The sequence below is a fragment of the Dermacentor albipictus genome, chromosome 1 (genome assembly GCF_038994185.2).
Source record: "Dermacentor albipictus isolate Rhodes 1998 colony chromosome 1, USDA_Dalb.pri_finalv2, whole genome shotgun sequence".
Classification (NCBI taxonomy): Eukaryota; Metazoa; Arthropoda; class Arachnida; order Ixodida; family Ixodidae; genus Dermacentor; species Dermacentor albipictus.
The window spans coordinates 178552467-178624555 of NC_091821.1; the positions used below are offsets into that span (position 1 = coordinate 178552467).

Here is a 72089-nt window from a genome sequence, read left to right on the forward strand (position 1 = left end):
CCTGCTGCACAATATGTTTACTATAAAGCCACTAAATTGTCGTCATTTCATAATGTCACCACAGCCCTTCAAACAAATTACATGGTGTATGCTACTCAACTTTTTTATGCCCTAGTGTTTGACATGGTCCGCGGAACAGTGTACAATTTTGCAGTCACTCAGAGGATGACACAAAGGACATTGCCGACATGTCCAAAAAATGCCCAACCATTACCTTATGGCATGTTTGCTATTAAATCCACCACATGCTGCCAAAAGGCACGCGCTCAACCAGAAAGAACAGTCATAACCATGATTCTTCAATGTGTTTAATAGTAGATGCACCGAACGCGGTGAAAAGGTACATTCTCAACTTCATTTGCATGTTGCCTGCGGTAGTCCCAGAGACAGTAGTCAACCAGTATTGAGTTTATTTCCTCAGATGGCTGCATTTTTTTCAACTGTTCTCGGACAAGCTGCAAAAGGCAGTGGAAACAAAACTTTATCGACCGTGCAAGTACTGTAAAGACTCGCAAAATAGCCACAGCTGCGTAACAGGTGCGCCCCATATATTGAACGAAGAAAAGAAAAATGAAAAGTTGCATATAATGAAATTTTATCACTGTAAAAGCCACAATTCCAACTTTACAAGGCAAAAAGAACAAGAAACTAGACTAAGTTGCCTGTTGATGCGTTTTGTAGTCACTGATGTCATCCATCTCAGCCTATGCAAGTCTGTACAGTAGTTAATTTGCAACAAAAAAAAAGTGAACTTCTGTAGATAAGTTCCTCAGCCCATAAAGGTAAATTGTGCCTTTACGCAACAGCCACACTCCAGCTTTTCCTGAAAAACCTTGGAGAAAAAGGTGTGACTATTACATGAAACTATACATATTGCATTCCCACCTTCAAATAAATAAATGATGAGAAAAAAAAATGAAGGTGGATGACCTGCGAAGCAGTGCCGACACGACAAAGAGGTGACACAGAATTTTGAACAAAGGTACGAACACATTTATTGTCTTGATCGGTGGTCATTGCTACGAAAGGCACACACACACATTTATTTTTATACATTCGCATTCATTCGTGTTATACATTCGTTATACACATTTGTTATATGCATCCGTGTTTTCATTTCACAATATATTAAGGCAAAGAATTTGAGACCGAAATTATCGCACCGACTGGCAGTGGGTCAGTGCTGTCAGCGCCTTCACAGAGGGAGGGATAGTATGGGAACGCTGGCATGATGAGCGCCATCGAAGCCAGCTGTGGAAGACGACGACGAAGGCCCAAGCAGTGGCACAAGCACGAAGGGCTGTATGAACGCTGGCATTATGAGCAGCAACAGAGTCAGGTGAGGAAGACGACGATGAACGCACAAGCAGTGACACGAGTCATTGCTGATGATGATAGTTTTTGCTCACACCTGAAAATTTCATGGAACCCTAGCCATAAACAGCTTCGCTGTAAAAAAATTACAGCAGAGCTCATCTCATGATGAACGTCGACGGTAATGCGATTAGCATTCGAGCAATATAGCAACACGCCACATTTCTGAAGACACATTTATTTAACATCTCTTGCGGCCATTTTGAGACTTCCGCTGCTTTGGCTATATGTGGCATACTCCGGTTTAGTCCAACCTTGCTATGACACTCACTTGCCAAGGTTGCCCATGAACATGGCAGAATGACGACGACTGTATGATACCTATGCAGTGACAACGATATAGTGACGAAGAAGGAATTGCATCGACAGAACGACAAAGACAATATGATGATGATGGCACGATGACAGTGGGATGATGATGATATAACCATGGCAGCAGGACGACGGCATGATGATGGATGCGTGGTAGGGACTCAGTCCGATGACGATGGCATGGCAACAGTGGAATAATCATGACTGAATGACATCATGATTATGATAGGATGACAAAAAAGGAATGACGATGGATCAATGAAGCCGGTATGATGACAATATGATGAGAGTATTATGACAACTGTGTGACAACGATGCCATAACAATAGTCGAATGATAAAGTTAGAATAACAGCCGCGAAATGACCGCCGTGGAATGACCGCAACCTCATCACGAAGACAGTACAACAATGAATGCATAACGACGACGGAATGAAGATGATTATATGGCAACAGTATCGGGACAATGGCACGACAAGGACTGTATCACAAAGCCTATATGACAATGATGGCGTCATGATGACAGTCTATAGAGAGTCAGATGATGAAGCTGCAGTGACGACAGCAGTATGATGCAGAGATGTAACCATGTTTCAATGACAATAACATGATTACAATAGAATGACAAACGCAGTATGACGACGACGGCATATCAGCAATGGGATTATGTTACTGAAGTGATAACGATGGTAGTAAAAAAATAGCATGACAACAATGGTATGACGACTGTAATAGTACGATGATGATGGCATGAGAAGAGTTGGGTGAATGACAAAGCTAAAATCATTACAATGGAATGACCACGATGGAATCATGATGATGGTATGGCAACAAATGCATGACGACTGTATGACACCGACACAATGATGACAATGATGTGATTATGACTATCACGTAGCCTGTATGTCGACGACAGCACGACGGGAGTCCGATGACAAAGCTGGAGTGACAACGATGGCACAACTACAACAGCATCATGACGGCGATTGTGACAAGAAATGCATGGTGACCGTGTGACCACAAAGGTGTTACGACAATGGCATGATGAGAGTTCAATGACAAAGCTGAAGTCACAACAATGGCACCGCGACTACGAGAACTTACCTAGTGGCCCAAGCTATTAGACAACTAGGGCCGCTGGACTGCCATAGAAGGCATGACAACGAGGGTATGACGAATCAGATCACAAAGCTGGGAGGACAACGATGAAACAACCACAAGGGCATCACGACCGTGAGCACACACCTAGTGGTCCAAGCTGGTAGACAACTTCGGCCAGTGGGTCGGTGTAAGAGGATGGATGGATAGATCGATGAATGCGATGAAACAACCATGATGGCATCACGACCATGAGCACACACTTAGTGGTCCAAACTGGTAGACAACTTGGGTCACTGGGTTGGTGTAATACAACGGACGGACGGACAGATAGATAGATAGGCTCAATATGCCTGAAGTGGGAAAAGAATGCTAATCGCATTAAAATTAAGCCCAGCACATTCATGCAGTTAGTGCAGGCATAAATTACACCAGAGAATTGTCTTATATCTGTTTTTGCCACTACTGCATGAATGTAATCTGCCAGACATGCATGTGTGATAGTTATGAACAAGCGAAACAGAAGAAGCAACACTGAATGATTCTGTAACACCACATATTCTAATCTAGCTGCACGTCCCAGGTGATGCAAGGAGTTGAGGACAATATGGCAATTGCACAATAAGAAAGAGGCTAACAAGTTTTTTTTTCTGGAAACTAAGCACTACAGAACTACAGTTTTTTACTAACTCTGTAGAATGCAGAAGTACATTGCAGAAGTACATAAGCACAGGTATAGAAACATTACAGGAAAGGTGGTGACACTACAATATTTCAAAGCAGTAACCAGAATCGAACACTCAGATGTCCAATATGAAACAGCATGGGAAACACAGGATGCCACAAGTTATATATGGTAAATAAAAACATGAAATGCAAGATGTTATGCAGGTAAACAGCAGTCAGCAAGCTAATAAACTGAGTTTTCATGTTTGGAGGCATTTAATATTTCCAATATAATCTTTTCTGGCAATCCTTGTCAGGTCTTGAACAACCACTTGAGGTTATTTCTCTCTATATATAGTACATTACAACCTCCTGCTTACCTCACATGCATGAATTGTTGCCCCACGAATCTCCATTTCTTCTCTGCTTCCACTTTCCAAGATGCACCCTGGGAGAAGTCACATTATACCTAATTATGCATACTTAATTCAATTTCAATCACAATCTACGTGATTTCAAACCATTTGAACACTTTTAATGAACAATAAAACTAACCATTTTCTGGCTGTGTTCTCATTTTTTTATAAATGCCCTGAAGAAAGGCATAAAAAATCTACATTCTCTCAAAGCTTCAAATAATTCACCATTGAATGCCACTTTGTGGCTATGGCTTCAATGCTCCCAAAGCTCAACTTCTATGCTACCTCAGAAGCCCAGTTTGTTATTCGAAGTTGTATGCACAGAAGCCAAGACAACATGTGAGGTGATCATGTGCTTAATGAAGGTTGGTATAAGCCATGAGCACAGTAATGGCTAAGCAGCAGTGAAGATGAGCTCCGGCTCCAGACAGGTTTCTTAGTGCTAGTATGTTCTTGGGTTTTTAGTGCTAGTATGTTAGGTGAAGCTATAATGCCCCATCTTTCACTATAAACAGTAGTTGTGAGCTAGAAAATGGGCTGATCATGTTCAAGTGTTTTATTTTTTCTCATGCTCTGGTTCAGGCATAGCAAGACAACATAAAGAAAGATGCCTGAGAAGGGATACCTGGGACCATAGTAGTAATCACATGGTATCAAGCTCAGTGGTCTAGCCACTATGCCACAGCTGCATTGTACAATGCAAACGCAAACAGATAACTTTTGCATTGTCAAATCATCCTCCCCACATTGCATTGAAAAATGTCCAGAATCAGCAAAATTATTGGTACTATGAAATTCATTTTGTGTATTACTTGTGCAAAGTGAATAGCATGTACGAGATGAAGCGAACACTGCTCAGATATATAGTGAGAGCTACATCAAATATAATGTAAGTTTGACAATCTACTTAGCAAATGATAAGACAAGCACGTAGAAAAATTTGCTTGATGATGATATATAAGGTTTTATGGCGCAAGGGCCAGGTATGGCCCAAGAGCGCCAAAAATGTGCTTGAAAGATTAGCAGGTATACTTCTGTGGTTTTCAGGAGCTTCATCTCCATGTAGCCACTGAAGTTCTCCCAAAGTTTCACAGGCGTACAGAGGTGGTGTTCTTAAGATTCATGTGGGAGTCTCTACAACAGTGGCTTGTAACTGCTGTTCGCAGTAACCAAGTCAAAGGAGTCAAAGAGTCACTAGCATCTGGGGGTTGTTTCTTCCAGTTCTTTTATTATTATTTGCCAGGTCATTAATTCAACCACTGGGTAATGTGTAGGGATTATGTGCATGTACCTCATTACCGGTTACCTCAAACTGAATGCAAGTGCAATTTTTTATCGTCCCTCGGATAAGCTGGTTTAACTCTTTCTGTGCTCAAGTGGGATGATAAAAAAAAAGTCCCTTTTGTTCCATGTTGCTAAGAAATTGTATCGCACACAAAAATATTTAGATTGATATTCCATCCACAGAATTTGTGACATGTATGACAGAAACTCATCTCACTATATTATAGAGTTGAACATCATTATAACAAAAGTCAGATCTGACATGAAGATACCTTCATTACATTTGACATTTGCTATAAGCATATATTCATTACATGATGATTTACTTAGTTATTATACAATAAATCATTATATCCATGTTATATTCATCATGGGGCACATATCTTGGAACAGTGCACTATGGACCTTTGAAAACCCTCACTTAGTTTTCCTACAAGAAAAAAAAAAGAGAGAGAAAACTTCATGCAGATTTTGCAAACATTCAGTAGGTATACATCAAGAAAAACATCAGCTGCTGCCACGATGCCCACCTGCTAGACCAAAATTAAGTGCAATAGATGTCAGTAAATAACAGCCTTTAATATTTTACCAGGCATTTTTTAAGTGGTTCATTAATATCTAAACTGGGTCTACTCACTACCCTCAATGTTTCACCTCAATATGCATACTTTCCTGGCGGTGAATACTCTTAGGAAAATGCCTCAGTTCTCTGGCTGCCGCTACACCCACTCATGCCTCCAAGGCTCTTTGTAACCTTGTTTACAAGCTTTAGGATTTTGCCAGATATGACTTAAAAGGCTCACCGATATCTACAAAGTTTCAACTCACTACCTCTATTTGCCTGTCTGTGCAGACTACTTGAAATTGACACCAACATGGATCGAAGACTGGAGAGAGAATAGTTGTGGCAAAGCACAAACAAGTTTTTAGCAGCTAACACTACAAGATTTCTTTGCCATTACAGGGAAGTCACAGTAGCAAAAGAATTGAGACAAAAATCAGGTGCAGCAGTGCTGATCTTTTCTAGTATAGGATAGATGCACAACACACCTGCCAAGCAGTGAGGTGCCACAGACAGTCTTCAATCTTTAAACATCCACCGTAAGCACCTTAGAAAGACAGCAAACTTTTTTTTAATTGCATAGGTGTCTGCAGTGACTCACGTTTGCACTGCACTTAAGAATGTTCCATAAGAACAAATCACACTCCCCTGATGAAGGAGTTTTCATCATGGTAAGTATTCTGGTATACCGAGAGATTGCATTGGAGGCCTGCAATGGGTTCATAGTAGCAACAAGCAGCAGCTAACAATGTCTGGTGCCCCTAGCACTGCCCATATGAACACTTTCTATAACGGGATTTTCTCTTAGCAAGTAAACTCAATTTCAAGCATTAATTAATGTGCACAAGGTTTTGTGTACAAGATTTCTCAAACTCTTGAGAAATAATTTTGTAGGCACATGGAGCGATACTTAGTAAACAGGAGGGCACAGATGGATTGAAGTATACAATATGGCAAAAAGCACAAACACGGGAAGAAGACTGTCTCGTATCAGTATAAGATAAAGATACCACATGCATCAATGGACTGCCAGTATGGTCTATTTCTAGTCTTTGTCCTGTCGGGGCTGTTTGCCGTATTATGTCATCCTACCAACAAGTCCTGCCAACCATTTTGCACCACATAACAGTATTCATGAAAGGGACAGTTGGCAACCACACAAAACTAGTACAAAGCTACAAAGAAAAAGCAGAGGCTCCTCAGAAAGAAAGCCTTGCAGCTAAAAAAAAAGATTGTCCTCGTTTGGGTATAGAACATGGCATCACCACTTTTTCAGGAAAGTTGCTCCATTACCTTGGCTAATCAGAGGCTAGCAGTTGGGACCGAATGCACTGAAAGTTATTAATGCGAGGTCTGATCTCTGAATCAAGACAAATCTTACATCAACAGCAGTTAGGAGCTTGAAGAAGGATTTACTTTCTACGTCTGTCCATTCCATTACAGTGCAGTGTGCCATGATCCATGCATTATTTAATGACTATAAGATACAGATACCACATGTCATGCTTTACTTTAGAAGCTTGAAATTGGGTTTGTGTTGTCTATCTGTTCCCATATACAGCAGTATGTTGCATTGTGCCGTGATCCACACATTGCTTGATAAGTTATTGGATATAAATTCCAACAAAACATTTTACTGTGACAGCAGCTAAGAGCTCTGGTAACATAACACAAGCTCCGGGCTCAACAGGCTCAAACACAGGCCCAAACTACAGCAACACCATCCCCTGACTGTATATATTTCTAAAAATTTTGTCAACAAGAACAACTTCCAGCATGAATGGCTTGTGGTACAGAGAAGTTGACAAAAAGAACTAAGTGGACACATAACAGATGAATATGATCAGAAAACACTTTTCACTCACATTAGTGACAAAGTGATGATCTTGAAACTGTCACATAAGCAAGAAGACCACTAGTGTTTTTTGAAATGACTGAACAGGATGTAACACTCGCACATCAACAGCAAAAACAAAAAAGTGGAGTGCATGACTCAAATTTAGACACACTTTAAAAGCATGGCTGTGGAAAGAAGAAAAATGTATACAAGCACTCACCTTTATCGAGCAAACTGGACAGGCGCGGAGAGTAACGTAAAGCTCCAAAATAGGCGAGCACTTGGGGCACACGGTAGTCGGCAAATGCTGTCAGCATGGCAATATCCTCAAAGAGGCCCAGGCCTTGGCCTTGAAAGCAGCTCCAGAGGTCAGCAACAAGTATTTGAGCCCGCTTGTAGAATGACACTACAATAGTTACAATGAAAATGTCAAAGTTAAACTGCACAAACGGTTACCAGAGAGAGGACATGAGCTAGTTGGTTCATGATTGGCAAAACCATGAGCTGAAGCAAGGGACACAGCAAGGGACAGGACAGTAAACACATGCAACAGAGCACTGTTTTCATTTGCCTTCTAGAGTCTTCTACTTCAGCATATGGTTACATCTTTCCCAGCTGGTTACAAGGTCAGCAGAATGTTGAATATCCTTCAGCAGATAGACAGCTGGTTTGTTTTTGTGGTGTGAGAGCACGACTAAGAAAGACTGACACAAAGAAAGTAGTCAAAAAGTGCTACTATAAACAAAATTGAAGAACTAATGAGATTGGCGACAACGCAAATGAAAGTATCAGCATTTCACTGGCTCCAGTTGTATTTTAGTCAATGTTATGAACAGTTATATGATAAGTATGATGGTATAATTAGGCCCACCAGAACGCATAGCTTTAGTATTGGTACTTTTATAATACTAAACATACATTTCATGCTCCGTATTTTGCCACAGTGTATTGAAAGACGCTTCAGAGCATGTGGATTTTTACACAGCAGCGTGAGTGAACATGTTCACAATTTAATACAGGTAATACAAGACAACTTGGTTAAAAATCCATTTTCATAAGAAAGGACTTTCATCCTTTGTTATTGCTGGAAAAAAAATCACAGAAATGACTGCTTTTATGCTTAGCTTTGTCATCCAAAGTTCCATTTTAATGTATACAGGATTCCATGTAAAGCACAGGTTGCTTTCACTCCTTAATCATTCAGTGGTTAATATAGATTCAAGTGACTAAACACAGCATATAAAATAACCTGCTTCATCTCTGCACTGCAGGTCATGAAACCTTTGTGTAGTCAAATGGTGTACAACCCTGACCTTATCGGTTAGCCTGACAGTAACCTTTCAACAGTGCACTGTTCAGGATTATTGGATCTGGAGGACAATCCCACCGCTTTCCACCAGTTATTGGATCTTGCCGTTGAGTGCGGGAGTTGGCTGACATGGAGGAGGATTTTGAGATGAAAACTGGAGGTTTATTTACATTACTTACAGTAAAAACATGAAGTCATTGACAGCCATAAAGTCATTGATGGCCGGCAGCAAATCGGGCGCTGCGGCCCGTGGCAAGAAGCCCAAAAGAGATGAATGAAGGAATGCTTCTCTCTGCTCCCTGTGTCTGACTTTTAACCCCTTCGGTGTCTTGGGGTCACGTCATTTTTGGCCAATCGTCGAGCCTGCTCAGATGTCATTTTCGGCCAATGGCAGTCATCCATGCAAGTGCAGTCACATTAGGCTCAGGGGTTCGCTCCATGGGCTTCACTGTCCGAGGAATGACTTGCCACCGGTACTGCCTCCAGGTCAGCAACTGCAGTCACAATCGGCAAATGGTGCGGCTCCGACAGCTTCACGTTGACTTACAGTCGGCGTTTTCTCCGGGTTTGCAAGTGCTCAGCGGGGGGAGACGGGGTTGTTTTCGAGCGACCTTTCCGAGCTGCAAAGCAGCTTTGCTCGGGACCCAGGTTACCTGGCACCGTGCCGGGCTCCCGTTACACTTTCGGGAAGAGTCAAGCAGTGGGACAATAGCTCCACGTGCGGCTCACGGGGTGGGTGGGGGTCGCCAACTTGTCTGGACGTGCTGTGCCTCGGCAACGTGATAGATGCCCTTCTGCACACCTTAGGTGAGACAGCGATTCGATGTGGTCTGGTGAACTCGAAGGATGCCAGGAAAAGATGCCGTATCTAACAGGATACTGTAGGGCAAATATTCATCCATGCTATTGTTTCCTTCTATAAGGGACGTTCGACAATACGTGAACCTATTCTTGAATGAGGTTGAGCTTTTAATTTAAAGTGTCTGCGGCATGATGCTTTACATGGTATCTGAAGCAATGTGGCTTGAATCATCGATGTTTTTCTTCAGTGGAGAGCCCACAGAAGGGCCTAAGCAAGTGTACGGATTCTATGCACGTGAGCTCACAGGATGCTTTGTCAACTGGACTGAAGTTCCACCCACATCGACTTCCTCGGATGCAGTTCATCACTCGAGAGGTTCTTCATCACTATAAGAGGTTCATCACTCGAGCATTCTTTCAGCTGGCCACCATTGAACAGGATGTCAAACCCATTCTACTTCACACAGGTGAGCAATAAGCATTCAACAATTAAATCTAGCGACCGATGTCTAATCCAGCTGATGTGCCCAAATAGCTTGTGTGCTTTGCTTGGTTATGCAAAAGACATTGTGCTGTCTCTTTTAAAACCCTGTGGTGACATGGAATCTAATTTAGGGCCCGAAGCAGAAATGATGCTGTGCAAACTTCTTGACGGCCAAAAAGAAATACATAAAAGCCTAGAGAAAATAGAAAATAAGCTTAACAATGCCAAAGAATCAATGGTAATTGTTATACAACTTGGAGGTAAAATTGTACATTTGGAACAAACTGTGGAGCAGTTGGATAAGAAATTGAATGAGTTTGAGGATAGCAGCAGGCAGGACAATCTTCTTGTGTTTGGCAATTTGGAGCTTACTGGAGAAATGCCAGAACCACTTGCACAGACAGTGGTTGATGGCTTATTTCGAGATATGCTAGGTTTGAAGTCTCTTCGGTAGAACATATTCATAGAATTGGCCAGCGGCATACTAACAAACCATGCCCTAGCCCTATAATCTGAAAGCTTTTTTGAGCATCGTAAAAAAGTTGCCATCTTGGGAATATGCTACAAATTAAAGGGAAAGCACATCTCGGTCTCTGAAGATTTCTTGGCCACCACTAGAAAAATTCGAAAGTGTATTTTGGATAGCACGATTGATGTCAGGAAAGAAGGAATAAAAGTGAAACTGGTCTATAAAGAAATAATCTGCACAGAACTATATGATAGGGAAAGAACTGAAAAAAAGCGGATACCTAACAATCAGCGACACAGAACCAAACAGTAAGTGAACCGCCAGCATTGCACAGATACGAGGGGGACAAAATGAAAGAAGACCGCAAAAAACACTTTCTGATGTCTTAACCTAAATGCCCGAAGTATAGTAAACAGCTGACTTGGAAAGTATTATTTTCACCCACAGCTCCCCATGCAACAGTGACTACTGAAACCTGGCTGCATTAAGGTATAAGTGACTCGGAAGTTGCACCACGTGGCTATTGTATTTACCACAAGGACAGAAGCACCTGGGGTGGCGGCATTGCTATTGGATACTAAGAGTCGTTATGCATTACAAGACTACCGGATATTATAGACGTAGAGTGCGTTTGGGTGAAACTTCACTTTGATTAAATGCATTTCGTAAATGCTGAGCTTTACCCCCCCCCTCCCCCCTAACAGTGATAACTTATTTTTCGAAGCACTTAACGAATTCATGTGCAGCGACCGCACTTCTAACCTCATGCTAAAACTGGCGACTTCAATATTCCATCAGCGATCTGGGAAGCCAATTTTCCTGAAGCTCCTAGTGGTTTTGATGAGCCCTTTGTAGACATTGTTTTGTTACACAATTTACCACAGTTAGAAAAAGCACCCATGCAAATACACAATGATAGCCAATCAATTCTGGATCTTTTTCTTATCAAGCGACAGTATCCTTGACTGCGACCCAAACATTGACATACTCAAAGGTATCTCGGACCATAAAATGCTGTGTTTAAATCTGAAATCAAAATTCTGATCGAGGAAAAAGGAATGTATTTTGCCTGTGTTCTCGCATGCAAGCGACATCGATATACTGGATGCTTTTGATAGTTCATTTTCTGAGTTTGTCTCAATGTATGAATCAGATGCATTTTCTGTTGATTATATGTGGTGTTTCTTTAAGAGCCTAGTCTTAAACATAAACGTGAAACGTACACAAATGTAAAATACAGTGTACACGTAATCCATGGATGAAGAAAAGGATCGCACGTCAATGATGCAAGCTAAACAAATCAAAAATACAGCTCAGACTGCATCCATGTTCCAATGGTACAGATATTAATCAGAGCTACATGAGCTGCGAAAAAATAGCATTAAAGAAGCCAAAGATTCCTACAAAAGAGTTTGTCTTGTCGGAAGAAAAATTTTTGAGATACATTTTGCCAAAAAAGAAATCTGCCCCTACTCTTTCTGTCGATGGTATCCCTGTGAGAGACAGCGCAATAAATGCCGAAGCACTGAATACATATTATGGTTCTGTATTTTCAGCTGTTGATGGTTGGACACCAGAATTTGATCATTTTGATAGCGTAGCACCTATTGATGATGTGTATTTTTCTGAAGGAGGCATACGTCTGTTGCTGTTAAATTTAGACATCACAAAATCACCATGCATAGATGGAATACCCATTAAGTCTTTAATACCCTATCAGAATGGTGCTCGAAATATTTGTTTATTATTTAAGAAATAGTTGTCCCCTGTGGAACTCCCAAGCGACTGGAAATACGCAAAAATCACTTCGATTCCTAAAACAAGCGTGCCATCATATGTGTCATCATACAGGTTGATTTCCTTGTGCAAAGCTATTAAAGGACATAATTTAAAAATATTTTTATTCCTTGAAAATAAAAGCATAATCGGTTTCTTTCAGCATGGTTTTCACCATGGTCATTCAGCAGTAACTCAACTCATCGAAACTACCCATGATATATCAGCTGCCCTCAGGTTGACATTATATTCCTAGATTTTGAAAAGGCTTCTAACCACGTTTCCCACCGAACATTATTACTGAAGCTAAAGCCAATACTAAAAAATACCTCGTCACTAGCTTGGATAGAAGCCTACCTTTCATGTAGATGTAAAGTAGCATGCATTGACAACTTGAATTCATGCACCATTGCAGCATGGTCAGGCATTCCACAAGGGTCCGTTCTTGGTCCTCTTTTTTTTGTGTGTGTGTTTATTAATGACATTGTTCAAAGCATTCCTGCCAAGATACAGCTCTTTGCTGATGATTGTATTATATAACACGAAGTTACTTCACCTAATGGCCAGGTTTTACTAAACACATCTTTGAGAATTCATACATGTGTTCAAAGTGGCAAATGACCATTACTCACAAAAAGAACCCGATAACCTTCCTATATTGCTTTGATAACGCCAAGCTGTGACAACCAACTATAAGTATTTAAGAAATATCTCTCATGACCTCAGGTGGAATGATCAGATTGATTATATCCAAAGGAAGGCAATGAAAAAGCTAGGCTACTTGAGGAGGCGTTTGGGTAGGTCTGCATAAGAAATCAAACTTCTGGCATACAAAACCCTTATTTTGCCTTTACTAGAATACGCTGCAGCTGTATGGGATCCACACGCAAAAAGAAAGATTTCAGTATTGGAAAAAATAGAGAGAATCAGTTAGGTTCACTTGTAACAAATACAGTTAGCAAGCACCACCCACAGCTCTCTTAGAAAACGCCAATCTCAAAAAGCTAGAAATTAGGCGATACCAGAAGTGAATGAAACTTTTTTATATCCTTACCACGGACAATTAAGAATTAAGAGGACTCATATCTAAGTGGCGCAAACTGACGGCTCACGTGGTCATATTCTAAAAGAAAGTGACTGAGCTCGCATATTTCAATATTCTTCTCAAATAACTATTAACCAAGTGGAATTCACTTTCTGCTGCTGTTGTTGAATGCTCAATGGTATCTTCCTATTTACATTCCATAGAATCCGTTGAAATAAATAAAATACATAAGCTGAATTACATAATCTGGCCCAGCTGTGTCATGCAGCAACAGTGGGCAGGAAAGCCATACAGTCATTTGGTACCCATTTTATTCATGCATGTAACTCTGATATGTTACCCAATACAGCATTATCATCCACAGTTTGTTACAGGGTTAGAGTCTCATCTGTTCCCTCTAGTCAAATGACTTGCGAAAGGACAGTACAGCAGAGGGGCACCACTGGGACAAGCAAGCAAGCACAAATGCACACACATATGAACTGTACATAGAAGTTGAAGTGCCATTCACCTGCAATAGCTCCCTCACAGATAGGTTTACAAGATTACATACAAAACTCGCAAGGAGTTGAGAAACATTGAGCAACCAATTTTTAGAGTTGTGCCTTCTGAAAATTGTGTTAACCTCGAACTTTAGTTCAACATGAGGTGGCTTTCCTCGCAAATACTGTCGGTTCTTAGTGCAAAAAAATTACCAAAAGAAAAAATTGCAGCACTTACAGCTAAACTGCCCCACAGAAATTGCAGCAAATGTAAAAATGGCAATGCACTTTCCAAACAAAATCAAAAAATTTCACGGACCTCTAACACCATCAAATGTTCCTTCATCTTGAAATGATGTGAAGTTTTTCACAACCTTCTCCAGCAGTGTCTGGCAGCTGTTTTTACATTCTAGAATGCAGTTGGCAAATGATCCATCATACTCCTGTATTCAAGATTGGAGGAAAAGAAAATACGCAGACCAGGTTTTACAACACAGTTGAGGTCATTAATAGTGACTAGACAAGTATATTGTACTGCAAGTTAATAACTAACCACTGTTTATACAAAACAGTATCCTATTGTTACCCTCTAAAAAATCTTCTCCTTAAGTACTGCCAGTCAGACAATGTTTCTAAATAAGAATACCAAATTGGTTGTTACTTCAATTCTGCCTGCAGTAGGCATTCAGGATTAAAAAAAAAAAGAAGAAGAAGAAAACGAAACTTTTTTTTTCCTTTTAATTTACAATACAGTCGAACCCACTTGTACTAATACCGGTTTTAACTATATATCGGTTATAACAATGAGAAGCTGCTGCACCGTCAACTCTTGTATGTTTTCCATGGTGAGACAACCCGCTTAATACAAAGCCCCGATGCAGCACTATCTGTTATCACGATGAAGTCTGGCTGCTGGGTGTCCGTGCCAGAAGGTAGTGAAATGTGAAATCCTTGAAAAGAAAAAGAACGAAAAAAAGAAATTCGAGCCGCTGCACGATGGGCTGCTGCTCCAATAGCCGCCGCGCACTCATTTTCCAGCCATCTCTGCACGCCTCTCTGCCGTTACCGTTCCACCCTTCCGAACACAAATGGGCTGTGCCAATTTTGCAGCTCACAGATTGCTCGCATGTTGCTCGCTTTCTTCTCATTTAGCGCAGTTCTGCTAACAGCTTAATCGCTCGCATTCATCTTTGTTGGTTGCGTCGAAATCGTTCCTGGCCACACGGTTTCTCAGGCTTGTTTGGCCAACAGTTGGTTTGACTCACCATCTAACTGGAAGATGGCTTATGCACCCGCTAATCATAGGCAGTGCACGATGTTGCCGGAGAAAAGAAAGTGCATGGCTATAGATTTGAAACCTAAGTGCTTCTAACCGATGAGGTGATCGTTGTGAATGTGCTTGCATCGGATAGCGCTGGTAACGATGGCAGCAATGACGTGGAAGGGCAGGCTGCCTCAACGTTGTCCTCACAGGAGGCCCAGCACGATTCAGTTTTTCCGGGGCTTTGTTTTAGCGAGGAACCTTCCGCAGCACTACATGGAGCACCTGGATGCCTTGGAGAAGAATGTTGGCAAGCTTCGTGTAAAAGATGCAAGGCTGAAGGACAGGCTTTTCTTGTGCAAGCCAGTGAGAGTTACGTGACGAGATGCTTGTGGCGATCTCGCCTCATCGTTTGTTCTGGATTTCTCAAGCTGACAAGCTCCCGTAGCAGCCTTCTCGCAATTTTTAAAAAGCCCCTTTTGGGGCCACCAAAGTGATGCCATCCCCCTATTTTGATTTTTTCATGCAACCTGGTTATAACAATTATCGGTTATAACAATGGAATTTTTCATGGCACTTGAATATTGTTGAGTGGGTTCGACTGTATCCCCTTTCACCAATGTTTCTGAAGAATTTATTTCATTGTCTTATCAGTCGCCTATTCATTCCTTAGATTCTTGGTGTTAAAATATTTCTAGACACTACCTCCCCACCTTTTCTTATGTTCACTTTGCTTCCTCTTGACATTGTAGTACACTGCCAATGTACTCTTGCCAATCGAGAATTTGTCAATACAGTACTTATTACACAACCAAGCCATCTGTCTTGCCTCTTTGACACCTGCCGCACTCTATGGCCTCAAAAGTTCCTTGGAGGTGCACATTTTATACTGCCTTTCCTTATTACTCCACACATCCAGTTCAGCATCCTCACTTCAGCCACACACACCTCCTTTATGTCAGACAGACGCTGCTACTAAAGCAGTTGCTGCTGGAGTCACCATAGGGGTCAGGCGTGTGCATGTCAACAGGTCAGGTTCGAATTATCTGGCAAAGGCCAATTTTAGGATCGAAATAACGAAAGTTTGGGCCTATAGAAATGCATGTGCACCAGCCAGCACCTTTGGTCAGGATCAAATTAACTGAAAAATTGAATTAATGGATGTGTATTGTGTAATGAAGCAGACGCGCCGCTTTGTATGTGCCATCTGAAGAGGAAGACGAAGGGCCGCGCCGTGATCGTGAGCGAGCCTCGTGCTACGAACAGCCCTTGCAGTGCTTTGATTTACCTAGCGTTCCACATCGTTGTGAATGACAATAAACCTCGTCACATTTGGTGGAGGTTGCCGAGATCCTTCGCCTCGTCCTGGAGCTCTGTAATCGAACCCTGCCAACAAGATCGCCCTGCACTAAGCCTGATCCTGTCACCTCGTTGCCTGCACCACCGGCTGCCACTGTCATCTGCGCCAGCGTCCCTCGTCAACGCGACCCACCCATTTTCAGTGGGACCGCCGAACACGACGTGGAAGACTGGCTGTCATTGTACGAACGTGTAAGTGCACATAACAAATGGGATGACCAGTCTAAGCTGACCCACGTGCCTTTCTACCAAGCCAACGTAGCCAAACTTTGGTTCTTCAACCACGAATCAGACTTTGCAAGCTGGCCCGCGTTTAAGACTCTGTTTGTGAAAGTGTTTGATCGCCCAGCTGTGCGTAAGCTACGCGCTGAACAGCGTCTACGCCAGCGTGCACAGCAGCCTGGAGAGACATTCCCCAGCTACATCGAGGATGTTCTCGATTTGTGCAAGCGGGTAAATCCCAGCATGTCAGAGGATGACGAGATCAAACACATCCTCAAGGGCATCGAGGACAGCGCATTACAGATGTTGCTGGCCAAAAGCCCAACTAGCGTGTCAGTCCTCATTAACCTCTGCCAGAGCTTTGACGAGCTGCGCCGCCAACGTTCTATCGCCTGCCAGAACGTTCAGCACGCCGATTTCGTCACGAGCATCGCGGTTTCTACCGACATAACCAACTCGACCCTCTCGCAGCATATTAAAGATTTTATTATGTGATGAGGTTTATTGCCGTTCACAATGTTGTGGAACGCTAGGTAAATCAAGGCACTGCAAGGGCTGTTCGTAGCACGGAGCTCACTCGCGATCAAGGCACGACCCTTTGTCTTCCTCTTCAGACGGCACATACAAAGCGGCACGTCTGCTTCATTACAATTGCACATATTTGTCTTGCTAAAAAATTTGGTGCATGTTAGATCTCTACTTTGGACACATAGAAAGTGGGAACACATTTGATTCAGAGGCATATTAGGATCTGGCAAATAGTGGCCAATGAATCAGGGGTATGTTTTAGCATTTTGTATAATTTGACCCACCTGACAATTTGATCAGTTTCGTCGATCTTGTCAAGGTCAAATTAATGGAAGTTGACTGTACTAGAAAGTAAGTGGACAGGACCCAATCCTTAGCCCAGTCACCCTTCTCTGTAGTTGAGATCAACAGCACAAACTACCACCAGCTTTATGAAGTTTTACAGATATGCACACTATTTTCTGAGAAGGTAACGTATCTGATACAGGCGGAAAAATTCATACTAATTGCCGACAGCTGTACTTCCATTACAGATAGAAAACAAAACACCATTTGTAGGTAATAACCATCAAGTCCCTAAAAATCAAGTTCCTCAGCTCCTCATATTCATTTGTAGGTAAATGCAATAAGAAAATTATGAAACTGATAAGACACCAAAATATGTTGCGTTATCAGCACTAGATGAAATGAAGTAAATTTAAGCTGTGGGTCATTGGCATAGGACCTACATTGGACAAGACATGGCCCCATTCTTGCAACACTTTGTGTCTTTCCTTGAGCAGGGGGATCTCCACATTTGTATCAGACCGAAATATATGCTGCACTTGCTGCAAAGAAATGCTGCGGCAGTACTCAGCACTGAGAAGGGGAACACCTTCCTGGAAGATTAGGCAAAAAAAGAAGCATTTTGTGTAAGCATTGAAGAGTGTGTACACATGACCTCAAAAAAACAACCATTAATCACTTGCTATCTTGTTTGCATTGCACACTAGCATACTTTGGTAATAAGAATAATCACGTTATAGTAACTGCATAAGAGAAACTTGTCATTGTTAACACTACTCTGCAATCGCCTTCACTACTCACATGAACGAAGCATAAATCTACCATGGGAACATTAATAGAGTCCTAGAACAGCATACACAATAGCACTCAAGGTACACAAAAAAATTGCACTGGTGGAAGCACATATATGCACAACCCAAACTCAGTTTGGGTTCTTTAGTACACATGGTGGAAAGTGTCAATTATTTTTAAAACTCTCTTGATGTTGTAGAAGGGCACAACTTGATACCTGCAATATGTGTGCAGAAATACTGGTGTCTGGCTGCAATGCATTTTAAATTAGTGGGCACCCACTTTACACTGCAGCTTGATTGTACATGTCCCAATACAAGTGACAGTGCTTACATGCTATATTTTTGAAAAGACATAATGGAATGAAGCTGTAACATCCTTGAAGTCGAACTACTTACAGTGAATTGACTTTTCTTTAGCAAGCGAATTCAGTCCAAAAATTTTGTGGATCAGTTCCTCTTTATCTAAAGTTTGACGATCTGTTTTACTCATTTTCAGCTTCAGCGCTATATCAGTTAATGGTAGAAGAAATCAAAGTGTGTGGTGTGATGAAAAATTGCCTCACCTCCAAGGCGCGAGCCACAACAGCACATAATGAATAGTAGCCAGTATGCAAAGTGCCATTCCATTGCACTGCAAACCGTTGTGTACTGTCTTCCGACCAGAAGTTGAAGTTCAGGGCATCGACAAGAGAAACCCATTGGGCTGCAGAATCATCCGCAACCTTTGGATGCAATGGGTGATCTCTCCACGCATGTGTCCCAACCAAGCCTCTGTTGTAGCAGTCCAGTACCTGCGTTGACGACACTTTAGCAACTGCTACATTCTTTTGGACTGATCGTTGAATAAATAATCATCTGGACACCCACACACATACACAAAAAATGTGTTAATGATTGAGAAATACATTGATAGAGCCGGTGACCAGGACTGACTGCGACCTGCCTGCTTGCATATCTTTATGAAAAGAGTAAATATGTACAGGATTTTACATGTCGCTTATGATTACCAACTCGGCTATTATGGTTTGCTTCAATTTTGCATGCAGCCAATCAAAATCCAGAGAAAACTAAGGTTTGGCACCAAAGCTAGCACTATTTTGTCACATGCAGGTCTTCACTGACAAAGAACATGAATGTTATTAGCAAAAAAACACAATTTTTTATTCATTCACTGACGTAGATATGCTGGTTACATCTAGCATGTGAGCGGGCACAGCAAGCAGGACTTAAATCTCCTATCCATCCTCATTATCACAAACTCCCACCATTTTTCAATAATGTCTGATAAACCTTACAAGCAATGCCTGTAAATTGAGATTAGGCACAAATTAATAGCCACAAACTATACAAACAGTACAAGCACCCCTGTTTGTTATAATCTACTGTATCCATTAACTTTTGTGCCACATCTCCAAAGCAAACAAGCACCAACAAGGCCAAAACGAAGTCTCACGAAATGTCCGTTAGTTTCACATGACATATGTCCACAAAGCATCTTTTATTCGTGACCAGCAGCTTAATTTCCTCTAACACCTCCTCTTCAGTACTCTAATTACTACAAATATCTCAGTGGTAGAGCAGTAATACATGCAAACAAAATTGACTTTCTTAATAACTGTTGCATATCGCATGTTGGCAAGTGATCTACTTAGCGTACATTAATGTATTAATAATACATCACATTGCTATTTATATCAGCAAGGCATAAACTTCGCCACTCAATCCCTCAGTCATAGAACTAAGTACAAGTGCGAGCAATGCCTGGAGACCAGAGATGCCACAAAAAAACTTTTTCTTTGCAGCCCAGGCATGCACGCTGAAATCGAGTGGTACAGACTATGTGCTCGTGTTCGACCAATGTAATGCACTGAGACAATTCCACGTTGCACACTTGCGTTAGAAGGTATTCAAATTTTTTTCCCTGATGCCATGAACTTGTGCCCCCGCCTGTACGTATGTATGTACATATGGCTAAGCTTCACAAATCTTGACACTAGAACTAAATGAAAAACCTAATTCAAGGCGTTACTATGTAAGTAGCACAATAGATGCAGCACAGAGTTAACGAGAACACAGCAATCAGAAAAGAAACCAGTGGCACTACGCTGTACAAAAGAAAACATTTTCTACATTTATGGCTTGTAAAATTCAGCACGCAGTGAACGTAATCTCCCATCTGCATAGGCTACTACTACGAGGAATGGCTCGACACGTACGTTTTTATCAATGTCAAGACATCGTAATCGGCCTGCAGAGAGGCCTTAGCGTGCTCATCACGACAGTACAAGGAGCGCTGGCATCAACACGAAAAACGCAGTCATAGCAATAGAACGTTTAAGCAGAACATCGCAAGACTACGTTTGTACCGCTGTGTGCCTACCGAACGCCAAGCACAAACAACCGATGACTCCGGTATTTAAAAATACGTGAGATTAGACCCTCGCTACATCATCCACCACAACTTGGCTCGTGTGGTGCAGCTGCACGTGTTGCTTATATAATTATGCATGTAATGCTACTATATGCACATAAAATCTTGTAAATGCACTCACAACATCTGCAACCTTGCAAATGCCGCCACGGTCAATGGTTACGTCTCTAGCGTTTTTGACGATGTAATCTGCCGAGTGCCTCGGACTTAGCACGCCCATTCCTAGGAAACAAGACGAAGTAGAAATGTAGCACGCGCATGGTCATTAACAAAATTAAGTGACGAGAAGAAACTGCGTAAGTGTCACTTGCTTAACGTCCAAGCACGCTTAAAGCGTCTCAACAAGCACGTTGTCAAGCTGCAGCTCACACTGCTTTGTCTGTCCCAACTATAACATCAAGAAAAACCACAAGTGAATTGGTCACCCCTTCGACTTCACTTTAAGCGACTTAAAAAAGGTTTCTCGCTTTTTTTAGCTGCGCACGTGGTACAGATGAACACAACGCCCTCACCGGCCTCGCCAACCGACAGCTGACACGAGACCGTTGACTGCATTGGTTGCGTGAGGCACGTGACTGCGACTCCACGTGACTGCTGCGATCCAGCCGCCGCCAAGTTGACAGGCTGATTTAAAAATGGCGGCGCGCAACCGGCAAGGCGGCGAGGGGAGCCACAACAATCCTTGCGCAACCACCGGTGCACGGCGGCAAAGGGCAAGCGTCACGTGACGGCTACGTACAATAACCCGTGAGGGGGGTGAATGTCCGGCGGTCACCTGTAAACAGTTGCCCCGCGGTCCGCCGGGCGGCCCACGATACCGCGGCGGCGGCTGCTGCGACCCGAGCCCGGAGCGAGCAGCCAGGTCAGTGGCCGTGATGCTGTCGCGCAGGTGTTCCTACGTGGCGCGGCGGCTTGCCCCGCTGCCGCCGCGATGACCCCGTTCGCTGCTGGTTAGCCATGGCGCTCAACTTCTCGGGCGACGACTACGGCAGCTTTAAGGGCCGTCTGGGCCGTGGCTGCTCGTGGACGCGCGAAGAGACCCTACTCCTACTCGACCTCTACGAGAAGGAGCGGCTCAACGACGAGCGCCCCGACTACCCGCCGCACAATACGCCCAAGTACCAGAAAGTGCACCAGGCCATCTCGGGCTTCCTGGGCGCACACGGCTACAGCAGGACGCCCATGCAAGTGCGCGAGCGACTCAAGCGGCTCAAGCGCGACTTCCGAGAGAACCGCCACGGTGAGTTCACCGACCGCGTCGGCACGATCCTGGCCAAACGCGCCGCGCTCGGGGCGCCGGCGTCGCCTCCTAACGGGTCCGTAGTTGTCGCCGCTGTTGCCGGCGCGCACAGTTCGCCCGAGCACTCGCTAGAAGCGTGCTGCCCCGCCGTGCTGGTCAAGACGGAGTTGGGTGCGCCCGAGCAGCAGTCATCGCTAGGTAGCACGCCGCGCAATTCCCGGGCAGATTGGCAGCCGCTGCCCGCATTGCGAGTGCCCGAGCCCAGGGTGGACAAGCAACGTCTACCAGCGGAGGAACCCACCGACCGACCGGCTGCCACAGCGTCCAGCAACGGCGGCCCTCGCGCTCGCAGAACCCTGCAGCAGCGGGTGGTGCGCCTCCTGGGACAGTTACTGGCAGAGAGCCGGCGTCAGACACAGGCCGCTGAGGCCTTCCAGCAGCAGCTACTCTACCAGATGCACCTCATCTCCTGCTCTCTCCAGGTCCTGGCTGCAGGCAGCCCCCAGGGTCCGCTGAAGCGCGACGATGCCAGCTGACCCTGCTGTCCGCCCCTCGACCAGCACGACTAACTGTATACAGGGTTCTCAGCTGCTGCCCTCGAAAAGAAGTGTAGTGGTCCTTGCTTGACTGCTGACTTGACAGACCTATAATATTGGACTTGTTTGTAAGGCCGTGCACTGCAAGGCAAGATGTGAGCAAAGAGGATAGTGTGCTGCGTGCAACATGTGGTCTGTCCTCCATACTTGCATCCCTTGTAGTGCACCATGCAGTCACCCTTCCGCAAAAATCCTTCTGTGGTGATTTGCAAGTGTGCATATTCCTTATGGTTCTGCTTAGAATGCAGTTGTCATTGCATCTCACTCTTACTGTGAGGGAAAGATAGATCATGAGCCATTACAAGACGTTGAGGTGAGGTTGTTGCTGTTCTGTGGTATATTATGGATATCTATTTTTCTTACGGTTAAATGCTTGGAAGTGTATGGAGGCAGAAATCACTTCTTTCCAACTTTTGGGAGATATACAGTCCACTGTGTATAACAGCACCTTGAAGAGAAATGTTATTTATGGTCAAATGGTTGGCAAGACTAATATTATATGTCTACTATGTATACATTATATTTATTGAGGGGCAATACTAAGAAATGCAGTGCATATTGACAAATCTGTGGTGTATTTTTAATGCAATTTCTTGAGCAACCAAAGGAATAATTGCAGTGCAATTGGAGAAATAAAGCAAGTCTTTACACATCTGGTTTATGTTGCTAGAACTTTTTTTTTTAAACGCCACATCACTGCTGGCACTGACTATATAACTGTAGAGATTTGCTGAAGCTAGTGCTGGCTACTACTATTTAATTGTATTTATGCCTTCACAGTATATGGCCCAAGTGGTTCTGCGGAAATTAGATTGTTTGAAAATAATGCATGTTGATGATTAGTCCGAAGTATAAGCTTGCAACAGTACGTGTGACAATTCCATTCAATGCTTCTGCGTGAAGTCACTGAGCTTTTTAAAGATGTGACTGGATATAAACAGAAAACACTAAGCATGAAAGCTGAACTTGCTGTAAGTTTCATAACATATGTGTACGGTGCTGTCAGATGAAACATTCAAGTTTAATTTAGCATTGGGGGCTAGCTCCACTACTGGAAAAGCTGGCGTCGGCGTGACGTGGTATGAGGGATCACGTGGACAAAGCGGCCGCGTCGGCTGCTTCGGTGGCGCCGAAGCGAGCTGAAAACGAAAGGTTGAAGTCCCACTTGCGCTGCGTTTCTGATTAAGTGGGGAGGCTTCCCCGCTTCGGGTGTGCGCCTAATACTTGAAATCATTATACTAGGGAGTGGCTACCTTTGAAGGCGTCCAACATGGTAGGCTACTGCTCAGTGCCGCAGTGCCTGACGGAGCCCGGTGTCAGTCTTATGACACGCACCCGAGGACAAGAAGCTGCGTGAAGCTTGGATTGCGAAACTTAGAACCGGCAAGCAGCCATCGGCTACAACTAGGGGTGTGCAGCACGCACTTTCGTGAGGAACATTTCTGATACGACGTTGGGGCTGCGATGTTCGGTGGGTAGCAGAAATTAAGCGCGTACTGAGACGCTCGCCCGCGCGCGCTGCCCGGCTGATGTTATGAAGCTTTGTTCTATGAACTTACTGATGCTAGATAGTGGCAAGTTCACTGGAATAGATAAGGAACGATACGACGCACATTTAAAAAAGGCATGACATATGCTCACGCTTGAACAATGAAATGTACTGGATTAAGAAAAAGCCGCGGGTAATTGCTCGCTGAGAAGACCGATAAACATACAGTGCGACGCAACTTGAGAAAAGATATTGAAATGACCAAGACTTTAGAAGAAAAGAAAAAAAGATCGTCGCGACGGCACGTCATTAGGCGTCGAAGTCCCTAGTTATAACGAAATTACTTTTGAACGGCTCTGATAGTGTCCACGCAACAATGGTTGCCTGTGTACTATCCTCCATGGTATGTACTATCAAATGTTCATATGCTGCGTCCTAAAGCTCACGGCACGGTGCGAAAACGCGCTCGTAGCGATACGTTGTGCGCGGACATGCATGCACATATACACGCAGTCGGTCAACGCGAACCCGTGCGATCGCTGCATTGAGGCTTCATTCTGTTATGCTCCATTTTGTTATACAGACTGTCCACTATGATAAGGCATTTCACATAGTTCGCTCTCAGCAATTGCCGACCTTTCATGCAAGAAGGCGGTTCGGGTGACTCCATCGCGGCGACCGCGCGCAGTGGGCACTCTCTCTCTCTCTCTCTCTCTCTCTCTATATATATATATATATATATATATATATATATATATATATATATATATATATATATATATATATATATATATATATATAGACGATTTGTGCAGGTGTCCAGAAACTTGGTTACACTGTTGTCAATCATGTCTGTCATTTTAAGGCTTCCAAGTGTTGTGGTCATGGATCAAAATTACGCTGCATATTTATAACGGGACACACTTGAAGAAAACACTCTTGCTCACACAAAATGGTGCACAAACTAACTATGCAGTGCAACTTTGCATCCATGATCAAAAAGCAACTAGCCTACAAACAAATGTTATAAACACAGCTGTGCATACGAGAGCTCTAAAGATGCAAGTTTCCCAAGTTCAATGGAGACATAGTTCATGGGAGGAAAAAAAAATGTTTTCTTGCAAGCTTTTTGCACTGCTTTTGTAAATGGGCGTCATTACCTAGAAGAAACTTTTTTCTTTACGATGGCAAACGCAAGAAGCCTCTTGTGCCAGCAGTAAACTCCTTGCGTTTTGTGCCATCTCATTTAGTTGGCAGGAGTACATTAACTATCGAATTCAACTAAATATGCATGCATTAATTTTATTCCTTTTTACAGACAAGTTTTCTCCAATATTTGGTACAAAAATATCGCATGAAATGTTCACATAAGTTCTAAAAAGGACGGAGGACAGATAAGGTAAAATCGAAGCAGACTGTTGATGTAGCTTCAAGGCCATCAAAAATGTTTCATATCAGTTGAGCTACTGCAAGTACCTGTACAGCAGGCCCACAACACCTGCATTCCAGACCTGTTAAGTTTGCATGTATACAAGATTGTCTTGCAATGCTCAGTTAACAGCAGCTGTGCATGCTTTATGCAACTAGCTAAAGGGCTTGTGCGGCCATCATTTCTTGCCTGTGATATTTCATTATAGGTAGCATAAGTAATCCGAGTTGACCTTTAACACACCTGTGGTGGTGTGCGGCGGTGTTACTAAATGAGTAAAAATTGATGACAGACAGCCTGTGTTTTGTACTAAGTTCTTTTGTGGCGTTTAATTATAACATAGTCTGCTGTGCAACATTCGCTGTAGCTTTTTCATCACTCTTCCTTAGAATCTCACCAAACCAGAGTCAGACATGTCGTGACACTCCATTTTGAGCACCAGAGATTATTGCTGCACTTTATATTTCATCTACTAGTCATTGGTGGCATGTATGGCATTGTTCCTGTTATGGGCTGTGCTAAAGGTTCATTAATTTGAAGCATGGTGTGCCTACTTCCTTGTCCCTTCAGTAACACACATGGACTAAGATTCAGTGCATTGAAAAAGCAAAGGCTGTGCCTTCTGTGTCAAAGCTTCGATTGACCTAGGCACAACTATGTGCCGAATATAACGACATTGCGTTTGAATGCACTCCAAATAGAAGTGTCCCATCAGTCAGATTCTGCACTTGTAAATTATTCGGACAGTTTTACCCATTTGCCATTCAGCATCATACCATTATGTTCCTTTTGCAGTGTGCCATTATGTTTATGTCGCACCAACTAGCCCAACAACAACTGTTAGAACCAGGGGGGTGCACATCCAGGCATGTGCACCCCCCTGGTTCTAAGGCATGTGCACCCCTAAAAAAAATTCCTGGCTGGTTAAAATAACCATTACCTGCTGGGCGGCACTGATGTCTAAGTGGTTGCAGCATTCTGCTGAGCACTATCATAGCCTTCTATATACCTTATTTAGGAGTATATACGTAGTATACAGGAAGTTATGGAACAGAGTTGCTCGTTCGACACTCGGCCATGGTGGCTGCATTGCGACAGAGCCCTAATGCAAAATTAACCACTGCAACGACCCTCATACCTCACCCACTCTGCTGCTTTTGGACGCATGTGAAACCTTTAAACTGAATTAGTGTCTCAGTTAAAGAACAGCCAGCAGTATTACAAAAGAACTAGCTGTATTATCCCAGGAATCTAACAAATTTAATTAAACCGCTATACCTGGTCAGTCATTTTCACCTGGCAACACAAGAAAATGAGGAGTTGCACGCACCGGCGCTATATTCCCAAAGTTCGCTGTAGCAACATACAACTGTCAAGAGGAGTGTGTAGAAGGGCAGTTTGTGGACGACCCTCTAATTTAATCGCGTCGTGGCTTAGCATCACTATGCTGCTGCTCTTTAACGGCAAGTTGTGTGTGCCCTTGGTGAAAATGGTGAAAGAAATGTTGTTTAGGGAAGTTAGGTGTGTACACCACTGATTATTGGAGGTTAGTTGTTAACACCAGGCATGCCTACACTTGTCAAAAGTGGTAAACTCGCTAGCTATGCTGGAAAAGAGAAGCACGATATGGATGCACGAAAACCTAGTAGATAGTACACCGTGACTGGTGCAACACTGGATTTTAAACACTTGGCCACTTCTACATTCTATAATATTAATTACTCAGCTTAACACTTCTTTGTTTATCTTTCTGTAGACAAACAAGAGACTACCATTCGTCAATTGTAAGCTATCGTAGGATAATGGAAGTAGAATCAGGATGAACAACCTTTATGAGACATTTTTGACAATGGCGAAGTGAAATTCTAGATCCAGGGGCAAATCGAAGACTAGACGGACAGGACAAGCACTATTACTCGCACACAACTTTCTGTGGCTATGAAGGGAAAGCTACGGGTGTGTGGCTGCTGCACATGTTACTATGTCAAGTAGTTCAGCAGCGTTTAACAGTGTGTTTGGTTGCTCGGGACACTGAATCGATGCAGCTTCCACATGCGATGGTTTTGCATTTGCCTAGACGCAGAAGGGAAAGGCAGCAAAATAAGTAAACCTTTACACTCAGTGGTGTGTTTCCTTCCCCAGCCTAGCCTAACGTGGATTAAAACTCGGGACCCTTTTCAGAGGCACTCTCACTTGTGTGTGCTTTGCTTCTGGAGCTTTCCTTTCATAGCCACAGAAAGTTGTCTGCGAGTATAACTACTTCTTTAACAAGGCTTGGGAGCCGGCTAGTTGGCGCTTCAACTCTACTCGCTTGTTGTTGTTCCTTAGTGAAATGGCGCAACCCACTCTGGGGTATCGGCCCTGAATCGGGTTATTGCTTCTTGTGTTTTGCACATACAACTGTGTATTTTTGTTGGTTTGCCTCTCAGAGTGACTCATACCCACTATGAGGGATTGGCCAAGACTCGATGATTTAAGACAAATATTATACAAGTCTAAAAAGAATTCCAAGCAACCACGAATATCCATCAGATGTCCTATGGATATCCATTTCCAATATAATGGACATCTGATGGATGTCCACAAATTTCTAAACGATGTCCATCGAACATCCGAAATGGGATCCTGTGGCAGACTTATTTCGGACGGCGTGTGTGTGTGTGTGTGTGTGCACATACATACACATCTTGAAGCAGCGATAGTGGAATGTATTCAAGCACCCAACCAATGTTATATAACAACCGGGCAGGTGCTTCAATGCATTTCACTGTCACCACTCTGCTCTAAATAAATAAACTAACAAACCAAAAAAAGAGCCTACACCAGCCTCAAAATACAATAAATATTTTACTGCTACCTTATGTTATAAAGTACACAAAGCACACATGAATACTGTTCATACCAACAAATATACATGCTGATAAAAAGAAAACTTGTAGATCTAGATATCATGACTAAGTTAGAACAGCGTGAAGACATAAAAAACAAAAATAGAAATCCCTTTCAGCATGTTAAACAGTCTAACAAATATGGAAAAGACTGTACAACCAAGTGAGGTCTCACGTGATTATCATACTTATTTTACTTTTTAGTACTGCTAAACCTTACGAGGATTCATTATCGGTACATGCCTTAGAATGAAGAAAAAAGCTCACAAGCAAGGCTAAACGTGTGACGGAAACCACAGAAAGACAGCACAATGTGTAATGGAAGCAGAAGCATCAAGGCTTGCTTAATACAGTAGGGTATGACAACAGGCTAGACAAAGGACAGCAAAAAAGGTGGGACGAGGACAAACAGTGTCTTCATCCCACCTTCCTTACTGTCCTGTCTCGTTTTGCACTGATTAAAAAAAAACAAACTTAATACAGCCATAAACAACCGTCTACACAGACTAACGTAAGACAGCCCTGAAATACGATTATGTACAGCCTGTCAAATAGATTGCATCTCCAAAGATATGAAAAACAAAATGTGACGCACCTGCAAACTCATAGTGATGGAAAAATTTAACACAGAAAGCACTGCCGTTTCTGCCAATTCGAGGAAATTATGTATTGTTGAATAAAAAAAATTATTATTATGCATACAAGGAGCATTTTTTAACTCGGAAGCTTAGTAAGAAAAAAATTAAGTGCATGACACTTGAACCTGCGAACCTTTAGCACTTTGGCTACAAGGTCGATACATTGAGACAGCCATAACACATATTCATTATAAGATGTGGAAATTTCCACCACAAATGTGTTTTTGTAACAGTACAGCCAGTGCTTGCACTTAGCAACCGCAGAATAGTGAATGATGTTTCCCTCTTTAAACATAAATACATTCAATTTAATGCTATAAGGATCTATAATACCTACTGCGCTAGTGTTGGCTACAGCATATTGCTGCCGAGCCCAAGGTCAGGGTGCGCTTTGTGCTACAATCATCGGCATTAACTTCTGATATTTCCTTTGTACAGCGGCAAACACCGCAAGGCGCACTAACATTCACACAGAGAGGCTCACTGCACCATTCTGGATTTGTGAGTTTTCTGGCCATTGACTGCTAGCTGCCGGCGAGAGGTCCGCCTCAAATATGGCCTTTGCTTGTAGTGATGCCTTCTTTCGCGTGTATGCCTTTCCCCTCACTTTAGGTCTTTTTGGCACCTGTGAACAAAACACGTTCCAATACTCAAATGGCTCAAATAGACATAGATGTAGCTGTCATGCCTCAATAGCTGCTGAACAGGTGACTTCGGGCAGGCTGTGACTATGGCAAACAAATCAACACTGCACCGTCGCTTCGCCGCCATTAACACGATGGCTATATCTCGGATTGGATTGCTGTAGGACGCTGTTGTCAAACAGCATGCATTACCAAGGCTTTCTGACACATAATGCAAATATAGTTTTGTTGAAACATATTTATTATATATGAAATTGGGCAGAGAAATACCTACTTGTTTTGGGAATAAGTGAATTGCTTCGGCTAAATTCAAATAGGAAAATTATAGAAAAAGCATAACCTTAGGGATTTTTTACCAATACGCATGTATTTTTCTTGCTTCTCTAATAGTTCAAGTAGCCAGCGAAAGCATCGCCTTTGAGATCTACTACGCTCTATGCTATATACAGTGGGGTTGCCCGAATATTTCTGCCCAAGCAACCACGGATATCCGTTGGACGTCCTATGAATATCCATTTCTGACATAATGGACATCCAATGGACGTCCAGAAATCACCGACAGACGTCCATTGGCCTTCCAATGGACGTCTAAAAAACATCTGTACATCCATCGGACATCCGAAATGGGATCCTGCCACGGATGTATTTTGAACGGTATGTGTGTCATGTATATGTGTGTGTGTGCACACACGCACACACATCTTCAAGCAGTGATAGTTGTATGTATGATGGATACATCATACATACAACTACACCACATACATACAACACCACGGATACATACATACAATACATACAACACCACGGATGTATTTTGAACGGTATGTGTGTCATGTATGTGTGTGTGTGTGTGCACACACGCACACACATCTTCAAGCAGTGATAGTGGAATGCATTCAAGCATGCAACCAATGTCATATAACCACTAGTCGGGTGCTTCAATGCATTTCATTGTCGCCACTCTGCTGCAAATAAACAAAAAACATGGGTACACACCACATTCAAAATACAATAAATTTTTTATTGTCACTTTATGTTATAAAGTCCACAAAGCACACATGAATACTGTTCATAGCAACAGATATACATACTGATAAAAAGAAAACTTGCAGATCTCGATATCGTGACTGAAGGTAGGGCAGCACGAAGACATAAAGAACAAAAATAGAAACTCCTTTCAGCATGTTAAACGGAGTCTAATAAATGTGGGAAAGACAACACAACTAAATGAGGTCTCATGTTTAATTTTGCATTTATTTCTTGCCACTATGTAATTTCAATATGATACATGGACAAAAGTCAATGAGTGCCTTACAGAGGTCCTGGATCCCGCCCAGTAGCAGCAGTGCAGCGCACATAAATGCGCATTCGCTACAATTTTAATAATTACAGAATTGTATTTGGTGTTTAAGTCTACAACATAAATGTACCGCTAGTTTACATAACAGTATTGTCGGTTATAGGCAATGAAGTACAATCAACATAAATTACTTGCAATATTCACAACGACAAGCGGCAGCAGATGTGTGCGACCTTTAGAGAATTACAACCCAATTTCCAGCGAAGCTGCTTCTTTCGAACAGTTGCAATAAAAGTTTCAGTTTCTTTTGACTACATTACATACTTTAAAAAGTTGCCTGTATATATATGACTGTTCTGTTTGAAACCTTGCCCACAAGTAATGCTTTGAGCATTTGTTCCTGGGAATTTTTAAAATGCCAGTAATTCATCAGCACACATGTTACTTCGCCATAACATTCACCATGGTGTCCTACCTTCCTCCCTGCCCCCCGCCACCCCATCTCAATTTCCGCTAGATTTGATATCGGTTGAGTTCACAGTTCTCCCAGGGCAGCGGGATGATTTCTCTGTTCGCAAAACACATTCATAAAACTCTGGACCACTTGCATGCATAGTTTAATGCAAATGCCATAATTAGTCCCCTGTCTTTGAAGTTTACCTACATATTGCCTTAATTTTCCCCAATTATAAGCAAAATGTCTTGTTTAATTCATCGAGGACATCGCTTTAACCCAGTTGGAACATGTTATGACGCCTGAAAATATGGAAACAAATTTCCTATTTTTTCCGATCAGTAATTATTTGCGACACTTCTAACTGGACCAAAAACGAAAAAAATTTTGTCACATTGCAGTTACCATGGCCGCATGCGCTTTCCACAAAATATAATCCCGTTGTAAAGTATAGCTATGTCGGGACAGTGGGAAACATAGCTGATAGCAGCCATATCACACGCTCTAACACTTGAATAAGAATTTTTTTTTTACAAAGGCTGTGTTTGATTTAGCCATACTTCGCACAGCTTCCATTGCATACCACCACTTTTTGCTAAATTTGGTCTTGGTGGCTTTTATAGTTCTGCCAGGGCAGCGGGCTCAATTCTCTCCAGCTCATCAGGCACGCTCATAACACTCTGAAGTACTTGCATACGTAATTTATTGCGAGAGCCTATGTATTAACCTGTACCCATTAACTTGTCTTTGCAGTCACCAAACAAAACGAACCTGTCTCTTTTATTTCAGTGAGGGTACCAGGCAAAACTAATTTATTACACATGAAAATGTAAAAAAAAAAGAGAGAGGCATCAATAATTATTCTTAACGCTTCTAAATAAGCCAGAAACGTTAACACTCATAATGCTGCCTACTCTTTCAAAGTATAAAATATGTTAAACGCAGATTTCTCTAAGGACATGGGAAAACCTAGCTAATAGCAGCAGCGTGATACTTTCGAACACTTGCTTATAATTTTTTAACGCTGTATTTGATCAACACACATTTACCATCGCACACAAACTTGGTTCGCAAAATTTGACCTCAGTTGTAGTTGTAAATATGTCATCGCAGCTGTCTAAGTTTTACACAGCTCGTAAAACAGACTAATAATGCTATGGAGCACTTGTATATGTATTATACTGGAAAATGCACATTTAACCCACCCACTTGGAACGTTGGCCATACCATGCCCATAATTTCCCCCCGATGTAAACAAGACACCTTGTTTAGCTCACCATGGACACCGGAGAAACAAACTACGAATCTCGTACGAACAAAAACACATGGGAAAATGGGGATTTAGTAATTATCTGCAACACTTCCATTTAAAGCAGGAAAGTTAAAGTTCCACAACACATTACGTTAAAATTCCCTCTTTTTTCATGGAATGTCAACCGTCTTGTGCTGTTGTTTTAGAAGTCTGGGAAACATTTAGATTAGTGGCAGTATGACACTCTGGGATGCTTCAATGAGCAACTTCCTACAAAGGCTGTAAAGAACCTACACAGAATAAACATATCTTGCTCGTCACTCAGAACATTGCTTCGTACTTCGAATAAATATAAACACCGTGCCCTGCATATTTTACTGAGGATACTGAGAGAAAACAACCAAATGCCGTGTATAATGTATAAGAATTGGGAGAAGGCGACTATCATTAACTGTTTTCAGAACACATAAGCAACCTACACAGTGCGAATTTTCAGTACACGTCACAAAAATGTGGCCCTCATTTTTAAAAGGACGGAATGTCTGCTGTTCTTTTCTCCTGCCGGGAAACAAGTAATAGTGTAGCTCTTATTTAAATGTAGGCTAAAAATGAAATCGTCAAAGTCAGAAGTGACACATTCCTCTAGAAAAATTTTAAGTGAGTGTTCTATTGGTATTGAAATGGCTCTGCATGTTTGACCACAGTCATTTTCACTAGCATATCTACTATAAATCGTGATTACATGATGAAATCAGACAGTTATACCTGTAAGAGGTTTGATTAGATTGTTGATGTACAGCCAGCGCCCAGCGTATTCACCCCATAGCAGCGTGCACCGCTCGTGTTGTCATTGCAGACTCATTGCAGACTTTCTATATGTCGTCATGGACGAGACATTGTCAACATCGACCACCTCAAGACCTACTATGACCCACTCATAGCGACAAGCTGTTAGGTCGCTGAGTGGCTCCCTTTTCGTTCCCGGGGGTAATTGCAGAGAAGGATCGGAACGGTATAGTGGGTCGTCCTCTTCAGAACTTTTGCTCATAAATGCCGCTCGCGCTCGGAGTCTGTGCTCTGCGTCGACTGTCGCCGCTGCGCTGCTTCTAGTGCAATCAAACACCTTAACAATGTTAATATACCAAGACTGCAACGCTACGTAGGCTATCTCTAGACAGAGATTAAATGGCTCCAGCATTTGATAAACCAACGATTCATGCCGCGAGGCATACCAGTCGTTGTAAGGCACACCAGTCGCAATGCTTTATCCGGACCTCCCTCTCGCCCACAGGTTAAATTTACCTAGCTGATTGTGTTTTCGAATACGGAAATAGCAGTCCCAAAAACCTGGCCATTATTCAAGTTGTGCAAGCTGACATTTGTTAGGGCAGTAGCTGCCCAGCGCCAGGCGTTCTCCGCAACATGTGTGGCGCCAACCCTGCGCATCGTCCGCTATAGGGTGTTCCAAGAAGGCACAAAATACAATCCTTGCTGTCCAAGCAGGGGACGCGCAGTAAAGAAAAGCATTACTTATGTGGTCACTCTGTTAAGTTAGAAAATTAAGCTTCTGCTGTAGTTTTGCTAAACTTGCAAAACTTGCAAACGTACAGCTGAAAGTGCCAGCTTTCGAAAGTGGGGAGGCAAGTGCCCCCCTTGACACCCCCCCCCCCCATAGATATGCTTATGCGTGTGGCGAAAACCACAAAAAGACAGCACAATTTGTAGTGAAAGTGTAAGCACCAAGGCTAACCTAATACGGTAAGGTATGAGACCAGGCTAGACAAAGGACGGCAAAAACGAGACAAAGACAAACACTGCCTTTACCTCACCTTCTTTGCCGTCCTTTGCCTTGTTTTGCGTTGATTAATGATTACAATGAAGGCGCCAAATAAAAAAACGGACGATGGAAGGCGACACGGAACAACCACGTAGCACCTATGTGGGTGTCCCGTGTCGCCTTCCATCGTCCGTTGTTTTATTTGGCGCCTTCGTTGTATCATGTATAACAATTCGCCCACCAGCACGTGCTCAGCGTTGATTAAACAAGATTAGTTAATACAGACCTAACAGACTACACAGAATAATGTAAGATAACATTAAAGCACAATTATGTACACATCAGAAATAGAATACATCTTGAAAGACATGAAAAACAAAATGTGACGCACCTGGCAAACTCATCGTGATGGAAAGATTTAACATAGAAAGCACTGCCATTTTTGTCAGTTCGAGGAATTTATGTATTGTTGAACAATAATTAAAATGTATCATTATGCATACAAGGAGCATTTTTTTTTTTTACTCAGAAGTTTAGTAAGAAAAAAATTAAGTACATGACACTTGAACCTGCGAAAATCTAGAGCTTTGGCTACGAGAACCGTATAGCGTGACAGCCATTACACATATTCATAATTCGATGCGGAAATGTCCACCACAAATGTATTTTAACAACAGTATAGCCAGTACTTGCACTTAGCGACCATAGAATGGCGAATTATCTTTACCTCTTTAAACATAAATCCATTCAATTTCATGCTATAAAGATATTTCATACCCGCTGCGCTTGAGTGGATACGTCATTTTGTCTCTGAGCCCGAGTCGCGTAGTGTAAGGTAGCCTCTGCAAATCGGCAAACGACGCAAGGCACATAAACGTTCACGCGGAGAGGACAATACATGTTAACGCATGTGTGCGGCGTACATGCACCACTACACCGTTCTCGACTTGCGATGTCTCGTGCCACTGACTGCTACTGCGGCAGGCGCGAGATACCAAGTCCTCAAATATGGCCTTCGTTTGCAGTGACGCTTTCTTTCGCCCCTCACTTAAGGGCTTGATGGCACCTGTGAACAAAACACGTTCCGATACTCTAATGGCTCAAATAAGATAAATGTAGCTGTCATACTTCAATAACGGAGCGGGTGACCTCGGGTAGGCTGTAAAGCGCGATGTAACCATGTAACGATGGCCGTAGCTTGGATTGGATGGGATTGCAGCAGAACACTGTCGTCGAACAGCACGTTCGTGTTGCCGAGGCTTTCTGACGTATCAACGCGCATATAAAAAGTTTTGTTGAAAATTGGCAGTTGAAATTAGGCAGTGAAGTAACTACTTGTTTTGACAATAAGCGGTGTTCGAAAACCAAACGTCTATGCTGTGTTTTCGGCTACTGAAATGGCATCTGCTGAATTCAAACAACAGCACAGCCTTAGAGATTGACTACCACCACATGGCGTCTATGATGTGTTTTTTTAGCTTCCGTAATCGTTCATGCAGCCAAAAAGAAAAAAAAAAGGCCTAGCTTTTGAGATTTGTGACGTTTAACCTGTCGTCTTAAGTTGCAAGGATGCGTCATCTACTTGTTTTGCAATGCAAAAATAACTCAGATTATGTGTTCAATGCGGAAGCATGAAAATGTAAAATGAAATACGAACCTTTAGGATTTCCAACTATATTTTTCATATTAGGACATTGATCAATGCCCTAACTTATGTAGGCATGCCCATTTACATACAGCCAGAGGAATTTCAAAAGAGAATGTCCCCCCACACCTCAGAACGGGCTATGGGCGTCTTGCGCTGGAGTTTGAGGTATAGTAGCGGCGCCTGGTGGCGGCGCTACTGGGTCGTACCAGCTTGGGTTGTATTGAGCCCTGGCTGTGGCGAAGGACGTTTCTAGGCCGAGTTTTGCGTCGATTCGCACTTATTTCTGCCCTGTTGCGAGTGCGAAAAGGCTCGTCACTTCTCGCAGACCATGTCAACCACGCTGCGAGCTCGCCGCAGCCTATAGTTTAACGAAAACGGGCTCTCTGTGTGCCGTGGGACGCAATGCTGGGAGCAGACGGAATCGGTAGCGCCGATCCGGAGACCTAGCCCAGCCTCGAGAAGGCGTCACCGTCATTACTTCTGCGTCGTGGGATGCCATGAACAAGAAGGCCTGAATCCCAACATCATATTCTGCCGTTTTCCTTCAAGGCCTCACGAAGTGGAGCGTCGGGCGCGCTGCATAGCTGCAGTTCGTCGCGCTGAGTAAGCGAAACTTCGCGCCATGCTGACTGCTTCGCCTGTCTTGAAGCTTGCTTGATTATCTGCGTTCTAATGTTCGGTATTTTGCACCTACAGTCCCGACAGCAGACCGACATAGCAGCAGGCATGGCTGGTAATTCACGATTCGAGACCCGGCCACAGCGACAATTAACAATTCGACCGATGCGAAGTGGTGAAGTGACCAGGTGTGTGCAAATGAGCACAAATGGTCGGGCTCATTCGATGACAATTCACTACTCCACTACGAGCAGCACAGGTTAAGAGAGTTAAATGCGCTCATCCTTGATCTCAAGCCAGCACGTTGAGGCAACGCAGCAAGGCAGTATTGATTGCAGCACATCGATGTTCGAGCGCTGTCATTAAAACCTACATCAAGCGAGCGGCGTACGAGCTCGCGCTGCAGCGCGATTCGCACGTACGTACTACGTGCGAGCTCATATGCATTGCATCAGTTATTACCAGTTACTAAAAGGAACAGATGGCCGCTACTACAACGCAGGCATAACTACTTCTTTAGCGGCATGCAGTCAACAAAGAATGCAGGAGGCCCACCGTTTCGCGGCATGTCGAAAGACCACTGCCGTCGCGGCGCGTACGATCGTGCGCTCGAGCAGTTCGTACATCGCGGCACGTACCGTCGTGTGCTCGAGCAGTTCTGTACACATGATGCCTGCTTATCGCTGCTGTGGATTCATTTATAACAAGCATTTCCTCGCGTTTGAGCGCCTGAATCTAGCAGCTGGCGTGCAAACCTTACCTGAAGTTCCACTTCGTACGCGACTCGCTTCACTTGCGATTGACACGGTGCTAAAACTTCGCCGCCTAATTCGTGAACGGCGTACACGTATTCGGCACTGCATAATTTCTTGCCTTTACGCAGCGTGCCACCCCTGAAAAAATCTTCGGCGCCCGATATTCGCTGCAGGCCGTGAAACAACACAACCGAAAGCGGCGGGTCCATATTGTAAACGTGCTTTCCGAAGCAGACGACCGAGCTTGGTACGACCCATTTTTGCACAGAGGGCGCTTTTTAGCACCTTTTTCGCAGCGCCCCCTGGGCAATGCAAGAGCCCCATAGACATTTCTTGTACGTCCTATGGATGTCCGTGAGGGATATTTCGATGGATGGACATTCAGGCTTGTGGCGGACGTCCCCATAACGTCCCACGAATATCCATGGTTGCTTGGGTGCATATCTGTCGTCTTAATCTGGCAAGAATGTGTCGGCTAATAGTTCTGCCTCGAAAAATAACGCATATATTATGTGTTCAATAGAGTGCAGAAACATGAAAATGTAAAATTAATTACGAACCTTTAGAATCTCAAACTATGTATATATATTAGAACATTGATCTATGTCCTAACTTACGTCCTAGGCATGACCATTTATGTACAGTGAGGGGACGTTCAAAACATGATGTCCCCTGGACATCCGAACGGGATATGGACATTCGGACTTGTGGCGGACGTCCAAAGCATATCCGCGGTTGCTTGGACCAATCTAGTACCCGCCACGATGGCTTAGCGGCTACGGTGTTGCGTTGCTAAGCGCGAGGTGCGGGATCGAATCCCGGCCGCGGCGGTCGCATTGCGATGGAGGCCCAATGCAAAAACGCCTGTGTCTCGTGCATTCCTGGTGGTCAAAATTAATCTGGAGTTTCCAACTACGGCGTCCCTAACGGTGCGCCTCATAATCAAATCGTGGTTTTGGCACGTAAAACCCAGAATTCATTCATTCAATCTAATTTGTGTTTAGTGAGAGAGCTGAAAATAAAGAATCCGTTACTATCACAACTCGCGAGATTGATGAGTTCACTTTTCGTAGTGTCCGTCTCGTCTTCCTTTGGTCCCGTAAGCTTGGCTGTTGTCAAACACGCTTCACCAACTGGCCCAAAAGCTGCTTCGTTTTTTTTTTTTTTTTGAACGTCACTGTTGATGAAGAAACGTATTTGAGAGTGTTCAGGAAACTCGTAGCAAGGCGAAACTGAAACGAAGATTAGTTCGTTATCATGTGATGGCGCCACGTAACGCCAAAAAGAATCGTGTATTGCGAAGCAAACAGCGAGATTTAATCACAAATGTTCCTCATGGTAGAGCACCACGCGTGTCGAATTTTACGACTCAGACCCGGCCAGGCTCGCCGTTAGAACTCCGGCCCCGGAACCACTGCATAAACAGGCCGGCAATCGTTGAGCTAACATGAAAGGGCCGACAGAAGCAAAGACTTCATAGCAATTAAAGTACTCGGGACCTCCAAAATGCTTCGCTATGCAGGTCGTCCCCTAATTTGTAAGAGCCACGGACCGTACCGTTCACAATGAAGCAGCTAGACTAAGCACGTTCAACAAAAGAAAGCTTTTACTTACATGAATATACGAGAAATTTGGTAAAATAGGCCGGTCATTTTTCGGCACACACGTTGTCTGACAGAATGTGTGACCGCGGCGAACCTGATCGCATAGCTTTACAGCATGCTCAGCGGTAAAGCGTATGAACTACGCAATATAAAGCTGTCGAATGCCGCTATCATAGGCAGAAAGTTTTCATTTCCCCGCGGGCTGCGACCCGACCAGCTTTGCGACCATATATATATATATATATATATATATATATATATATATATATATATATATATATATATATATATATATATATATATATATATATATATATATATATATATATATATATATATTATGGGGTTTTACGTGCCAAAACCACTGTCTGATTATGAGGCACGCCGTAGTGGAGGACTCCGGAAATTTTGACCACCTGGGGTTCTTTAACGTGCACCTAAATCTAAGTACACGGGTGTTTTCGCATTTCGCCGCCATCGAAATGCTAGCATGAGGGTTTGAGGCCATAAATGCTAGAACATCCGTGCGTGGGTTAGGACTCAAAGATGGAGTCCTACGCCGCTGTTTCTTGAAGCTGCCGGTTTGTCTCAAGTTTTATCATTTCTGATGATAGTCGACGCGTTTGGTCTATCGCCACACTTCCATGACTGATACATATTTGCGGCCGTCCTCTTGTCGACATTGGCAGCTCCCAAGGCAAGGATCATTTTTACCTTCTGCTCATTAGAGAAAGACATGGCGACTGGGACGAAACAAAACGCACCGTTAAACATTTGCACTGAAGTTGTCAATTCGTTTTTGTGGTGATAGGTTTTGTGGCAAAAAAAAAAAAGAACCATCCGTGCATTTTATCTACGCGAACAGCTATCACAGCTTGTTTCCAACTAACACCAAACGCGACGTGTTACTTCGGCCAAGGCGCGGCAGATAAGGCACTATAGCTTGATCACGATGTTTTACAGTGAAGCTGTATATGGCTAACCGATTCGTCTGTCGTCTGTACGCCGAAAACTCCTCTGGCGCAACCCCATGCGAATGCACGAAAAAAAAAAGTGAAAGAGGTGCGCAATTGGCTGCGCCAGTAGTGACGTCATATTGCTCTCCGTCGCAGCCGAGCGGGCGCGCCGCAGTTTCTCTGCGGCGCCGAAATGGGTAGGCCACGCGTCATACGTACTCCTGAGGAGCAGGCAGCTTTCGATCAGCAACGCCGCGAGCAGAACCGGGAACGAGCTCGTCTGCGCCGTCCCGATGTTGCAGCCTGGGCACAAGAACAGTCTTGTGCAGCCGAGCGCAAGCAGCAACAGCGTACCGAGGATCCGGCAGCCAACCAAGCCGTCGTTTAATGAACCGTCGGTATTAACCAGTGATAAACACCGGGGCCGCACGTTTTAGCTTCGCTGGTTAACCATCTGTACGAATTGCTTGGGCGATGATTTTTTTTTTCTTCATTTCCTTCATTTCGTTCTGGCTAACTCAGAAAGAGCCTGTTCGAGAGCGCAGTCACATGGTATTCGCGATATTTCGCCTGGTTTATTTATCAGTAGGAAAACATTAGTATGCAATTAGTACATTGCTGAAAATACCGCAGTTATATGTCCCTTGGCTGTGCCTACAAATGCCTCGATTATTGACACTTTGATAATTATGATTGTACGTCTCGATTTATATAGTTAATTACAATTACTTAATTAAATCTCAGTAACGAATAATTTACTGGCAGCTACTCCACTGTACTGGAAACAATATGCACTGGGTTTTCTTCGAGTAACGCATTGCTTTTTTTTAAATCTTGGTGCATGATAGTTAATTGGGACACCCTGTACATATTTATTACCTGTGCATGCAAGTGACGGTGTTTCCGCCCCTAATAAATGTTGCAAATTATTAGAAGTGTTTTTTAATTGGTCGTTAGCTTTGCTTACTGGAAAGAGAAGCGATACTGAGACACACATAATACAAGTGGATTTCACACGCCGTTGGTAAAAGAGTCTTCTAAAGTGGTCATTAAAGTCTACAGGTTTTTTTTCAGGATCAAAAAAGCACGCAAATCGTTTTGAAGCGAGGTGAACGTACAGCAATATATTCATTCTCTAGGCATAAGCTATCCATACCTTTAGAAATAATTGTTAATTGGCTACCTCCTTCTCTTTAAAAATATAGTCAACTTTGTCATGTGTATATATTTAAATATATTGCATATGTACATGGTGTTTACAGTGGAAATTTAAAGCAATGTTGAAGTAAGAAAATACGGATGAGGCAGCCGCCGCTGGTACTTCTAATGCGCTTGTTCTCCTATTGTCAGGATTTGCAGAAATAAGGCAAAGTACGAATTAAAATCCGTGCACGTCCGCGCCAACATAGATGCAGCAAGGTATTAGCCACAACAAAATTTTAAGTAAGAAGGTCGAGGCAATTGAGTCAAAAGAAACCTCAAATGATGTGGGTGGCAAAACTCTGGCATTGACACGTTAGGCGGGGGAAGGGGGGCTCAGCCCCAGGACGGAAAACTCCAGAGGGGGCTCGGACCCCGAGGCCACTCCCCCCCTTAGTCGCCGCCTATGGCCGCTATCACCTGCCAATTGCCATCAACATTCGTTCGTTTACAGAATCTTCACCCTTTCTTTTGACATCCGCTTCCTTTGGCATTGAAGATGTCGGTTGCCAGTTATGGTTACGTCACCAACTGCGATGTATTCGTCAACCGTCGCACCCGTTGATGCGTTATTGTACGAGTTGAGCTATTCCTGGATCAGATGAACTACTTCTGCACACAGCTCCTCAGCAGGAACGCTAATGTTTGTGCGCACGATGCTCAAATATGTCAGCATTGAAAGCCATAACGCTGCCCTGACTCCGTCAGAGCCGATTAAGCGGAACTTGAGGGCGCGATCCAGCCGCCCGGTATCATACCCTGCATGGCGGTAACTTGGCGTGACTTGGCTTCGACGCTTTCGCAGCTATACACGGACTCCGCATTGTGTCGTTTTACCCCTACACGCTGTTATGACTGGCATGTAACACCCCGTGAAAAAAGGATAATCGAAAGACCCTGCCTAATCGGAGGATTGGCCCTAATTTGCTATGGTTGTCTTGAGAGTTTGCCGGTCAGGCGGGCGCCCCGCAGTGATTTCGGGCCCCTTTGTGTGTGCGACTCAAGGGGAGACCGTTTCCGCGAACCAAACAGGACCCACGGGTTGCCGCCAGCAGAGACAAGCACGTGCAACGTCGCCTAGGAGAGAGGGAGCAGCCGCCAAGCACTGACGGCAGTACATGTCCCGTGACGTGAGCAAAATCCTGCCTACGATTTTAGAGGGCCTACTTAAGCGGCCCCGCAATGTATTTTTTATTCATTCAATCTCTTCTTTCTTATCATTCACCAACCATGGAATAAACAGTGCAAGTTTCGCACTAGAAATTGTCTCGCCCCTGCCTGGTCGCCATGGCCTACCGGACGCCTGCAGCCTGCCGACAACGCCACGCTACCCCGTAGTAACGCCGGTCGAGGTTCGAGTAACCGGCGTCCCAACAACGCGCAGGCCGTACTCAATTGCGCGGCGATAACGCGACAGCATGACGGTGGCAGTGTGAACGTGCCTCTAGTGTCCTAATCACTATGGTAATAAATATATATTGTAAGCAGTTCTTACAGCAAGAAGAAAAATACTAAAATTATATTAGGTACAAAAGCAGCTAAATATTCAAACGCGCATATTCTAATTTGGACACAGAAATGATTAGGATGGGAAATGTACTGCCACACCAGCCTTCCAGAGCCCACGACGAAGCACTTCTCACGATGAACATCGCGAATGCGTTTAAGGTGTAATCCATATGTTTTACACTGCAGCAACCATAAACCGATCGCCAAAGTGATGTAAATAAATGAAAATAGGTAACATAATGCAATTAAAATAAAATAATCATATCGAGAGTGATAAAATAGCGCAATAGCAGAAGCGTTAACAGTCCGTCAGTATCAAGAGCTGTCTCCGGCAATTTGTTTTTTTTTAGAACAATTATTATTTTTTGTAAAAAAAGAAACGAATTAAACAATTTTTTTAGGGAACAGGAACAAAACAAAAAAGAACGTATAAGTATTTTTTAAAAATTTATTCGCTAAAGTCACTAAGCGCCAGTTTCTCCAACTTGAGCTTTCCAAAGAATGCCTTTCATCTATGCAGTGCGCCCGTGTGTATTCGAAAGCCCGACCTCGGTGAACGGGCCCATGGCGGCCCTCAAAACCCGATCCAGGCTTGCGACTTCAAGTCTGAGCCCAGCCCAGGCCCGAAGGCATTAGGTCCCGCCCGGCCTTTCGAGCTGGCCCGGGTCTGTGCAGTGTTGTACCTCGTGGTTCATCCTCGGGCCTAACATTCCAATGATATATTTCCCGCGGTTGTACGGTTGTACTGTTTTTGTAAGGTAGGTGACGCGATGAAAGGTTGGTGATGCTGTAGCACGAACCACCGTATATATGGTTGCCGTAGAAATTTGCTAGAACGAAAGGCCAGTATGTATTCATACTTACCTTCTTTTGCTGCCTGTCTTTATTTTTGTTATTTTTCACCTTTAGAATTGAATTGTCAGTATACATAGAAAGCGGTCGCCTATACGTGTCGTCCCCCTTCATGAGTGGCTTCCACACGATGACACGTGCAACAAGTGTCAGAAAGGTAAATATTCTGGGGTACATACTCTTGCGAGGGGCCATAATTTCCTTGCGCACGGATTATGGAAGTACTTCCCGCCTAAATATGGGCACTTAACCTCGTTGCATGTTACCCGCACCCTTCCTCGGCCTATAAATTGAAGTGATTTCCTCCATTGTGTACGTGCCACGTCTCATCATCGTTTCTCACGTTCACTGTAGATGTAGTTGGGGTCTTTCATTAGGTGGACGGCGCTACGTCAGTCTCCCCTCTCAGTCAGGGCCATCGGATATACTTGTGATTGGAAGGTGTGGCTGGTGTGAGGCGAACGTGAGATAGCGACTGCACCCCCTGAAGACCCACACCTCCACCGATCTCAACCGAACTGCAAAGACCGTGGCCTTGACTTTTCTTCGTTTGCATACCGTACCCGCATCATGGTGATCCCACGTTTCAGTGCAAAAAGCTTTCGGAATGAAACTGATGTTACATTCACATAAGTGCATTAAGACTGCAAATTGGGCTAGTTGTATTGGATTCGTGGTAACAAACAAAACTCAGCGCCAGGACTTATAAGGCTGAATTCTTTTTTACTCAATTTATAACAAAGAAACCGGAATTAATGCTCCAGGTTATATTCAGCCAGTGCACTATCAGTCCCCCCATTTGGACCACGAATTTAAAGGTCGGCCATACGTGCACCAGTACAGATATTTCTTACCATTCCTTTTTTTTTTTTCCAATAACGATTACTGCATGCGATTTGTTATCAGCATATTTTGTTGGCCAAAAGAGCGCGGATTTATTTTATGAAGCTTCGTACCCATCGCAATAATGCCGACAATGGCGCTGCGGGCAATGCTTTCAAGAAAAAAGAAACGGCGCTCATATCGTGTGCGCTGCTTTCTTTGTCTTTAGACTTAGCGCTGAGTTTTGTTTGTTCACGTAAGTACGATTTCCACGGCGCCGTTACGCATTCTTCTTGTTATTCAGTTAGCCGTGTCCAATATTTATTATATGAAATATTGCTTTTCGTGAGGGTCTTTATTCACAGCGACAATATATAGTTGTGGACTTTTCAACGTGAAAAACGGTGTTGTGTCCATCGTATTTCTTTTTTCTTTTCTCTCTCTCAAATGAAAATTTAGGGCGCTCTCTCTGAAAGAGAGAACGCCCTAAATTAACGGTATGTACTTTGTGGAGCCAGGGATTTCGTGTTAGAATCTGTGACTTGTAGAGATGTCTTTACGTGCACCACTGGCTCCATGCGTTACTACCGTTGAAACGGCCCACGGTTTCCCTGCCAATGGTCCTTCAGACGCCACTCAAATTAAAAATTATACCCCTTCTTGTTTTCTGTTAAATCGTTTTTATTGTCTTCTACTACCGGCACCAATATTCTGATTGACATAGCCTGGGCTTTTTGATAACTGAGAGTCTGACATAATTACAGCTCTTCAGCCAGTGCACTACATCTTTAGGCTTGGAGTGACGCCTGACACTGGCGAAAATGCCGGGAGCCAGTGGGGCTATACTAATCGAGGTACAACCAAATTGGGAAGACCCACTAAGCTTCAACTAAAGACACTCCTTCACCAGAACAGGAATTGGCCTCCCTGGTGCAGTATTCGGCCACTCCCTCCCAAATGACTCATTCGATCACGCAGCATGAAAGCAGTGAGAAGGAAGCTTGGCATAAGACAAATCAAGATGTATTCACTGAAAGATAACCAGGGCAATATCGTCAGTAATTTCGAATATGTAGTAAAAGCAGCGGAAGAATTCGATACTTACCTGTACAATACCCAGAGCGGCCAGGACACCTCCTTTGAAAGTAGTACTGAACAAGTTACAGAGGCTCCTTCTGAGACTAGCGATGAAGTTAGAAGGGCCTTTCAAGACATGAAACGGGGAAAAGCGGCAGGAGAAGATGGAATAACAGTCGATTTAATCAAAGATGGAAGATGCATAATTCCTGAAAAACTGGCGGCCCTTTATACGAACTGTCTCGACTTCAATGGTTTGGAAGAATGCCAACATTATACTAATCCGCAAACAGGGAGACGTTAAAGAATTGAAAAATTATAGGCCCATTAGCTTACTTCCAGTATTATATCCAATATTCACCAAGATAATCTCCAATAGAAAAAGGCAACACTGGACTTCAGTCGACCAAGGGAACAGGCTGGTTTCAGGAAGGGATACTTTACAATGGATCACATCCATGTCATCAGTCAGGTAATAGAGAAATCCGCAGAGTACAATCAGCCCCTCTACATGGCTTTCATAGATTACGAAAAGGCATTTGATTCAGTAGAGGTACCAGCAGTCATAGAGGCATCACGTAATCAAGGAGTACAGGACGCTTACGTAAATATCTTGGAAAATATTGAGAGTTTCCACAGCTACCTTAATTCTCCACAAGAAAAGTAGGAAGATACCTACAAAGAAAGGGGTCAGACAAGGAGACACGATTTCTCCAATACTATTCTCTGCGTGCATGCTTGGAAGAAGTATTCAAGCTATTAAACTGGGAAGCCTTAGGAGTAAGGATCAACGGCGAATATCTCAGCAACATTCGATTTGTAGATGACATTGCCCTGTTCAGCAACACTGGGGACGAGTTACAACAAATGATTGAGGCCCTTAACAGAGAGAGTATAAGAGTGGGCTTGAAGATTAATATGCAGAAGTCAAAGATAATGATCAATAGCCGGGTAAGGGAACAAGAGTTCAATATCGCAAGTCAGCCTCTAAAGCCTGTGAAGGAGTACGTTTACTCAGGTCAACTAATCACAGGGAACCCTGACCATGAGAAGGAAATTCACGGAAGAATAAAAATGGGTTGGGTCGCATACGGCAGATATTGTCAGCTCCTGACTGCATGGAAGCTTACCATTATCATTGAAAAGGAAGGTGTGCAATCAATGCATTCTACCGGTGCTGACACATGGGGCAGAAACTTGGAGACTGACAAAGAAGCTCGAAAACAAGTTGAGGACCGCGCAAAGAGCGATGGAACGAAGATGGCTAGGCATAACGTTAAAAGACAGGAAGAGAGCGGTTTGGATCAGAGAGCAAACGGAAATAGCCGATATTCTAATTGACATTAAGAGAAAAAAATGGAGCTGTGCAGGTCATGTAATGCGTAGGTTAGATAACCGGTGGACCATTAGGGTTACAGAATAGGTGCCAAGGGAAGCGCAGTCGTGGACGGCAGAAGACTAGGTGGGGTGATGAAATTAAGAAATTCGCAGGCGCTATTGGAATCAGTTAGCGCAGGACAGGGGTAATTGAAGATTGCATGGAGAGGCCTTCATCCTGCAGTGGACATAAAATAGGCTGCTGCTGCTGCTGCTGATGATGATGATGAGACACGATATATACTGTACTGGTATGTACACTGTTCTTTCAGATTCAAACTTACGCACCTTCACTATGGATACAGGAAAATGGAGCAGTAGGGCACACGATCGCGAATCTCCGGAAAACGGTTAACAGCGTGTCTAGGATGACAAACAGAGTAGCAAGAAACAGAAAAGGCTTCAAGGAGGAAGAGACGATCAGGCTCGTACAGGCATTTATCTTAAGCCGTGTAACCTTTGGCCTTCCTTTCCAAAAAGTATCAAACTCAGAGGAAACTAAAATAAACGCCCTTATACGCACAGCTTATAAGGCGGCGCTTGGTCTACCGATTTACACTAGCACGACCCTTTTTAATGCAATGGGTATTAGCAACACATTTGAAGAACTCGTGGCTGCAACACTGATTGCACAACGAGAAAGGCTCAATTCCACGGAGCAAGGTCGAACACTTCTCCGTCGATTAGGGTATCCACTCAGACCGGCACATTGTAACGACCAAACAGAACTCCTACCACCGAACATACGAGCTCAGATCTCTGTGTCCCCAATCCCTAAAAACATGAGCGAGAAATACCACAGACAACGGCGCCTTGCACGGGCCAGGATACTCGAACGCAGGTTCGGTAGCAATCCGGAGGTTTATTACACGGACGCGTGCAAACAGGATAGCAAAAATTTCACTGTGGTAGCGACAAACGCACAAACTACTATTTCCGCAGCAGTCAGAACAGAGTCGGTGGCCACAGCAGAGGCTACTGCGGTGGCTCTGGCTATACGTGACGCTGAAAATAGAGCACGTTCGGCGTTGATACTAACCGACTCGCAGTCGGCATGTCGCCTTTTCATGGCAGGCACCCTGCCCAAACTCACCATCAAAATCCTAGGAAGAATTCTCACGGAACACCACGCTATTACGTGGTGTCCGGCGCACGCCGGAGTGACGGGTAACGACAGGGCGGACCGCCTCGCTCGAGAATATAGCATCCGAGCGACGGAACGCACTCTCGTAGAATCTCCGATCACTGCAAAAGATATCTTGGAGGCACAGAGACGAGGAAGGCAACGGTATAGCTTTCCAGACACATCCTTGGACTCAGCGCAAATGCGGGACTGGCGCCGACTACAAACCCGTACTTACCCACACCTACTCCTACTACACCACATACACCCCACCCGGTATCCCAACACTTGCCCTTGGTGCGGAGGGCGGCCATCTCTTGACCATATCACTTGGTCGTGCCAGAGTCGGCCACAAGAAATCCAATCACCCCTTATGGGGCAAAACTCCAACAGTCGGCAGTGGGAGGTGTGGCTCGCCAGCACGGTGCTGGAGGACCAATTGGCCCTTCTCGACCAAGCCCGGCGTGCCGCGATCGCCAGTGGGGCCCTGGACTGAGGGACCCACCCACTGGATCTGAATGTGATTTTTTTTCTAATAAAAGTTTATACTACTACTACTACGCACTTTCTTCCCTTTATTTATCAACTTTTATTTAAAAAAAAAATCCTGTACAGTAATATTCTGATTGGCACAGTACGCCAGCTTACCTTGTGCCGGCTAGACCCCGAGCGCGAAGCTGTCATAGGTGAAGATGTAGTACAGTGCGTGTCAGCCTTGTTATAATGAACAAGAAGGCTTTCTAGTTCACTGTACCCTTGTGCAGAGCGCGCGAACGGCGGCCGCCGGGGCTCTCGATCCGGAGACAGCCAGCGACGTCTAACTGTAGCTGCTGGGCTCCTGATAAGAGGTGCCTGGGCACGCAGCGGCCGACGCACCCAATCTCGGGGCCCACCGTTGGACGTCGCTGGCTGGCTCCGGATCGAGAGCCCCGGCTGCCGCCGTTCGCGCGCTGTACACAAGAAGCAGTTCATATATGTTAGCTATTTGCTGACAAAGTTCGCGCGCATTGGACAAGACTGCATACTCACCTCCGCTTTGTCCACTTACCCATTTCTTCCTCAGCTTTCCGTGATCGCCGGGATACGCCTAGCCGCCTCGTCATCATGACGCAGGGGAACTATCATTCATTCCCCTGCGTAACCCTGAGCCCGCGATTGCTTTAATGGGGTCCTGGAAAAGGATGTTTTACTGAAGAAGACATCGAGAAGCGTTCTTCCTTGTTCTGCATGTTTCGTCATCGGCGGTTTCAATTACTTAGCAGGACGCAGGGTTTGGTTACCAAGTGGATCAGAATCTGCCGTCAGCGTTTTGAGAAGATAAACAGCGAGGTGTAATAACGGTATACTGATACTCTGTCATGTGTTAACACAATCAACTGCTTTTAAAAATACATGTAGCCGCAACACTGTACGCATCGACTGGCGCTGTCGGTACTTTGCGCCTTTCTTCCTTTCTTCTCTTTTTGTTTTCAGTTTTTGCTCTCACTGAACCACCGTGAACAAAAAATAAAGCCAGGGAAGAGAGCTTCCCCATTGCTCCCACGAGAATTTCGGCAACTTTTGATGTCCGCCGAGCGCGGTGAATATCTGCCCCTGCACAAAGGCCTGCGGTAGCATGTGGCGCGCGTACCCAAAATGTCTATCGCGTGCTCCACGGAAAGTGTTGCCATTACTATAGGCAGGATTTCTGGATAAGAACAGCCGCAGCACGTTCTCTTGCATGAAGCGTCCCCTAAATGCCCGGCCTATTTTGCGCCTTCAATACATCCATGAAATGATCATTTAGAAAATCTTGGACTCTATAACGTGAAACTATGCCAATATTTTTATTCCAATCTACTGACGTCAAATTTACGTAGCCGCCGACGCAAGCATCGGGCAGTGACCCGCAGCGTCGCCTGAACAGCCCAATCAAACGCTCTACTCGTTTATATATAGGAGGTCACTTTTGTTAGCTTTCAAAACGAATAACATTGCCTATATTTAGCGGTTTTTCTTATCTAATTGGCTGACAAGAGGCGAGGCGCACGCTCAAGTGGAGAGGATTTCGATGAGGCCGAGCCAGTGCACTGAAAATAGATAATCGGTTGAAGAGGGTAATGCCGGCGTCTGCCATTAGTCCCCTTTCCCCACTTAGCTTGCGGTGGCTGGTCGAAAATCGTGGCGGCGTGCAACGGAAGGTTAAGAATGCCGCTAAAACGGATTTTCAGCCACGAAGAGTTGAGAGAACGAGGTCGTAAGCGCGCCGAAAGTGGTCGAAAACGTTACGCGGCCACGCAACAAGTTTCATTAAACGGAAATAAACCCATGCTCTCCGGCAGGTGCGAGTTGCCAGTTCCTGAGCTATCGGCGACAGCCATCTTTGATTCATTTTGGAACGCCGCAGCCTGCGGCTATTCAGAAGAAAATTCAGTTTTGTTCGGCAAAGTGACGTGTTCGGCAACGCGTACACGTCATTTTGAAGCGATGAGTTTTCGCGGTTTTGTGACGTCGCGTGACAGACAGGTGAAGTGGGGGTGGTCCAAATTTTTTTTTTAGCTAATCACTGAGGTCTGATTGCAGAATTAGAATAGAAAAGTTTGGAATAGCTTTACGTTATAGCACTCCTTTATGCAATAATTTCACGCGTGCAACGAGACCACCCGGGAACGCCCAGCGCTGACTAAGATCCTCTGTCGCGCAACGGAAGAGTGTCGGCCATGAGCGCGACATTTTAAATCCGTGATCGCGCAATCATGCGCGGAGCCGCCACACGGCAGCGGCGTCAGGTCAACGTAGACTATCTCTTCTATATTATTTCCTGGCATCTTTGGTAATCTTATCCCGCAGCCCTCGTTCACCTAATGTTCTCTAATCATTTTCAGGTGCCCACGTACGGCCGCATCACTTTCTATTATACCTCCGCTATTCTATCTTTATTTTTTACACCCTTTTCTTTCCGGGGATCCGCTGGCGCCTACAGTATGGTCGTGATGCTCTGTGTTCTCGATCCGCGCCAGCCATTCAAAACGAGGGAACTTTCACCATCATACAACTCGAATGTGAAATCGCGCCACTTTTATGGGCAGCAGGAAAGTCCTTTGTTTGTCCTTTATATGGCTAAATGACGGCACCAACGAATAGATAGATAGTTAATTGATTTGTTCAAAGCAGTGGCGTAATAATTATTGTGCAAGGAAACCGAACTGTGCGCGAAACGAAAGCATGATCGGGCATTAGTCGGCCATTTCGTGCGCAGACTTAGTGTGTCCAACAATAGATTCGTTTTTTTATCGCTTTTGTGACGGACATGGACTTTCTGTTATGCGTATGCTATAATTTTCTTTCTTTTTGACACAAGGGTGAAATCATTCAGGAAAATGTAAAGAGGTGCAACCGAAAGGTAATCTGCACGACTGTCAAAGGACTACATTTCGCGACTCCCACGACGTTTCAGAGCGTTAGTGCGGCAGTCGGGGTCGAGTTTGCGTCAGCAACACGAGGTGGGACCAGGTGGTGCGGGCTCAGAGCATGTAGTCATGCAGCGCCCGCCATTCTCGACCCTTCTCTCCTGCGCAGAATGACAGGGACGTATACGTACCACGGTGGTGCCATCCATGTTGGGCTTTTTTTCTCGCCGATATGCTTGCGAACGCGATCTACTCATCCATATACTAGGAGGCGGGTCAATTAGTGGCTGTCGTTTTGCATGAAGTGAAAAGATCCCGAAGCAACAGAATCGACGAAATAATTCGAAGTGGAATGCAGGAAGCCAGAAGCAGGAAGTAGCGTCACCGGTCATAGCGGCACCCTCAGGAAAGTTCTGTCTCGTCAACATCGCGTGGGACATTGACCTCCCAGCCCCTATTTCAGGCGTATGTCTGTACCCCTGAGTGGCGGCGCTGCACTGAATCCCTTCCACACATTTCTCTCCTTTCATCCACCTCCCCCGCAGTGCGGTTGAGATGTCCGCCTTGGCGTTACAGTTACTGCGCTTTATCTCGCTCACTCATTTCCTCCGAAGCCGCAGCTATCACTGACAAAACATCAATTATAATTCAGACTTGACAGTATTTTCCTTCGGCGGGTGTTAATGATATAGTACCACTAAATGGAAACTCTGGCTGGTTGCTGCTCACGCAAATAACTGCAGTAAGCCGCTGACGGCGGTTGGCACCTCTATAAATGCTGCAGGTGAACAGCTCAAGACAGACTGCCGACTGGTTTCGGAGATAAACTTCTGATAAGCGAGAACAGCCAGTTCAACGTCGTAGGAGTACCAGGACCAGGTTACTTTCCAAGACAATATATCCAAGCAGAACGAATCGTAATGCATATGTTGCGCTTCACCCTTTGCGAAAGTTCCAGGGTATGGTTGCAGATGGCGCGCATGGTCAGCGGGTTGCAGGAAATGGAACCGCCGGAGGATATAGTACGGCGCCGTTGCCTACGCGCAGAGCGTGAAGAGGGACCCTCCGTATCTTGCGAGGGCCAATATCGATTGCTTTGCGGGCGAATGGCAAGGTGAGCGCAATTCGCAGACAATGCGCCAGGCAGTAGGAGCTGTGTTTGCATGAGCAGCTCTCCGACCGCGGCTGGCCCATTTGAGAAAGAACAAACAATGCGTCGCATAAGCTCACATTTTTTTTTTTTTATTCACAGGCACATACAAGATCCAGGCGCGTCGCCACGGCAATAAGAAACCACTTAAGAACGCTGTGCTTCAGGTTCCCACCGCAATGCATGCATCAAGTACACCGCAGCTTCTCTCGTGAGACGGCAACAGGCCAAAGCAAAAATAACGAGGCGAACACACGTTTTTTTATGTAACACTCTTTATTAAACATGTACGCTTGTGCGCAAACGTAAAATAGCTTTAAAAAAGACAAAAACACGACACTTTATTCTTTACTTTTTCATACAAGAAGTCGATGCAGGTCAAGCAACTAATCAACTGCTATTTCTTAGGTACATGGACCACATAGCATTTTCCAGACACCAGCAGGGCTCTTGCCCCCCCCCCCCCCCCCCCCGCTTATTCAAGCTATGAGATCGTGTTTTTAACTGCATGCTTGTTTAAGAGAAAACGTTACTGATGCTCACGGGTTCGACCCGCGGGCTCGCTTTCGTGCGCATCATTGTCGCCTCCCTCTCTATAGGTTACAGTCCCGTACACCTCTCAGGTGGTAAACGAGAGCACTCGCGTTCCGACGGCTGCAAATGTCGCGGGGTCAGCCACGCAGGGACCCACCTGTCGCAGAAAGAGCTCAAAGGGAAGACCTTTGCGTTACACGACATCCACGGAAGACAAACGCACCTCAGGTCGTATCCATGTGCGCGTCACGCCACACAGACAAAGCGTATACTTGCTGCGTTGAGTGTCAGACGCGCGGCTTATCAAGTATACAGCCTATCACAAAAAAGCAAAGGCCAGTCGGCCGTGTTATCGGCAATGGGCATGCTGGCCTTTTGGTGCGATAGCGTTTACGAAACTGTAGCAGCCGGGAAGGGGGGGGGGAGGTTGAGGTATTCAGCTTCATTAGCCTCTGATCCTGAATTCTACCAGACGGAAGCCTGAACTTGTGGGCAACATCATCGGATAAAAGGCTCACATTTAATGAAGTCACAGATTAATGCAGCAAAGTGGAGAACAAAGAACGTTATCTTGGATTACGCTTTGTTTTACGATTATATGGCATTCAAGTGGAAGCTATACAGCTGCCTTCACGCAGTCGGAAGAGCGATCATGCGCTTGTGTCGCGCGAAGTGTACTTCCTAATGTGTGCGCCGTCTGATAAGTCTGTAGCGCGGTATCGAGAGCCAGAGCATGCTTATAATGTATAGTTCTCACTTCAGTGCCACATCATTTTGGAACAGACCACAAATATCGCAGAAATTAACGCTGTTGCATGAGGTGGTGTACACGTTATATACGCCGCTTGAAAGCTTCGGCGAGGCATGTAGATGCGCACAAGACACAGAACGCTTTACTCCCAACTGCTTAATTTGAAGCCGCGGTGCAAGCAAGGCGAAAAACCAGTAGATGCGAAAGGACATCCCTACGTCCCGCATGTGGAAACTCAAACACAAACCCCTTTTAACGCGATAGCGTTTTCCAGCTGCCGTTTGAGGTCTGTCTGAATAGAAGCGGCGCGGCCCCCTCGGCTCTTTGCACACCATTATTAAAAAACAAAAACAAAAAAACCACAAAGCTTGCCTTCGTGCATAGCGTTCGCCGCCAGCGTTCCCCGGTGAACATTACGGTTACATTGCATTACGGTGAACATTACGTTCTGACACGGACAGGAAGAGACGGCGACACACGCTGTTGTCGTCGTCTGGTATCGTCGTACATGCCTCGCGCGGGGCATGAAAAAAAAAAAAATCATAATAAGCTGCAGTTGTTGGGAGGCGTGAGAAGCACTCAGGGATCTCTGAATGCTACCGCGTTTCACTCTTAAAGGCGAAGCTTAAGCGTCCTTCCAAATTTTTTTTTTCGTGCCTCGAGAGCTAATTAGCCAAGATCGATCGAATAAAATAAAAATAAAAGGAAAATCCCTGTGATAAGAAACACGCGAAAAAAAAAATGTTCGCGGAATGCGTCTACAGTAACGTTGTTTGCTGGGCGAATTGGTTCATATTAACGGGTGAAAGAAACCACTGGAAGAAAACGCGAAAACAAGGAAGGACTACACAGAAGCGCTGGCTTGTCACATGTAGTTCTTTGTCTTCGTGTTTTTTCCGCTGGTTTCTTTCACCCGCGCCTACATTATTTCTTCACGTGCGGTCGAGTTTACTCGTCAGTTGAAACGGTCGTTATATTGCCAATATTACCGCTTGCGTGAGCACAACTTGTTGATAAGCAAGGAAACTGGGTTAATTTTATAAAATTTAGGATCTTTAAATCTACACCGGCATAGGCGTTTTTTCTTCGGCACCTTCTCGGCCGTCTCACGACGTCACCTCATGCCAGCCAGCTGCAGAGTCAGTGGATTTGATATTGGAGATTGATTTGAGACTGATTTATTTACCACACACTAAGTACAAAAGAAAATTGCACATGAAATATGGTTGGGAAAGTGGGAAAAAAGCAACATACATGTAGCTTGACTGGTCCCACCTCCCAGTACCCAGCAGCGGACACTTTAGCAGACGTACATAAAACATGCACACAAAAACTAACAGTAGCAATATTTATTAAATAATACTTATGGGATAGAAACTATTGCATTATGTAACCAAATCAACTAAAACACCAAATGATAACAAGCATTATGCAAAAAGCGCACACAAGTCGTTTCTCGAAAGTACACGCAAGTTCTGTAACGTCAGATGGAATTTATTTAAAACCCGTGGCACGCTAAACTGCATCATTTGAAAACCATAGTTGGTACGAGATCTTGGTACGTGCCAAAGTTCTGTGCGCCTCAAGGAGCGCAAAGAAGCGTTATATTGCAAATTTGAGTGCTTGAGTATTTTGCAAGTGTTCTCAGATTGTGCGTATTCTTGCGTATTTCGCAATTAGAGGCAGGCAGTAGCTTAAGTTCATATAACTTGTCTAACTTTAAAATTTTGAGTTTAGTAAACAACAGAGATGTGCGCGCATCATATGGCTGCTTCGAAATCGCTCGTAGAGCATTTTTCCTCATTATAATAAGCTTATACAGAACTTTATTAGCGCTATTTCCCCACGCGAGGAAAACGTTGCTTGACAAAACGTGAAGGAACGCGTTCGCGTAAATTTATAACGTTCCTGCATTCACAAATGGATATGGCACTGTTCCAAAGCGCTTGTCTTCCAATCTGTAGGATAACGAACGTTATGAGGGAAAATAACCGCCCCTACTCAGCTGGCCAGGGGGACCACTGCAACCATTATGCGCCTCCAAAAGTTGGGCAAGGTGGTTCATGGTTAGAATGGCGAGGGCAGCGCGAACAAGTAGACAGATGGGGCGGAGATCAGGGTCCGCATTCACGAACGATGTCTGACGCTAGATTTCTTCGTCAAAGAAAATTTCAGCCGATACCAACGCTGGACATATAGTGAAGGCGGCAGGCCAATGGCAAAGAGCACTTAGGAACGAAGCGTTTTGTGGGCCCTTTCTCTGTCTGCGTCTTTTTCTCGCCGCTTTCGCCATTCCAACCTATCCGGTGAAGAAACAAGACAGACATGCCGCATACTATCTGGTCTGCTGACGGCGCAAGATTATCTTACTCATTTGTCGAAACGTATCTCAACCGGATGTACGATGCGGCTGGTCGCACATCCAGTATATGTATTTTAAGGCGACAATCAAGAATGAATTAATGTGCAAATACACCGGACAGTTAAAAAGGCCGCACGCGGTCACAAAAGTTTCCATGATGAGATATGAACAATCTTGAGATGACACTCCCAAAACGAGACTGTACTGATGAATCGCAAAGTCGCGTTCAGCCAAACGTGTGATAAAGTGGTAACAATAAAGGCTTTGCGTTGCGTATGTGCGATGGACATGACCTAGTTAAGCACACAAAGGCAGCAGTGAAATGACAAATATCTGAACGTGCGGGGCTTCGTATGTCTCCCCACGTGTCTAGAATAGATTCCTTTAAATAATGCGCGTTGCTGACGAAGTCATAAAAAAACAAAGAATAAGAGCTTACGAATTTTGTGTTCTAGAGATGTCCCGGGGGTAGATACTTTCTAAAAACGCTGTATATACTGCACCACAAACGTTTCTCCTGATGGTACGGACAACCTATGAACTAACGTCCTTCTTTAACACCTTTACATACACAGGAGACATCTTCAACGCCAATAGTCGGCGTCCTAAAGCAAGTAATATGTTATTTAATGTCACCGCTGTTACGTCTCAACACGGTCAAGGGCATTGCTTAGATGTTTATTACTGGCAACGCCCCCTCCTCCTCTCCCCTTTCATCAGCGCCTATCCAGAAGTCGACGCAGCGTTGACGTCGACTGTTGACGAGTCAACAAAAGACCCCTCTATCTGAACTTGACAACCTGCCTGCTAAACTAATGATGAAAAGGGCCAATGTCGAATGCTACCGTTGGAACGGCTTCGACCTTGAATTCCCAGACTGCTGCGCGCTTGCGCCATATGCGGGGGAAAAGGTGCAACAGAGGAGGCGGAGTTCGGCAGAACAGTGCGATATCACGGGCGGGATAATGCGACCGATTCGACGGTTGTGGTTGGCCGCGATGCAGTCATCAGATTCCCTCGTGTAGTCATCTAGGGAAGGCGACGGTATTAAAAGCGGATACCTTTTGGTGCAGTGAAGGTGAGGCTGACGTGTCCTGGTGTGAACACAGACGTTTAATACGCTCCTGCATGGAGTGGGCTTCCGTAGCTGGAACCAGTGCAAATAATGTAAAATAACCCTTTTTCCTTCATTCCTAGTTTCCTACCACCGGACGTACTCGCCACTGAGCTTGGTGGATTCCTGGACCAAACGCCACCTCGAGCCGCAACCCCGCTAATACCAACTGGTTTTGTCACGTTTAGTCACGGCAGACCTATACGGTATCTTCTGTCGCGGATGACGCAAGCGTTGTGCACGAGGCGGACATGCGAGCTGTTGTTCTCCACGGCAGATAAGGAATGCCATCCCGAGTTTCCATAGAGGTCTCCTTCACAAGGCCGGCCCCAATGCTGCTTGGCTTCGATGGTCTGACGAGAACCGGCCAACTTTACAAGACATGGCCGATGATTCGAGAGGACCAAGCAGGTGGATGCACTAACGTGTTCTACACAGAGGTGACAACAGATGTGAACACGTGACCAACATTCCTGCGTGAGGCGTTCACGTGCCGCACCGTATCCGCAGGCCATATTGTACGAGAATGAATAGAGAAGGTTGAGTACGTTTTGGAACACTCGCACATTAGCCACGACCATGTGTATGCTTACTTCTGCGAGTCCATGACTTGCAGGAGCGCTTGTGCTTGTCCCTTTCTGTGTCCGTGTGAAAAAGTTTCCGCGCTAAAACATATATCAATAGAGAGTTTTAGATTAGGGGACGCAAGCCGCTTGCGTCCCCTAATCTAAAGCTCTCTAATGATGTCGCACCAACAAGGCAAGTAGTCGATCCTTGCCAACCCATGACTTGTATCATTGCAGCCTGTTTTGGTTGGCGGTACACCTTCCACTGAAAAGACACCGTCGCGGCATATTTTGACAGGTTTTCGGAGAATTTGTCTCGCATACGCCACCTTGTATGTCAGCCGCCAAACTATGGTGTCGGGGCATAGCCCGATACCAAGTGCACATACTGGGCACGGCTGAGAGCTCACCAAACAGAACTCCAACCAAATACTTCCTATTCTGTCGGAAAGCGGGATCACTCTGCCTACCGAACGTCAAGCATAGTTATGGCCGCAGCTAGTGGCGTATAGATTGCGGGTATGTTGTAAGCCGAGACACTCGAGGCATCCACAACAGAGAAGCCTACGGACCCACCGCGGTGGCAATGGCGTTCTGCTGCTGACCACGAGGTTGCGGGTATGAACACCGGCCGCGTTCCGATTAGCGCGGAATGCAAAAACGCTAGCATACTTAGATTTGGGTGTACATAAAAGAACCCCAGCTGGTCCAGATTCATCGAGGGCCTTCCATCACGGCGTCCCTCGCAGCCCATGGAGATTCAGTACCCAAGGCAGCAGACTGTAGCTGTCAGATTCGCTGGTGTCTACACTTAACATATTCGATCGTCGTGCATCCCGGATAACGGAATCTGTACACAGGGTGTTTAATTAAGCTGAACTTTAACCAGAGTTTAAAAATATGCGAATGCCACGCAGCTGGACAGAACCAAGGTAATGTTGCTTTCTGTCGCTTGGAGATACTCAAATTACGTTTTTCTTTAATCCCACCTAATTAGATAAGTAGTCTTAATTAATTAATTAACTTCTCAAATATATTAATTAGGTGAAAAGTGTCAATGAGAAAATTGTAGAGCGACATGAAAAGCTCCCGGTACAGCGTTCTGTTGCTCAATACGTGCTACATAAAAGTGTTTTTCCAAGCGTGCCCACAAATGCACGCAAAATTGCCGCGCGACTGGCCACTCGAGGCGCTTTGCGTGTATTCGCGGGCTTGGTTCGCGCTCGGAAGAACACTTTTATGTAGCACGTATAGATTAACAAAACGCTGTACCGGGAGCTTTTCATGTCGCTCTACAATTTTCTCATTGACACTTTTCACCTAATTAATATATTTGAGAAGCTGGTTAATTAAGACTCGTTATCTAATTAGGTGGAATGCAGAAAGTAATCTGAGTATCTCCAAGCGACGGCAAACAACATTACCTTGGTTCTGTCCAGCTACATGGCATTCGCATATTTTAAAACCCTGGCCAGAGTTAGCTGGGTCACCCTGTATACGTACGGTAATAGTATAACTGTTGCTATGTTCTTCGTCATGCTTAACATACACTATTTCGAGCGCGGGAAGTTTAAACAGTTGGTACTTTAATCCCAAATATTTCACGGACAACTAACACCTTTTCGCGCTGGATAAACGGTAAAAACGCTACTGTAGCGCTGCAAGAAAGCAGCGAACGTAACAAAAGGCTGCGATGATGTGAAGACTGTGAAAGTTTTCAATAAACAACTTGCCTGCTCAGAAACGTGTCATCGACAGTATCGGATCTGCTGTGCCACTTCAGGCCCCTAAGCTGCAGAGAGATTTGTTTAGGAGGCACTGCTTCTAGCAGTTGCACAATAGGTTACAAGCGTGGGTTATTTTATTTTTGTCGATAGAGTAGTCGCCGCCGATAATCATCGTTGTCACAACTGTAGTCTCAAAGGATGGCGATATATGTATGTTCTATGGTTCAAGGGCCGTGTGTGACCAAATAACGCCAAAATTAGCAGGCTAAAAGGAACGCCCAAACTTTGAATGTGAAAAATATGGGTGGAAGTATTGTTACGTCTTTGAGCGTGCCGGTTGACACGCTACTCGTGGAAGCATGAATCTGTGTTTAGAAGTGCCTTTTGTTACACGCATGCGCATCGCACAGAAGAACCTGGGCCCGTATTCAGAAAAGCTCTTACGCTGGAGTAAATCGTAAGAGAAAATACCAGCCATTTTTTATGCTGGTCAATGGCAAAGAGCACTTAAGAACTGCTTTGTGAATTCGGCCAATGTTCTTGGAAGAGTTGGTCAGCCAAGCTTTTATGCGATAAGAATTGCGAATGTGTCAGCGAGACTTTGTTTGTAGAGGTTCGGTTAGAGGCAAAATAGTTGCGACATAGGTATAGTCTTGTCGGTATATGATGCTGTTTTCTAGGCAGGCATGTGAAAAGGAATATTTCGCCCGTTTCTCTATCAACAAACAGCTGCCAGCGGGTGCTCATGTTGCTTCTTCTTCTTCTTCTTTCTTTTTTGCGATAAAGACTTGCCCTTAAGGCATCATTCCTTATGTGTATAATATATGTGTGCTGTGAGGCCTGTGTATGAATTTAAGCAGTGTTTTGTGGAATCTGTTATGTATCCAGCGGCCATAGTCGTTTGTGACACTGTAGCGGAGGCTGGATCGCAGTAAGAGACGCGAGCGTTCCGATTGTATAAGCCTGGACATGTCTCTACCTCCGTCACTGGGACTGAGCAGTGTGGACAGGTAGCACCCAGTGGTAAATGCAGCCAGTTTCACGTTGAGATCACAGCCGATGTAAGGGCCACCCCGGCCCGAAGCCTCCTAAGCATAATTTCCTCCGCCCTAGTAAGGTGAAGGGGGAGGGGGCTAACACACGGGAGCGCGTGTGTCCTGCCAGAGAGAATTTTTACGGGCTAGGAGTAAGTTAAGGGGTTGAACTGTTTGTCTGTCTTTCGCGCTCATAGAACTATACACACTGTAACACACTGTACCAAGAGTAGATAGCAATTTCAAACGCCATATCTAAACATATTGCGAAGAAGCCTTACTTTAGTTACTCAACACAAGTATCGAATACCCACAAATTTCCTTTTGCCATCCCGAAAATGCGGACACTGCTAACGACATTCACCGGACAATCAAAGGCAACCGCAAGGTACTTCGCCACACAGCACGAAATTTAGGTGAGCAATGTGGTGGTTGTACGAGGAATTACAGTTTTCGATTCGAGGACGGATACATCGACTGCTGAGAAATTTCGTTTTCTCTTTCTCTCTCTCTCTCTCTCTGTATCTCTTATCCCGTGCATCGGACGTTTCACGGTTGAAAGTACATGGCAGTGATGAAGCTATTAGATTTGACGTCTAGGCAACCTTTCCGTGGCGACTCGCTAAACAGGAAGGAACGTGCATAAGATGTGCCATATCGTGATGCGTTACCAGTGAATGGAAAAGGCACGTCGTCGGTTGATCTTGCGCGAAAGGTTACGCCTGCAGCGCAGCAAAAAGGTAAATTTCCAGACAATAACCGATGAGGCGTACACGAATTGATAAAACGCGGATCGATGAGTCAGTCGTTTGGTGACGCACGACCGCCGAAGCATAAAACATTATGGGGTTTTAAGTGCCAAAACCACGATCTGATTATGAGGCACGCCGTAGTGGGAGTTCTGGAAATTTGGACCACGTGGGTTTCTTTAACGTGCACTTAAGTCTGAGTGCCCACGGGTGTTTTCGCATTTCGCCCCCATCGAAATGCGGCCGCCGCGGCCGGGACTCGATCCCGCGACCTCGTGCATAGCAGCCCAACGCCATAGCCACTACGCAACCACGGCGGGTGGAAGCCCACATTCGCTTCGAAATTTTAAATGTATACTAGCTCTGGCCCCTGTTATCCAATGTGGTGCCATCGTGCGCACTGTACAATTGAATAAATCCCGCGCTGCCCGAGTGCGCTGCAAATATGAAATGTGACGTTCGGGAGATTACTTACGGCTAATATGAACCCCTTTCGAGTTCTACCATCGACACGTATGAGTTGGGAATGCAGAAGCAAAGAAAGGAAGGAAGGCGCGCCGTTAGCTGCTTGTGTGCGTCTCGACTCGGACGACAGGCTAGGTGCACACAGTTGCATTACGTCGCACATTCACGTAATACCCATGCGGCTCCTCGCTGAAGCGACGGGCATCCTGTCACGCCAGCTTAGCCAATGGATGCCGGACCCCGTCCTCCAAGAGAATACGGCTCCAGCGCACATCGGAGCGATCGACGTCGGCAGCGCCAGCCACCAAACCCCCATGACCGCCACGCAATGCCTGTTTCGACTTGTTACTGCTGGTGGGCCGCGGGTCCATTTTTGTCTCGTGCAATCTCCCCGCCGTAAGTTATCGCAGTCGGCGATAACCCTGCCTGCATTGGGCGCCCTGTGCGGCGCGCTCGGAGTGCTGCCGAAAGCGGGTGGGGGGGGGGGGGCAAGATCGTCCCTGGTGTTCGCGCTGTCAGCGCCAAGCAAAGGGCGCCTCCGCTTTCCTTGTCTCGGCGGTCCCCTCGCTGCGCGGCCACACACTCGCCAATCGATTGTGGCCGAAGAAGGAGTCATCACCGTCTCAGGCGGGGATTCCTGCCAGGACCGGTCGTCATGGCAACGTGACGTCACAAGCGCGTCTCGCAGCACTCTTGTGTCCTCCGGGGCCAGCATGGCGCCTGCTGTGAAACCAAGGGCCTCTGCTCCCACCCCCCCCACGCCACCCGCGCCTTTGGGCGACACCGAATCCCAACCGCCGCCGCCCCATGTGCCTTGTTGAACGCAAACTGGTTTCCTGCCTGGGCTGCGGCCACTGCTACTAGACCCGGAGCCACTTCCCGCCACACCGCGCGAGACGGCACTCTTAAAGGAAATGAATAAATACCACACCCGGGGGAAATGGCGTTCGCTGAAAGGTCGTAGCGTCTCGTACGTATCTCCAAGTTCCAACGCGGCTATTTGTTGGCCCGATGAGCAACACCTAGCTTTCCGTACTTCGAATACACCAACGAAGCAGCTAAGCGTCACGTAAGGGCACAATAGTGACTATAGCAGCATTCGAAACACACCGTGTCCAGCAAATTCAGGAATGCTAACGGCTGCAATCTTCACGCATAGCAATAACCTAGGTGACTCTGTCATAGGCGCGTATTGACGTAAAATCTACCGGCTACTAGCGAAAAAGAATAACAACAACCGACGGTAACCGGATGACCCTCCATCAAACTTCATCGCGGTGACGTATTTTCCCGCTGCACGTCTGTGTGTGAGGCATCATTTCGTGATGCGTTATTTTCACTGCAACTATAGCATTACGCCGCAGAGACTTTTGCAAAGCTGAAGCTAGCATACGCGGCAAGGCGAAGATAAGGTGACTATATCCTGCAAGGCAATGACGTGATAAAATATTTGAAACTAAATAACACAGATTATTCTTTCCAGGCACGTACTATACATAATACAGTGGCCAGCTTCTTAACTAGTCCCGAAGTCCAGAGATCGATTGCTACGCTGGTAGTGAAAACAAAAAGCCAGTTTTAGCCTTTCAGAACACCCGCTCTTGCGCAAGCGATATATCCTGACCTGGCAATGTACACACTTTCCAACCATGGAAAGTCTTCCGCCAATGAATGTCTTATACGCATGACCCCCCCCCCCCCCCCCCAAAAAAAAAAGAAAAAAGAAAAGAACGCTAAGTTAATCGGCTAAATTTCGGTAATCACCACTAATGAGTAACCACACGGTCATGAAAGAATAACGAGGCATCTGCCGAGTGCCAACCACGCGCACCTTTAAAGTTAACTTTGTGTGTGCAATCGCTGGCCACTGGCCGAGGAGTGCGAAGTGCCTTCGCAAACACGGGTGCGGGGAGGGGGGACACTGATTTCATCATTCTGCCCTCGCGGCCTTTTCAAGACTCGTCGAGGTCGCCGCGGGCACTCGGCGGCTACGGCGCTTGGGTGCTGTAAAAAACCTCACGTCCTGCACCCTGTGGTGTAGCCAGGATTTTATATCCGAAAAAGCGTACCTTATGCATTTTTGCATACAGCACAAGCAGAAGGGAAGGGTGTGCCTGTCCCCCCCCCCCTTTTTTTTTTTGCCTACGCCGCTGCAGTGGTGGACAAAAATATCGTGTTTAAAAAGAAAGAAAAGTCCTGATTAGAGTCTGACAGCTTCATATTTGAGGCTATCACTACTGAAATCGCGTGAATTCAGTACCACAACATCGCCAACACGCGAGCGACTCGCAAAGCTCGGAGCCATGCCATGCAGTGGCCAAGAGAAGAGCAAAGAGCCTCCGCGATTTCAAGATGGCGCCCATGGCGGCGGCTCCCTCCCCGTAACCAGGTGGGAGGCAGCAGCGCGCGTGCGGCAGATCATCTGGCTCAAGGACGCCGTCTGCTTCCTCTTTCGAGCGCCGAGCAGACGGCACGGAAGCTGCCCGCCGGCGCAGCAGCTCCAGTTGCCCCTCGTCTGGCCCTGCCACATCGCGCGATGGCGGCGCCAGCCCACCGCTATCGACCGGCTGGAATGCTGCGAGTGTACTGCGAGCGGGTCATGACACGGCGCAGAGCTAGCTTGCTCACGCTGACAAGGCGGTACCGGTCGCCAACGCTATGTTCATGAACAATAGTAGCAATAGGCTTTCCGCAGCACCAACACACCCTGGCATTTTGGTTTCCATAACCGAACAAAGCTGCAATCCACACGTACAACGCCCAGCGGAGACGAGGAGGGGGAGGGAGGCGAGAGTGGGGGGGGGGGGCACAACCTCTACAGACGTAGTTTACTACTATATGCCTACAACTACAGATAACAAGCACTAGAGCGTATTCTAGCCCACTCACTCCCAATAGTCGCATGACTTGCGACGTGCAGCTGCAACTTATTGTACTTCTTGGTCGCGGGAGCCTACCCAAGGCAAGCTGTCGCCTTATGAATACGGTGTTTTGTGCCGCAATGTCTTGATATGTGGCCTTTGATGGCGTTTTGACGGCATACCACCGATATTGATGTTATGGGTCACACATAACGTCATTTGGCGCACATGACCGCAAGCCGCATTTTCTATGATAGGGCCTGTCGAACACTACTTCAGTCTGTGCACAGCAACAACAAGCTTGCACAGCTTGTCGGCATTTTCAAAAGCAAGCGAAAAGTTTTTACCAATAAAGAATGCGCGCGATAAAGAGACAAGAAAATACGAACGACGCTACGCGTGCCAGGCCGTGAGAATCGGCCATATGCTCTCCACGTACAGCACAATCGGAGCCTTTCGCCCGAGGTGCACCGAACAGAGGCGAATGAGGCACTAAACGCGGCCACGTTAAGGCCGCACGCATGCTGTTTCCATACGCCGAAGCATGGACATTCTGATTCTAGGGCAGCCGTACTAGCTGCACACACCAGAGTCTTCGGGGGCTGCAGCATCCGATTATACGTTCTCTATCTGCGACGATAAAAACAAGTGGACAAGTGCGCGTCACTGCAGCGAAATGGACACAGCTGCGCGGCATTTGCGGACGCCCACGGGATCGCGGCGGGCTCCCTGCACGGCTGCGAATGCGCCCATTGTGACCCCTGGCTTATGTTGCTCTTTACCAACAACAGTGCGACAGTGATGGCTCTTCCGCATCGTTGTCAACGCAGAAAACAAACAGCACTCAGTGGTCCATGAACAAAAAGGGCGGCTGCCTCAGACGCCGCATGCCGCTGCCACCACCATGACGAGCCATTCGCTGCCTCAGACATTTCATAAAAGCGGAGGAAACACCTCGCGCCTGATAAGATAGGCGCCCCTGCCATCAGTACCCATTTCATCCATCAGGCCTGGCCGCTATCGAACGTGCCGGTGGCCAAGCAGGAGAGCGACGGCGAATACCGGGAGAGGCGCAGGTGACCCCTTCCGCATCCACTGTAACTTTTCTTTCACCCGCTCCATATTCGTTCCCGAAACTCAAAACCCCTCTGTAGTTTTCCGCCCGCCCGGAGATGCGCTGACCGAGAAGCTCTTAAACCGCGCCCACCCCGGTCATCATCTGCGACCAGCATAAGAACATGTAGCAGAAAGCGCAAACCCTTCGATTAGTACACGTTCAACAAATGCCGTGTTGATGTGCAGGTAACGTTAAAAATATTAATTGAAAAAAGGAGTCGACAGGGTTTAGTCAAGCAGTCGTGAAACTACGAAGTAAATGCTGCAGCAGCGCACAGACTCTTCAGAAGGTAGATACATCGGCGAACAAATAACGACGACCAAGTTTCTTGGCGTCCCCCCCCCCCCCTCCAACAGGGGCAGGAGAAGCGAGTGCCGGAGAGCTGAAAATAAACGGCTGCTAAACACTGGGTATGCCGCTATGCACGCGTTTGACGGAGGAGAACTTCCTAGGGTTTCTAGGAGGGACACAACAGGCAAGTATTGACCGATGAGCGAATGATGCCGCTTTAACGCTTCATGAGCGCGACGCTAAACGTTCCCACTGCGGAATTATCCCTTCCAGATCCTGGCATTCTGTAGGGGCGGGAAAAAAATAGAGAACGCTCTGGCGACTAGTGTGCCGCTCCAGATGGTCTCTGTTAATCCGGAGCCCGTTACCACTGACAGATCTAGAATTAGTCAGCCGTTGCTACAAAGTGGTAAAAGCCTAAATGCTACAGTATAATCTGCCAAGTTTCTGTCGCAAAGGTGCAAAGTAGTAGTCAATTGTGATGATTGAGAAAGTAGCGCCACAGCAAGGACACAGTGCAGAAAACAATAGTTTACGCATATCGCCTTCTTGTAATCCACCAGCCTTCATGTGCTATACAGGAACTTTTTATTTACGTGCGGGACCATGGCAACGTAATGGCAGCAGTTAAAGCAAGTGACGTTAAATATTCTGTTCTGTGGTTCTCTTCGCATTATGTGTTATCACAATGTACCAGATGCAACAACCATAATTAGTTAATTGATCTGTAGTCGCATATTGAACTTTGTTCGTTTAACTGTATGATGCATGAACTGTAACCAGTTTAATTGCACATTATGGTGTCAATATTTATTAAGCTCCCAAATATGACGTGTGCGCTGACAAGATGTCGGTCACGATATCAACAATGACGTACCACTGCCACAACAGAAAACCCAATCCTTTCGGGGGAAAGGCTGCGACAGTGCATCATATTTTGTCTCTGCAGGCAATCACAACGAAAAAAAAAAAGGAAGTAAAATTAAATAGCTTACAAATTCCGTCGTGGAATATTTTCAACAAAATATTATTGATAATACAGACACCTTGACTTTAAATGATTGCCGTATTAACGCCATTGAGATCGCAAACTATGCACAGAATAAAGGAATCAATAGTATCAACACTTATCATCTACAATAAGCTTGCCACAAGCGACCATTTACAATGATGTGTATGCAGGTAACCAAGCAGCAAAAGTAACTCTGGCTGGCCAGATTACAGGCAGCACACATGCCTATCGCAGGGCAAATTTGCATGTTTACAAACATGCAAACATTATTAACATCTGCATAACCGCTTTCGCCTTCTTTAGAAGTCCTTCATGCAGCAACCGTACAGTCGGTGGCACGGACTACATCAATGATACCGACTGTCTTGACGGTCCTCTGAGGCATCAGTAGTGCGCGACTACGCCACTCAGGGTCAGCGCTGATATATACAGGCCAGCTGATATTGACCACTGATGAAAACACGGGAGAACGCGCGTCAGAGCAAGCGACATTAGAGCGAGGACAGTGAGACGAGAGGAGAGCCCCACATGGCCCACGTCTGGCAGAGCCACACGCGGAGCAGCAGCAGGGCTGACCAGGAGAAGCATCACGTGATCCTGCCAGAGCTGCAGACGGACTAGCAGATCGGCAGCGCACGGAGCGTAGTGCGGCCGGGCCTTCACCGTATCCTTCAACGGACCGCGGCTAGCGAAACCGACGCCTGTGTTACAGTTTCGCTTGCTCCGCATCAAGAATATACGCCTTGTGACTGGCTAAAAGAACAACACAAGATCGCTTTGGCCATCCGAGAGGTGCCGAGGGCTCTTGCAGTGTTGGCAAAGGCCAACATGGCGCCCCAGCCTTGTCTGCCCCGCTACAAAGAGACTCGCTGCTGCTCTCATCGACGTCGCAGCCGTGCAGGTAAGCAGTCTTCGTAATTACTAGCGCACAGTTCAGAACGCCAAATCAAAGCTATTGCATAACGAATATCTGTCCGCATCGGCGCGTAGCCGTGGTACCCACCGGTTCCGCGTACCAGAGGACGTCTGATCGCGTCCGATCTTCGCGTTGGAAGAGGAACCATGTTGGGAGGGCCGCCGAGTGACACCGACATGCAGTTCGGCCGCATCTGATGCTGTACACCTGTTGATGTTACTTGTGTATCCGTAGTCGAAGCATTACTCGTTGTTATCGGAAGCGAGAACTTGTGTGCGCGGACACATTGAAGCTGGAAATCCGCCTTCGTGCATCTGCAAGAGCAGCCTAACGCCGTGGTGGGCAACACTGTGCACGCATTTTGTTTTGCTTTGTTTTGCTTTTTTTCCTGTCGCTCCCGGCGATGGCGATCCGCCGGGTAGCTTTTCGTTGTAGCAGGCGCTTGCATAGACAGCGCTGGACACGAGAAGCGTGTTTGCTTCTCCTCAATAATAAGCCTTCGATGCGGGAAACGTGTGCGGAAGTGGGACGGAGCAGTTCAGCTTTCATTCCGCCACGGACAGCTCAGTACGGAGTGACCCCACCGCGTGCGCGTTGTCGTCTGTCCGTGTCTGGATGGTCCAAGAGGCGTGCGTCCATGACCACATCGCGGAGATCAATAGGCTCATCCGCTGCCTAGCAAACCGCACGTTACGCCCATTGCCCGCTGAATCGTGCTGCTTACTGAGTGGGTTCATACTGTGGTACGAAAATTTTGCATTTCTTACCTTGTGGCTTGCAATAGGGTAGCGCTAGCTGTGGATAGTGTTCTTTCCTTGCAGTTGTCATGTGACTTTTTTTCAAGTAGTTAAGGTCGTGCTTCACAATTTCTAATGTTCTTTTTCATTTCTTCTTTTTTTTTTGTCTTTCAGTGCATCTTGAAGGCTAGCTGGACCATGGAGCTTATCTTTAGCTGATCACACGTAAGTCTCTATGTGATGTGTAATTAGCACGTATCTGACATGCCTAATGTTATTCCAGGAACTATACAAGGACTTGATCTTGGTGGCTGTTGTGTTGTGAAGTGCAAGCCTGGCTACGCCGAGAGTGAAGTTGACCGCATTGTCCTATATTGCTGTGGTTGGAGATAGGACTGCCAACAAAATGAAGCCTGGATTTCTCGCCATGCCTAATTACAGGTGTGAGAGCTGTGCATTTGTTGGCAAGAACAGGAAGCACCTGGCCAATCATGTAGCCTTAAACCATAGCACCCGTGTTTATCGGTGCAGCCTGTGTGCATTTGTTACTCGCTACCAGGCCAACTTTTACAGGCACAGGCGAAGCATTCACAAGCTCAATAGCGCCAATGTATGCGAGATGTGTGGCCAGTTGTGTGACAACCAAGATGAGCTTGTAGCACATACTTCAAATGAACACCCACAGTTTCTGGATGTGCTTCTGAGAAAGCTAGAAGCTAAGAGAATACGGTATGCCAAGTATGCTGCCAGAGTGAACTTGGGGGATGGAGAAAATGCCCATGCAGCAGTAGAACAAGTACCTGAGAAGAACTTTTCCCCAGAAGTGGTTACTGGTGATGTGGATGAAGCCCGCTCAGAAAATGGTGTGTCCGAAGAACAAGGTGAAGGTGTTGGACAGTCAAGGAAAAGGCCACGTGAGAGTTCTCCGCCTGCATCCAGCAAAAAGGGGCGTACTGGAAGGCGAACCTACACATGTGCTGAATGTGATTTGGTTACAAAATGGCCACGAGAGTTTCTCAGCCATAGGAGAGATGTTCATGGTGATCGAATAAGCATCCATGACTGCCCTTTTTGTGAGTATGCATCTAAACAGCCGCAGAAACTTCAGAGACATTGTAATATTGTCCATAAGGAAGAGATGACCAGTGAAAGGCGTTATGTCAAGACAGTGTCACCAGCAGCAGTGCAAGCTCCCTCAACTGAAGCCAGGGTGCACATTCAAGAGAAGCTGTTCAAGTGCAGCAGCTGTAACTTCCATGCCAGGAGCAAAGTTCATGTGGAAGAACATGAAAAGACGGTGCATCTAAAACGGCGGTTCTACCGTTGCCAGCAGTGTGGCTATGTGTGTCATGAGAAAGGTCGTTATACTCGCCATTTGCGTTTTCACAGTTTGCCGAAGATCAAATGCCAGTTCTGCAACTTTCAAACTTGTTACAAATGGAACATGGACAGACACCTCAAGTACCACACTTCAGATGGAGAGTTTCGTTGCAACAAATGTGGCTTTATGACTATGTCTCGTAAAAGCCTCACTGCCCATTGTTTGCATCATCATAATGAACTTTTGAAAGATACTTCAGCTAGTGAAGGAGAAAATACTGAACATGAAAATATAGATGATGATGATGACAGACTCATGATTGATGAAGATGCTGGAGAAGACTCTGCTTTGCCACCGCCACTCAGAATGACTCTGAAGCGATCTGGTGAGACTGCTGTTGTGGAGACAAGCGATGGGGCAATGCGGAAGTGTCGATACTGTCCTCAGCAAGTCTTGTGGCCATCTGAGCTTAAAAGACACGAGGCAACTCATTTTAAAATGAATAAGAAACATGGTTGCCCTCTTTGTCACATTCGCTTTGACCAACTTGACCACCTTGAGCAGCATGTAATGCTTGACCACCAGGAAGAGCCATCTGAAAAGAACAGCACTGACACCAATTCTGGCACAACAAGTGCACCCATCATCATAGAATTGGGAAAGACTGATGATTCATCAGCTCGAGCTAGCTATTCAGGTTCTACTCAGGCCCTTGACATCTCTATAAAGAGCAAGCAGCCTATGCACACCTGCCAACGTTGTGGCTATACCACGCGATGGATTTCAGAACTGAGAAAGCACGAGTTGGTCCACGGAAACTTAAAACCCTTCAAGTGCACCTACTGTTCTTATACAAGTCGTTGGAAAGGTGACATGACGCGCCATGTTTTCCGTATGCACAAGGAGAATACTGGAGCAGCTGACGGTAGCCCTAGTGGAGATGTAGAACAAGCTAAGTCCAGCCATGTATTGCGATTTTTGCTGTCTCAGCCTAAAAATGCTGACCACGATTATGACTCAAAGGGTGCAGAAGCATCTGGCAGCAAGGACAGTGGAGCTATGACTGGAAAGTTTGTTGGAAAACCTCTCGAAGGTCAGTGTTCATACCAGGCTGCTTCAGGAGTGCCCAGGATTGTGCAGAAGTATAAGTGTCCCCAGTGTTCATTTCTGACTCGCACAGCCTCCCGATTTCATGTGCATATGATACAGCACCTCAACAAGAGACCATTCATGTGCTCAGCTTGCAACTATCGCTCTAATTGGCAATGGGATGTCAACAAGCACATCAAATCAAAGTCTGCAAATGACTTCAAGCACAAGAAGGCTGAACTGGTGGTCATGGATGAAACTGGATTTAAGAATTACGCAAAGTACAAGGTTCATCTTGTGGATGTAGAAGAATCGTCAAAGGGTGATAAAGTTCTTCAGACGCCATCTCCCAAGCCTCGTTCAGAGGAAGTGCAACTGATCCGCCCTGATGAAACGGAAAACATTGTAGTAACACCTGACATACTGTATGGTGACCAAGATTACCAGGATGACTTGGTTAGCCCTCTACCTGAAACTAGTGGACACCAACAGCTTTTGTGTTGTGGCCACTGCAGCTTTAGTCACACTGATCGCAAAGTGGTTATTGCCCATTTAGGCACCCATACATCAGTAAAACCTTATCGTTGCCGTCTTTGTAGCTTCGTTTCAAAGTGGTACCACATTGTCCTGATGCATGTGAGGCATCGGCATAGCACAGGCCCAAAAGACATCGAAAGCAAGGTTTCTTTTGTAGAGGAAGGCATCACATTTCGTTTAAAAGAAGAAGACGAGCCTGCTGCACCACCTGCACCGCAGAGTTCAGAACAAAAGAATATAAAGTGCACCATGTGCCCTTACCGATGCTCTAAGTTGTGCCACATGGAGTTCCATATGAAGCAGCATGTGCCAAGAGAAGGGG

The 72089-nt window shown here is 45.4% G+C and overlaps 3 protein-coding genes across 6 annotated transcripts in view; 2 read left to right on the forward strand and 1 right to left on the reverse strand.

Moving 5' to 3' along the window:
* Positions 1–290: 290 nt before the first annotated feature.
* LOC139052796 (queuosine 5'-phosphate N-glycosylase/hydrolase) lies at positions 291–21304 on the reverse strand. 3 transcript variants are annotated; one of them, XM_070529902.1, is made up of 8 exons: positions 21109–21282; positions 20919–21019; positions 18930–19157; positions 18016–18165; positions 14237–14360; positions 7772–7957; positions 3830–3897; positions 291–455 (listed from the first exon to the last, which is right to left on the reverse strand). In XM_070529902.1, exons 2-8 carry the CDS (start codon positions 21015–21017, stop codon positions 309–311), a joined length of 1002 nt encoding a protein of 333 aa, XP_070386003.1. In that variant the 5' UTR covers positions 21018–21019; positions 21109–21282; the 3' UTR covers positions 291–308. The 3 variants fall into 3 exon arrangements, with proteins under 3 accessions (XP_070386003.1, XP_070385999.1, XP_070385996.1); XM_070529898.1 differs by lacking the exon at positions 291–455 and adding an exon at positions 1096–1311 and having other exon boundaries at positions 21167–21304; XM_070529895.1 differs by lacking the exon at positions 291–455 and adding an exon at positions 1105–1311.
* Positions 21305–21446: 142 nt separating this feature from the next.
* LOC139052799 (uncharacterized) lies at positions 21447–23290 on the forward strand. Its single transcript, XM_070529909.1, has one exon. It carries the CDS (start codon positions 21755–21757, stop codon positions 22571–22573), a length of 819 nt encoding a protein of 272 aa, XP_070386010.1. The 5' UTR covers positions 21447–21754; the 3' UTR covers positions 22574–23290.
* Positions 23291–67319: 44029 nt separating this feature from the next.
* Positions 67320–72089, forward strand: part of LOC139052800 (zinc finger protein 142-like) — a 9704-nt gene continuing 4934 nt past the window's right edge. The window contains exons 1-3 of one of the 2 annotated variants that reach the window (XM_070529911.1): positions 67320–68068; positions 68995–69045; positions 69104–72089. The exon at positions 69104–72089 is cut by the window's right edge and continues 4934 nt beyond it. In XM_070529911.1, the coding sequence (XP_070386012.1) occupies positions 69227–72089 (2863 nt within the window). In that variant the 5' untranslated portion in view covers positions 67320–68068; positions 68995–69045; positions 69104–69226. Of the gene's footprint in view, positions 68069–68479; positions 68827–68994; positions 69046–69103 lie in introns of those variants that run through there. The other variant, XM_070529913.1, reaches the window with a different exon arrangement.

What these genes read in the sequence shown, in the direction of transcription:
- LOC139052796 (XM_070529898.1), bottom strand. Translation starts at nt 21,017, where the DNA reads ATGGGCGTGCTAAGTCCGAGGCACTCGGCAGATTACATCGTCAAAAAC. An exon ending in TTGTGGCTCGCGCCTTGGAG is followed by an intron (nt 18,166 to 18,929) that starts GTGAGGCAATTT and finishes CTAATCTTCCAG; the next exon opens with GAAGGTGTTCCCCTTCTCAG. An exon ending in GGGGCCATGTCTTGTCCAAT is followed by an intron (nt 14,361 to 18,015) that starts GTAGGTCCTATG and finishes TCTTGAATACAG; the next exon opens with GAGTATGATGGATCATTTGC.
- LOC139052799 (XM_070529909.1), top strand. Translation starts at nt 21,755, where the DNA reads ATGGCGCTCAACTTCTCGGGCGACGACTACGGCAGCTTTAAGGGCCGT.